This window comes from Schistocerca americana, chromosome 2 (genome assembly GCF_021461395.2).
Source record: "Schistocerca americana isolate TAMUIC-IGC-003095 chromosome 2, iqSchAmer2.1, whole genome shotgun sequence".
Classification (NCBI taxonomy): domain Eukaryota; kingdom Metazoa; phylum Arthropoda; class Insecta; order Orthoptera; family Acrididae; genus Schistocerca; species Schistocerca americana.
Window position 1 is genome coordinate 674,762,387 of NC_060120.1, and position 72,089 is coordinate 674,834,475.

General features: G+C 43.4%; 3 protein-coding genes and 1 pseudogene across 3 annotated transcripts; 3 read left to right on the plus strand and 1 right to left on the minus strand.

Moving 5' to 3' along the window:
- The first annotated feature begins 6,944 nt into the window (after positions 1–6,944).
- LOC124596393 lies at positions 6,945–13,854 on the plus strand. The gene is made up of 3 exons (XM_047135518.1): positions 6,945–7,049; positions 9,679–9,774; positions 13,501–13,854. The coding sequence occupies exons 2-3, from the start codon at positions 9,700–9,702 to the stop codon at positions 13,708–13,710; spliced, it is 285 nt and encodes a 94-aa protein (XP_046991474.1). The 5' UTR covers positions 6,945–7,049; positions 9,679–9,699; the 3' UTR covers positions 13,711–13,854.
- Positions 13,855–27,633: 13,779 nt separating this feature from the next.
- On the minus strand, positions 27,634–35,970 carry LOC124596426. The gene is made up of 3 exons (XM_047135558.1): positions 35,949–35,970; positions 33,845–33,950; positions 27,634–28,360 (listed from the first exon to the last, which is right to left on the minus strand). Exons 2-3 carry the CDS (start codon positions 33,911–33,913, stop codon positions 28,082–28,084), a joined length of 348 nt encoding a protein of 115 aa, XP_046991514.1. The 5' UTR covers positions 33,914–33,950; positions 35,949–35,970; the 3' UTR covers positions 27,634–28,081.
- Positions 35,971–41,505: 5,535 nt separating this feature from the next.
- Positions 41,506–42,414, plus strand: LOC124594329 (annotated as a pseudogene).
- Positions 42,415–43,151: 737 nt separating this feature from the next.
- On the plus strand, positions 43,152–47,445 carry LOC124595783. The gene is made up of 3 exons (XM_047134669.1): positions 43,152–43,218; positions 46,602–46,687; positions 47,041–47,445. The coding sequence occupies exons 2-3, from the start codon at positions 46,613–46,615 to the stop codon at positions 47,245–47,247; spliced, it is 282 nt and encodes a 93-aa protein (XP_046990625.1). The 5' UTR covers positions 43,152–43,218; positions 46,602–46,612; the 3' UTR covers positions 47,248–47,445.
- Positions 47,446–72,089: the final 24,644 nt, after the last annotated feature.

Below are 72,089 nucleotides of genomic sequence, written 5' to 3' on the forward strand. Positions count from 1 at the left end.
TTCCGTGAACGTAGTGACTATATCAACCACTCGAACAGGAACAGTGACTAGAACTGTGCTATATTCACCTTCAGAACTTCCTGCTGAAAATTAAAGATACTATTTGCTATACAGTGGCGTCACATTTTGAAGGAACGAAGTTTGAAAGTTAAATCTGTTCATTCAAGTTGGAACTTGTTCAACTTAGTTTTTAATGAAATAAAAAATTGCTTTTGGGCACCAGAATGAAACTGAAAAGATATTTATTTACTTGATTTGAGCCTCTTTTCTAACTCTTTCCAGAATTTTAAATTTAATTCTTCCCATTGGAATAAAGGTAATGTACTCTCCATACTTTAAGAAAATGACTTTACGGAAACGATATACTGATATACACTCCTGGAAATGGAAAAAAGAACACATTGACACCGGTGTGTCAGACCCACCATACTTGCTCCGGACACTGCGAGAGGGCTGTATAAGCAATGATCACACGCACGGCACAGCGGACACACCAGGAACCGCGGTGTTGGCCGTCGAATGGCGCTAGCTGCGCAGCATTTGTGCACCGCCGCCGTCAGTGTCAGCCAGTTTGCCGTGGCATACGGAGCTCCATCGCAGTCTTTAACACTGGTAGCATGCCGCGACAGCGTGGACGTGAACCGTATGTGCAGTTGACGGACTTTGAGCGAGGGCGTATAGTGGGCATGCGGGAGGCCGGGTGGACGTACCGCCGAATTGCTCAACACGTGGGGCGTGAGGTCTCCACAGTACATCGATGTTGTCGCCAGTGGTCGGCGGAAGGTGCACGTGCCCGTCGACCTGGGACCGGACCGCAGCGACACACGGATGCACGCCAAGACCGTAGGATCCTACGCAGTGCCGTAGGGGACCGCACCGCCACTTCCCAGCAAATTAGGGACACTGCTGCTTCTGGGGTATCGGCGAGGACCATTCACAACCGTCTCCATGAAGCTGGGCTACGGTCCCGCACACCGTTAGGCCGTCTTCTGCTCACGCCCCAACATCGTGCAGCCCGCCTCCAGTGGTGTCGCGACGGCGTGAATGGAGGGACGAATGGAGACGTGTCGTCTTCAGCGATGAGAGTCGCTTCTGCCTTGGTGCCAATGATGGTCGTATGCGTGTTTGGCGCCGTGCAGGTGAGCGCCACAATCAGGACTGCATACGACCGAGGCACACAGGGCCAACACCCGGCATCATGGTGTGGGGAGCGATCTCCTACACTGGCCGTACACTACTGGTGATCGTCGAGGGGACACTGAATAGTGCACGGTACATCCAAAGCGTCATCGAACCCATCGTTCTACCATTCCTAGACCGGCAAGGGAACTTGCTGTTCCAACAGGACAATGCACGTCCGCATGTATCCCGTGCCACCCAACGTGCTCTAGAAGGTGTAAGTCAACTACCCTGGCCGGCAAGATCTCCGGATCTGTCCCCCATTGAGCATGTTTGGGACTGGATGAAGCGTCGTCTCACGCGGTCTGCACGTCCAGCACGAACGCTGGTCTAACTGAGGCGCCAGGTGGAAATGGCATGGCAAGCCGTTCCACAGGACTACATCCAGCATCTCTACGATCGTCTCCATGGGAGAATAGCAGCCTGCATTGCTGCGAAAGGTGGATATACACTGTACTAGTGCCGACATTGTGCATGCTCTGTTGCCTGTGTCTATGTGCCTGTGGTTCTGTCAGTGTGATCATGTGATGTATCTGACCCCAGGAATGTGTCAATAAAGTTTCCCCTTCCTGGGACAATGAATTCACGGTGTTCTTATTTCAATTTCCAGGAGTGTATATGCCGATTTCATACATATTGCAAGAACTATCTACTATAATGTGAACATGGCATTTGTGATAGTCATAATGAAACGGGAAGTATAAGAAGAAAATTTGAAGGTAGAATTTCCATTTCGTCATATGTAATGGCAAGTAGAAATAATAAGTCAAATGCTCTGTATGTATTCCATCAGTTTACAGATCAGAAGATGACAATCTTAACTGTTGAAACCGATCATCAATAATAAATAATATTGAAGGAGACCCTGGCTATAGTTACGGAAATAAGTTTTCCTCAAGTGATGTAGCAAAGCGACCCATCAATAAATGCGTAATACTCTGACTCTTTAAATTTAAGGAAACACTGCAGCTACCGTTGCTGCTGCTACAATCATAGTTACAGCTGAACGTATGATTAGAAAAATGCAATCGATTTCGAAATCAAAAAATAACGCTCTGTAGTGTAAATGACAATATACTCAACAAAATACACTTAATCACAAAACGATTTGAATTAGGCCTGGCTCTCCTTTACAAAATGACCATTAAGTATTTCGTAGTCTGCCTTGTTGTGTAGAGTGCAACTGAGGTTGTGCATCGGAAAAAAATACATACACACATACATACATGAACATAAACACACACACCCACACACACATTATTAATGTCTGTTCATCCAGACAAGCAAATAAAAAAATAATTATCAGTACAAGTTAAATGCGACAACTCACATAATCATAGTCAAAGATCTCGTTTTATTATAAACACAATAAATTATTCGTACCGAATCTGGCGCACATAATGGGGCACTGCGTATGTAGTATCATCACACTTTGTGAACATCTCATGTTGAAGACCAGTTTCTGAACTTCATGCAGTGTTCAAAATGTTCTTATTTGTTTCCCATTTGCAATGGATCATCCGAGAAATCGTTCCGAGCTATCACTCTGTCTGTTATACACTCCTGGAAATTGAAATAAGAACACCGTGAATTCATTGTCCCAGGAAGGGGAAACTTTACTGACACATTCCTGGGGTCAGATACATCACATGATCACACTGACAGAACCACAGGCACATAGACACAGGCAACAGAGCATGCACAATGTCGGCACTAGTACAGTGTATATCCACCTTTCGCAGCAATGCAGGCTGCTATTCTCCCATGGAGACGATCGTAGAGATGCTGGATGTAGTCCTGTGGAATGGCTTGCCATGCCATTTCCACCTGGCGCCTCAGTTGGACCAGCGTTCGTGCTGGACGTGCAGACCGCGTGAGACGACGCTTCAACCAGTCCCAAACATGCTCAATGGGGGACAGATCCGGAGATCTTGCTGGCCAGGGTAGTTGACTTACACCTTCTAGAGCACGTTGGGTGGCACGGGATACATGCGGACGTGCATTGTCCTGTTGGAACAGCAAGTTCCCTTGCCGGTCTAGGAATGGTAGAACGATGGGTTCGATGACGGTTTGGATGTACCGTGCACTATTCAGTGTCCCCTCGACGATCACCAGTAGTGTACGGCCAGTGTAGGAGATCGCTCCCCACACCATGATGCCGGGTGTTGGCCCTGCGTGCCTCGGTCGTATGCAGTCCTGATTGTGGCGCTCACCTGCACGGCGCCAAACACGCATACGACCATCATTGGCACCAAGGCAGAAGCGACTCTCATCGCTGAAGACGACACGTCTCCATTCGTCCCTCCAATCACGCCTGTCGCGACACCACCGGAGGCAGGCTGCACGATTTTGGGGCGTGAGCGGAAGACGGCCTAACTGTGTGCGGGACCGTAGCCCAGCTTCATGGAGACGGTTGCGAATGGTCCTCGCCGATACCCCAGGAGCAACAGTGTCCTTAATTTGCTGGGAAGTGGCGGTGCGGTCCCCTACGGCACTGCGTAGGATCCTACGGTCTTGGCGTGCATCCGTGCGTCGCTGCGGTCCGGTCCCAGGTCGACGGGCACGTGCACCTTCCGCCGACCACTGGCGACAACATCGATGTACTGTGGAGACCTCACGCCCCACGTGTTGAGCAATTTGGCGGTACGTCCACCCGGCCTCCCGCATGCCCACTATACGCCCTCGCTCAAAGTCCGTCAACTGCACATACGGTTCACGTCCACGCTGTCGCGGCATGCTACCAGTGTTAAAGACTGCGATGGAGCTCCGTATGCCACGGCAAACTGGCTGACACTGACGGCGGCGGTGCACAAATGCTGCGCAGCTAGCGCCATTCTACGGTCAACACCGCGGTTCCTGGTGTGTCTGCTGTGCCGTGCGTTGATCATTGCTTGTACAGCCCTCTCGCAGTGTCCGGAGCAAGTATGGTGGGTCTGACACACCGGTGTCAATGTGTTCTTTTTTCCATTTCCAGGAGTGTAGTTGTAGTAGTGTGACGATTTGCTGTCATTTAGTATCTTACAAATGTCCCACGACGACAAATTGTCGTTGCTCACTTGTTGCATCCGTGACCACAGCAACATATCCATTAGTACAATCACAGTTAAACATTGTCTGTCATGTAACATGACGGCAGAGAAGCGTTAAACAGGATTGTCAGGTCTACGAAACTAACTGATGAAAGTAAAATGTTCCTAGAGAACAGTCTCAACAAATGTAATGCGATTGGAACTACATACACCAGAGATTTGTGTTAGTTTGATATAATGAAACCTTTTGTACCGAGCGAGATGGCGCAGTGGTTAGCACACTGGACGCGCATTCAGGAGGACGACGGTTCGAAACTGCGTCCGGCCCTCTAGATTTGGTTTCCCGTGAATTCGCTAAATCGCTCCTGGCTGATTCTGGTATGGTACCTTTGAAAGATTACGGCCGATTTCCTTCCCCGTCCTTCAAGCATTCCTTGCTCGAGCTCCCTATCCAATTACCTCGATGACGACGGAACATTAAACCCTACTCCATCATGTATAAACGAGATGACAGGAAAAAAAGCGATTTCAATGAATCGCACAGTCAAACTGCCGCCCACAGAAAACAGTTAAGGCACTATGAGCAAGTCTCCTTTTGCACTGTTCCGCGGGATATGTGGAGCAGACCAGGGAAGGCGGAGAATCCAGACCCGTCGTGTTACGTGAATTATAATGGTTTGGACGGAGAAATTTTTCTTCGGAATGAGACGCACGGTCGTACTGAGAGTAATACTAGCAAGTAATGTTTGCGAAATAATTATAGGTGACCATGTGAAGGATAAACTGCTCCGTTACAACTCACAAATCGATATTCTGCTCTTCCGTATTGGCAAGGTATTACCTCCACATTTGCCGTTGATTTGGCACCTCTTCGCTGATTACACTTGGCCCAAAGAGATGCACCTCATCACATAAGCACGTTCAACCTACGCATACTCCGTCTCTTTGATATTTTAGTAGCTTTTTCTTTCATACACTGTTCCATACACACTCCAAACTTTGGGTTCATTGAGCCGTTCGTTCTGGCTGTTGTAATTTTCATAACCGTTAACGCTTATAAGAGGCAGTCGAGCAGTATCGGACAGCTGTTTCTCAACTCTGGGGCTAATTGAAGCGCTTGAAACGCCACTGAAGACTGGGCTATGGAGCAAGGATACCTCTCATGTTCTGATTCAAAACAATAATAAGTTTCGGAATGGCAACAAGTTATATGTAAAAGCATCCTTTAAAATATTTTAAGGCTCCTATAATTGTGAAGTCAAATAGTAAACTATGAAAAGCTGAGTAACTGAGAAATTTTGACTGAAAATATCTGAAGCTTGCTTGAAATGGAGTCTGTGAAGCTCACGCTACACGATGTGAATTCCAGGTAATCGGTTTAACTTTATGTTAAATGTTAGCCCTGAATGCTGTGAACCTTTGTTTACCAGATCTGTTGTCGTCAATACAAAATAAATGATCACTGAATAAAACGCATTAGACTTTATCTGTCAAATCTGTTTGAATTCACAATGTAGCACTCCCATAAAATATTTCACTCCAATCTTGCTTCTTTATAAAAAAAAAAAAATAACGATCTGAGTGTCAAAATTAAGCGATGTGCAAACGGAGGTGGGATTTCATCAGTACTCTAAAATGTTATTCAGCACAGAACTCGCGATGTGCAGTGCAAGTGTGTAGTCAAATAAAACCAAGAACACAAATGAAAAATCAGGTACTAATCTCACCGAGAAAGAAATAACTGAATAGGCACTTAAAGTTTTGACTCAGAATTATAAAGTCATAGCAGCTATACAGGTTGCCACACTTCTCACACATCAACTAATTCGAAATATCTCTCAGAAGACTGGGTTGAGTGCTACATTTCCTGGTGTTGGGCCCATGAGAATTGTGCCCGTAAAGAGCTGAGCACTACACTTGAGTCATAAATGTGTCACTGAACGTTACACTATTTATATCGATGTTGTTCTATTCTGTTAAACAAGTGTATAATGAAGCTTAGATTATTCGAGTCAATGTTCTTTCATTTCAAAGCTTAATACTTTAGTTTAAGGTCCATTTACGGTGGAATTGAGACTTTTTTGTAACAAAAATTCCTTTTTTTCACGTCAGGATTTCATGTCTGATTAATACTCCTCTTCAAAAATTAAAACGACGAATATGCAAAGGATGGAAAAAATATAAAATAATCGACGAAAGTATATTCTCAGGCCATTGGATTTTATAATTTCATTAAGTAACGTATCATACTACTTTTTAGTGTGAGGAATGCTCCAATACAATCTTCCGGAAAAAATATATGATTTCGAAAATGTTTGCGTGTCCTCCATAAGTAAGGGGCCACTTACCGTGGAGCGGCTCCCGTCACTGTACCTGATAGTGTTATTTCTAGGGTTCTTTTTGTGAGTAAGGGAAATAAGATGACTATAGCTATAACTGCGCAGACTAATGTAAAAGCTCTCTCAAAGAAAACATGCAATAGAGTTACTTGAGATGAAATTGTTCTTGGAAATATCCATTAACCGTGACGAATAGACTGTAATGAGAACTTGTAGCACTTGCCACCGCCATTCATCGTTAAGGAAAGGCCGAGGCCGTTCTTTGAGTCCACGGCGGTTACTGCACTCTGCCAGGAAGGCGCTGACGTCACTGCCTCCGCAGGCGCGCCTCGCGGTCTAACCGGGAGCAAACAATGTCGCCTGCGCGCAGTGTGGTGATGCACCGACGGGAAGACCGACCCCAGACCCCGGGGGTATAAAGGCTGCTGTCAGCTGGGAGCTTGAGGCATCCACTAGCTGGCAGAGAAACAGCAGCATCAGCCCGACCGCCGCGGAGGAACAAGTAAGTCTGAGGAGGCAGCTATACTTCCGGCAAAGATGCTGGTCCTTGATGTGAGATGCACAGTATTAATGCTGCGAACTTTCATAGGAAATTTGGAAGTGATACAGACATTTTTACGTGTTAATTCTAGTAAAGCTAGACAATGATTAAGATTACTAATAGGTGAGAGTGACACACAAAATGTTTAAATTTTGTTTCTGTTATTGGCAAGTTTATTCGCACCTTCACTGTTAGTCTTGCCAATTGGTAATAAAGAAAGATGTCGTACAATATTAGTCAGTTAGTACTAAAGGAACTAATGGCAGCCAGACAGTATTTTCCTATTGCTTTATTGCCCTTGACCAGTTTGATATGCAGTCAACAGGAGGTGCACATTTAGTTTAACACCGTACGAAGGTACTGAGAGCCTTGACGTTCGCAGTTAATAGCGATCTTCTTTCTCCTTTTCTGCGTAGGTACGGAATTTATGTCAGAGGGCGCATTTTACATGTTTCATGCACTTGAAGCTCAGCTGCAGCACAATAAGTAACATACTGTGGCGAACGAAATTAGAAATTACTGTCGATTTTTACATTGTCATCACATATCTTATTTTTCATCATATCACGTTAATGTGTTGACAGTAGCGCCTATAATTTGTATGATAATCACCAATTTGAAATAAAGTTTCACCTTGAGCACGCTACTGGTAATACAAAACTAACAGCAACTAAGAATTTTTTTTTCACTAGAACCTATTTAATCCTTCCTGGACCCCAGTCGTATACAGGATGACTAGTACATTTCGTTCGACAGTAATACAGCATACGTTATAGTTAGCATCGGTTCAAATTAATGATTAATACAATCCTTTTTATAGAACAGCCTAACCATTCACCATCAAGGAACAAAACCATGACTATGTTTTAAAACAGTTTTCCCGCTTTCTTCAGTTATCTAATTGTTAAAAGTTCTCTCTGTGACAGGAACGTGTTCTCAAGGAGAAAAAATTAATTTCAATTATATCGTGCGAGCTGCAACATATACGGAATTACTTAGTGCCTAATTATATTGCAACAGAACAGTTTTAATAGAGAAGAGGCCACAGACGTTTATCTGTGTAGAATAATCGGTTTGATCTCCACATTGACCCTCATGCTGCTACAGTATCGCGTAGACAATGTGACTTTGCCATAAGTTATTTTCAGGAATCTTATGTTTCCAATTCTTAAGCACGTCTGATGAGTCAACAATACGTCCCGAAGAACTGAATTTCCACTTTCGTTAAGAATGGTAAAGATTGCTGTACGTAACACTGGAATGAAGTGTGAAGGTCGGTGACAGATCTCTTCATCAATATTCGAATCTCGTGTGATCTAGTGAAGTGCTGGTAATGACCAGTTAGTCTGCCTTGCGAGCAACCTCAAGGAACAACAGTGAGCTACCCTCAGCTATGGGCGTTCGTACAAAAAATAACTTCCTTTGTAGTAAGACCCCGCTCTTGTTTAATTCATGGCGATGGATCAGAAGACGCGGAGAATTATTTAATCTTATGTCGGTTGTCTTTCCTATGAATCTTCGTTTCTCTGATGTTTCATCAGATACTTGAAAGCTCGTTTTTTCCCATTGGATAGCTGAAGTCAGCCCAAAGACATACTGCTTATCATGTCATGACAACTGGAGTTGTGCACACTCATTCGTCGGTGCGGTCACTAGTTACTCTAGTGCGATGGTCGTTTTTATCGATGTCTTTTCACAGGGACATTAAAACAGGAAGAAACACAATACTCCAGCAGCGAATGCTGGAGTACTGGTTAGTCTTCGTGTTTCACTGCCACAGTTAATACATATCGATAAAACGACTGTCTCATTAAACTAATTTGGGACCGCACTGTCGAGTGGACACTTGAAATTCTGATTTAAAAATCACTTTCTCAGTAACGAGAAACAAACTGACGCTTCCCGTTGACCCCGTTCGTTGCATGAAAGACATAAAAACAGTATTTGTTTGGGCCAACTCCAGCTAAATGCTGAAAAACTAAATTGCAAATATCCGCCGAAACACAAGGGAGAATTCGACTGGCAGCTCTTGGGAGAGAGGAAAGATCCTGTAGAGAGGACATCTCCTGCGTTGAAGTGTAAAATAAAATCGTGGGTAACAGGACGATGACAAAATAGGATATGGTAGCGGTGTGTAACGTCTGCTTTAAGACCGCACTGAATTTGCAGGCAAGATCTGCCTTGTATCTGTGGGTCTGATCTTTCAGCAGCCATAGAAGGACCGTACGTAGTTCAGAGTCGAATCCGAACTGAATCGCTTCCGAGTAGAATCGGTTTCCCAGATGTGTTGGTCATACAAGAACCTATAAAATTCTTCTCACCCGACACGTTTAACATGTAGTTATTCCTTCTTGTATAATTAGAGTTAAGCTACGTTTCTGTGACACACACTAATATCGGTTTTCCAGTTAAAAGAACTCACAGTGTGAAATATTTTGCCCCAATCATTAAATTACAATACGCACTCTCGTACTTTGGAGTCGCTGGATACTCGCATTCCTGTTGATACAAAGATCATAACTTACGATAGTCCCTTATTATTGTTGTTCGTTTCATTTGGACGTAACAGCCATCAACTTTTCTGTTCCAGAGTCACGCAGAGTCAACCACTATGAAGACAGCCGTGCTGTTCCTCGTCCTGAGCGCCGTAGTTCTCAGCTGCGCTCTCCCGTCTCCGGAGGACAAGGTAAAGCATGCTTATTTGTTTGCAGAGAAAAAAAAAACTTTCATTTGCCCAAACAACAGAGATTTAATATGTGCTTGAAAGCTAACTGGTTCGTAATTAAATCAGACAAGAGTTAATGAAATCGATCTATCATCAGTCGGCAGATGATGGTTGAAGTGTGTTGTATGGACAACAAGCAGAAATCGACAGACACATGTATTATTTTGACCAGAACCGAGGTGGAATCTTCCTACACGTCGGTCAGGGGCCTGAAGATGGCGTATTAAATCGCCGAAACAGATAGCCAATTAAAATAAGTTTGGAAATTAGACGGCTGAAAGGTGTTTGATTTGACACCCTACAGTGAACGGCCGAGTCCCGGAACCATCTTTGAAAAGATGGACATACAGTCACTTAAAATTATACAGGTGTACTGGGAGAGGCTCTCCATATTTTCCGTTCGTATTATTTCTTACGCTTATACCTCTACAGTTTGAAACAATGTAATTAAAACCAAATTACGTAGAAAGTAAAATTACAATACGTTTCCTTTGTTAGGAAGATAAAGAGAGGAAATAATCGTAAATAAAGTGACATCGTTACCGCAGACGTCTGGCAAATATCATCATCAGTAATACCACACAGGGTGTAAACAGAATAAACTGCCAATATTATACGGAAAGGTACCTCCCGGTGTCCGTGACGAAAAACGTCTCGGAAGACCCCTAACGGTACTAACCGACCGCCGTGTCATCCTCAGCCTATAGGTGTCACCGGATGCGGATATGGAGGGGTGTGACGTCATAATGCCGCTACTTCTCAATCAAGTCGCTCCTCGCCGGCCGGGGTGGCCGAACGGTTCTAGGCGCTACAGTCTGGAACCGTGCGACCGCTACGGTCTCAGGTTCGAATCCTGCCTCGGGCGTGGATGTGTGTGATGTCCTTAGGTTAGTTAGGTTTAAGTAGTTCTAAGTTCTAGGGGACTGATGACCTCAGAAGTTAAGTCCCATAGTGCTCAGAGTCATTTCAAGTCGCTCCTCGATTTGCCTAAGAAGAGGTGAGTGCATCCCGTTTCCCAACAGCGCTAGCCAAGCCCGTCAGCGCTTAACTTCGGTGATCTGACGAGAACCAATGTCACCACTGCGGCAAGGCCGTTGGCATACCGTTGCGTCACATTCTTTATTTTCGTATTCCTAAAAGACAGATAGTTGTATGTTTGATTGTAGACACATCTCTGTTTACTTTGTCAACTGTCGGCACACGATCTTGCTTGTGTATTATCGACAGCGATGTGACGGTCAGGGAAAGGTAACGGACGAGTCAAGCAATGTAAACATTGGGCGTGTACAACAGCGCAGGCCGGCGGCTAGGTACTACCGAAACAAGAAATTTAAATACTCATTGGGGTGTCAAGAACGTGTAATTCGGTTGACGTAAACAATGAATTAAGTACAACCAGACGTTTTCTCTTTTACATTATCAGAACGAAGGTCGCGGTAGTAACGAAAAGTATCGATCGTGCAGGAGGTCTTCGTTGTGGGAAATGTTTCGGATAAATTCGTAGAGCTGCCATCACAATACCATTTGCCTCGCCATAAATTAAATGAATATCGCCTAGTTCAGTGATAGTAAATCTCCGTTCCTTCCTAACATTTAACGGAGTTGCAACGTCTGCACAGATAACTCGACGACTGCCGACGATCGACATATTACAGTGACTCAACCAAGCAGGCCATTGTTAGAAATTTATAAGCTCTTATGGGACCAAACTGCTAAAGTCATCGTCCCCTAGGCTTACACACTACTTAATCTACCTTAAACTAATTTACGCTGATGATAACGCACACACACACACGCACACACACACACACACACACACACACACATGCCCGAGGGAGGACTCGAACCTCCGACGGGGCAGCCGCGCGAACCGTTGTAAGGCCCCCTAGAGCGCGCGGCTACCTCGCGCGGCAGCAGGACATTGTTGCCTACTTGTTTGCGACTTAACGCCTGCGATGTCAATACGCGCAGAAGTAAATTACACGAATCGATCGCTTATATAAATGTACCTGTGTTGGGGGAGGGGTGGACGACGTAACCCGTAGTGTACTCATCCTGTTTCATGAATTCTTCCATTTCATTGTGCAAAACGTTTCCACAAGTCACGCCTAATTCGTATGTGCTGTCCAGAGTCCTTTCCAAAAACATTGTCACGAGACGAACTTTTTTTGTCTGGGAAAACCGTAGGAAATGGACCAACATGTTACTAGACGTTTTAAATCCATTACATGTGTTCTGTTAACTGGATTTTTTTGGCACTTTATACCATTTACACCCTGCATAGCTACGTAGGATAGCGAGCTATACAGTATCCATAAGCGTGTCAATTTCCGCAAGTTACGAGGCTTGTTTTGAACTACAACTTTGTTGGGTATTGTATGTTACGCTTGATACGTTAGTGAATGGAGCTTATATTTGTGACAAGAGTACATTTGATGTTACTGCTTTTTGAACTATACAAAAGAAAAAGAAAGACGCACAACAAAAGAACTATCCGAATGGGACGGAAATTGGTAGATGTGATTTACATGTATAGACAAATCATTACAGTTTCAGAAAAACTATATGATTCATTCGAGAGACAGAGCAGGTCATTAATACGTTCGTTCACCTCTAGTCCTTTGGTTGCCACCAACGTCATCGTTACAGCACGCCCCGTTTTGTTGCCCTCATGGCAATCCATCCTGAGCTTACATTCCAGCAAGATAGCGCTCGCTGACGCACGTTGAAAGTTTCTTGCCAAACCCTGTCTTGGCCAACACGACCGATCTCTCCCCAGTTGAGTACGTGTGGGACATTATGGTCAGGGCCCTCCAACCATCTCGGGATTTTGACGATCTAGCGGACCAGTGGGAGAGAAAATGGCACGATATAACTCAGGAGGACATCCAACAAATCAATCAGTGCCAAGGCGAATAACTGCTAGTATAAGGGCCAAAGATTGACCAACGCGATATTGACGTACTAAACTTGTGTAGCGGTTTCTCTTGAAGAAGTCATCCATTTTTTTCTGAAATAGTAATAGTTTGTTTGTCTGTACACGTTCATCACATCTACAGATTTCCATCCCATTTGGGCAATTCCTCTGTGGTGCGTCATTCTTTTGTCTTAAAGTATATTTCCGTGTAAGTAACTTCCCTAGTTTATTTGCTACAAATGCTTGTTTAATGATGCCTATTGCTAGGTTTTGTCTCATACGCCACTGCTTTGTTCTCTTTTTTCTTGTATTTGAAACAACCACAACAAGATCGTCATCATATCTTCCAATTCCATCGTCGTTTACTGACTCTCCTGAACTGAAGAACTAACTAAACGAAATGTAGTGTCTCACTTTTGGAGATAAATAGTCATGTGTTTACCAAATTTCTTCCCCCCCCCCCCCCCCCCCCCGCCCACTTCCCCGCCCCCGGCCCACCAAATGTAGCCATAGTCAGTAGAGGAAACTATGGTCAGCAGAAACCAGGTGACTTTGCATTTGATGTAATTTTGACAATATTCCAAATGCTTCTCAGGAGGCGCGACAGTCTGGAACCGAGCGACCGCTACGGTCGCAGGTTCTAACCCTGCCACGGGCATGTGTGATGTCCTTAGGTTAGTTAGGTTTAAATAGTTCTAAGTTCTAGGGTACTGATAACCTCAGCATTTAAGTCCCATGGTGCTCAGAGCCATTTGAACCATTTTTCTCAGGAGGACCGTGGCGGAGTAGGCGTGGACGTGCACAAAGAGAAGGGCGTGGGCACCGTGGTGGACGCCCAGGCCCACGGAAACGTATGGAAGAGCGACGACGGCAACAGCCGGGTGGACGCCGAAGGCTCCTGGCAGAGGGTCTACCACGGGCCTGGGGCCGGCAAACCCAACTACTCCGGCGGCATCCGCTTCTCCCACAGGTGGCGATAACCGACCTGTGCTACCTGCCTGTCGCTACAGCCCCAGGGAGTGTATCTCGTCGCCGGAATTGCTGTACTTCGCCATGCAAAGTTTCTTCAGAAACGAGTCCCACTTTCGTACCTGTACTATTTACCATCAATTTAATTGGTAATAAATAACATCTTATAAAAACTTTTTGTTTCCTTTCTTTATGTAACGCTCAGCCCCATGCTGGGTGAGACCAAAATAAATTGTTATATGTTCTCATGTTTTACAAGGTCCGATCGATCACGACATTAAAACCACAGTGAAAATTCGATAAATCTTTGCACAGATGTGTTGCGCAGTGTCTCTACTATGCCCATCGATCGCGTCGCGTGGGTCTTTTCAGTTTTGAGTGTGCAGTGAGCACGTTAAGATGCCCAGAACAAAAGATTGTCCCACCAAGAGTGAAGAGTGTGCTGCCATTTGCCGAGGGTATCCGCCTGATTTCATGCAGTCCACATATCGTACCTGCCATGCACCTGCCACGCATAACAGCAAAGTGGGGCAATGGAGCAGGAACTCACTGCAATGTTTTCGATGGAAAGTGTTTGACCACCCATGTTACAGCCTGCATGTAGCTCCATCTGATTCTCATCTCTTTGCTCACATGAAGCGTTACCTGTGAGGACAACATTTTGATCCAGAAAACGATCTGCAGACCAGCATAGAGAATTCGCGGAAAGCTGCTGCCTTCTATGATGAAGGTTCTTGAAAAGTTGTAAACCTTCAACAAATACGAGGTGCGACAATAACGTAATGAGATTGATTTTCTTTGCAAGATGTGGCAACCCTGAAGGCTTGCATAGGCACAATATCTTTGACCTTGGTCTATGAGCTGCTTCTAGTCCAAGCGGCACATCGATGCAACTGCTCAGTCGTGAGTTGTGCTGTAACAAGTTAACACGTGTTTGTGTCTCTCGTCACGGAAATGGAACCGCATAATATTGCGCAACGGTACGCCTTTTCTTTTTGCGTTAATTTGGGTGAAAACGCGACAACTTACGGTAAGCTTCAGAAGGCTTTTGTAGAGGAGGTTATGTCTAGAGCTCAAGTTTTTCGTTGGCATAAAATGTTTAGTGAAGGCACAACGAATTTTGAAGATAAAGACCGCAGTGGACGACCATCAACCACACAGACGGATGTCAACTTGGCCAGGATGCGTGAACTCGTACGATCTAATCGAACATTATCCATGAAAATGATTGCAGAAGAACTGAACATCAATCGAGAAACGGTTCCTCTAATTATAACTGAAGATCTTGGTATGTGAAATACTTTTGCATAAATTGTCCCCAAAAATCTCACACCACAACAGCGAGAAACACGGGAAAATGTGGCACCCGATCTGTTAGAGCAAACCGAAATCAATCCAGAATTGTTGAGCCGTGTTATCATTGGTGATGAAAGTTCATTTTTGCAGTATGATCCAGAGACAAAACGTTAAAGTTCGCAATTGTGCTCAAAGGGATCACCCAGACCAAAAAAAGCTCGCATGTCAAAGTCAAAAGTGAAATGCATGCTTGTGTGCTACTTTGATTCCAAGGGAATTGTTCATGAAGAGTGGGTCCTCATGAACTAACAGTTAACCACTATTACTACAAAGAAATTTTAGAACGACTTCGCAAAAGAGTTCTTCGTGTCTATGCCAACATTGCAGATAATAGGATTCTGCATCACGATAATGCTCCATCCCATATTGCTGTGAGGACGATGGTTCAATCCCGCGTCCGGCCATCTTGATTTAGGATTTCCGTGATTTTCCTAAATCACTCCAGGCAAATGCCGGGATGGTTCCTCTGAAAGGGCACGGCCGACTTCCTTCCCTAAACCGATGAGACCGATGACCACGCTGTCTGGTCTCCCTCCCCAAACAACCAACCAACCAACCAACCATATTGCTGTGTCAGTACAGCAATTTTTAACCTCAAAATAAATTTCAGTACCACCACAGCCACCTTATTCACCAGATATCGATCTGTGCGACTTTTTTCTATTTCCAAGAGTCAAAACGGCGGTGTCCAAAAAGCTATGACAAGGGTCTTGGGGGATATTACAGAAGATGAGTTCCAGGAATGTTACCATCAATGGCAGAAGCGCTGGAAAAAGTGTGTGCAATCAGAATGGAACTAATCTGAAGGAGACAACACTAAACTTGAAACTCCCTGGCAGATTAAAACTGTGTGCCGGACCGAGACTCGAAGTCGGGAGCTTTGCCTTTCACGGGCAAGTGCTCCACCATCAGAGCTACCCAAGCACGACTCACACCCCGTCCTCACAGCTTCATTTCTGCCAGTACCTCGTCTCCTACCGTCCAAACTTTACAGAAGCTCTCCTGTGAAAGGCAAAGGTCTCGAGTCCGAGTCTCGGTCCGGCACACAGTTTTAATCTGCCAGGAAGTTTCATGTCAGCGCACACTCCGCTGCAGAGTGAAAATCTCATTCTGGAACACTAAATTTGACTAAAACGGTAAGCAACATTTTTTCACATCAGTCTCATTACTTTACTGTCGCACCTCGTATCTCAGTCAGAGCCGCGACTAGATAAGGAACTGGAAGAAGTTGCTAAATTTTAAAAATCATAGATTTCTGTTTTTCTCTGTGGTTTCCATTTCACGACCAGTAAAGCCTCGCAAATAAATAAATAAATGAAAAAATAGAAACATAAAAAACGGCCTCGTCTCATGTCTTGCCATTGACAGAATTCGCAACTCCCATCACCTATTCGTTACGATAAACTTCAAACCTTTCTCGTCTGGTACAGAGAATAACCGGACAGGAGACACAGTGATACCAATCTCATGGTTACTTACTGGATATTATACAAAACAAAAGTTAGGAGGAACGCTGTTATCTACGACCTCCCAAATATTTTCAGACTGCTTTGCAAATTATTTTGTCGCCAGTGCTTTGATCTCGTCACGACTGACTCATCTTTTCGTCATTCCTTTTATCACAATTTGAGTGAAGGAAGACAGCAGCCGGCCGGGGTGGCCGAGCGGTTCTAGGCGCTACAGTCTGGAACCGCGCGACCGCTACGGTCGCACGTTCGAATCCTGCCTCCGGCACGGATGTGTGTGATGTCCTTAGGTTAGTTAGGTTTAAGTAATTCTAAGTTCTCGGGGATTGATGACCTCAGAAGTTAAGTCCCATAGTGCTCAGAGCCATTTGAACCATTTTTGAAGACAGCAATAAGAATTGAGATGCTACCGTTTTGACACATTATAATGCAAAAAGTACTTATATCATATGGAATTCTGGGAATTAGAAAACGGGAAGTAAATTATCGGCAGCAGTCATTAGTTAAAGTAACCTTCATCAGGCAGACTGAGTCGACAAACGTTTAAAGGGCGCTACACCGGCACATTTGCTAGATCCATAGGAACAACGCTTATTCGTTGACGTGACAGAGAAAAGGGATCCTGTTTTACACGCTTTGCAACGAATCGCGGATCACTATGTCCAGACCGGATGTGTAACAGTTTCCGCTGACCGGCTGTCAAATGCTAAAAGGGCGACAACTCTGTGACGCGGCGCACTTCTGGTGGTTTTTTGCAAATTAATACTTAATTATAATTGTCCCCTCCACTAGTTTTAACACTTCCCACTCACGTTGCAACTAAAATATTAGTGTAAATTTAGAACAAATATAAACGATAAAGGCGTCCTACAACAAAGTAGTAAAAAATTATACGAATATTACGTTAAAAAGTAATACACAAAATTTGAGCAACAGAGAAGTACAGCAGGTTTGATAAATCAAATCTAAATCTACAGTAGTTGAGCATCAGAAAATCCACATAATTTCATTGACGAAACAAATGGTGTCACATCGAAAAAAATATATAATGTAAGGGATAACCAGTAACCAACAAACTCTCACATTGCAATATAATACATAATACACTGAGATGGTAAAAGTATTGGGTAGCGACTTTCACATATAAGATGCCTGTTGTATCGCATGTAAAAGGTCATTTGTACCCAGGTCATTCATGTGAAGTTGTGTCCTATGTGATTATGATCGCAAGACGGGAATTCACAGACACTGAACGCGGAATGTTGATACATTCCATTTCGAAATTCGTTTGGGGATTCAATATTTCGAGCTCTACAGTGCCAAGAGGGTGCCGAGAATACCAAATTTCAGGCATTACCTCTCACCACGAACGACGCAGTGGCCGATGTTCTTCACTTAACGACCGAGAGGAGAGAGATTTGCGTAGAGTAGGCAGTGCTAATAGACAAGTGACACCGAGTGAAATAACAGCAGAAATCAATGTGGGACAAGCGACGAACATATCCGTTAGAACAGTGCGGCAAAATCTTGCATTAATGGGCCATGGCAGCAGACAACCGACGCGAGTGCCTTTGCTAGCAGTTCGACATCGCCCGCAGCGCCTCTCTGGGCTCGTGGCCAAATCGATTGAACCCTGGACGACTGGAAAATGGAATACAATACATACAATTTTCTAGCTCAAATGCGTGCATACTGGAAAAAACTGCCTGTATGTGAACCCAGGACACCGACTTTGCCTGCACGAGTGAAAGCGTTTACGGCTGAGCCTCCACTGTTCCAGTGACAAGGACATACCATCGAGTGTATAAGAGCTACACCGTCATACTTCGAATGCGATTTTCTCGATAGTGTCTCAGAATTGCGCCTTACGCTTTCCCTTACCTTAAGCCCCAGTCTTGAACTCTATGTATGCTGAATGAGGGTGGAATAATACTTAGGGAACATACGCACCTCTCCTTATTAGTGACACTGCAATGATTGAGAAGCTCCTTGCACCGGGTCCGCTGACTGAATCGTGTTGATAATGCGAAATCCAGGATCCTCTTACATTCGCACCGTTAAACCAATAATTGTGGGAATACCGTGAACGGAGTCACCCGTCTCTTCAGATTTATAATGGACATATTTCTCATATCTCTGAGGTTTATATTAGAACTCGTATTTACTTGACTTTTTTGCTTCGAGCGCTTGTTCCATTCCACCTGGGACAACCTGTGTAGCCTAGTTTGGTTTCGAAATATCCACAAGCAACACCTTGGTATGTCTACTTCCGCGTTCCATTTTCTCTTGGTCTGCATGTCGTCTGGCTGCCACAAAAAGAGAATTATTTGTTTATAAATCAAATATTAGTTACCGCAGATACGTGTTCAGATATTATGACACTTTGAGTTATTATTTAACAGTTACATATTAGCGGTATACCTAAAGCAAGAAGCATTTTGGAAAGGTCCGAGGCAAGCTAAAGAACATGCCATGAACTTTATTCTCGCTCGCCGTGAGAGCTCTCATCGTTGTAGCAGCTGTTAATGGCGACTGTGAACTTTGCTACCACCAGGAAAAGATCTGTAACAAACATCACGTAACGAAGCGCCGATCGAAATTCATCTTCAACTCTCTTGTTTGTTAGCGAGCCGTCGTGAGCAAGCAGATCTACTTGTTAGTAGAAAAAGTATCTGGAGGCGACAGAGTGCCTATCAGGAAGAATGAAGTTAATTAAGGTGGTTCCTGGACAACAATGACATTGCGAAACGCGTCCTGTTACATAGCGACATGCAGAACCCTCAGTTGAAGGTTACGCAAATGCGGCGCCATTCCCTGTCCACAACCCAACGCGAGCACTTGCGTAGGGTTGAACTGTGTTCCGTTTTTAGGAGGTAATACCCATATAAAAGAACGAGCACGGTGAAAACATGGAAGTCCGGTGGTGGCACATTCGAGATTCGTAATTAACACACCATCTCCTTAACATACAGACTGTTTATCAAGAAGTATGCGTCATCACCCTTCTCACTCTGTTTGACGCTGGAATTCTTTTAATGAAATTTTCGTCCATCGCCAGCATTGGAACCATCTATCACCTAATAACATTCGCAGCATCCAGTTAACACGATTTACAACCTGGAACGGTTATAAATCACAGCAGTACGCAAGGAAGTAAGATAAAATTTCCTTAAAATTAAACGTCATTGTTTACATTCGTTTATTTCTCATTTCTTTTGAATCTGAAGATCTGCAAGAAAATTGTGTAACTTCGTAGTAACACGTATACTAAGATATATTGAGACTAGCGACAATAACAAGAAACTATTTCAAATCAAAGTAACTAAAGTAGCCTATTCATGCATCCCAGAGAGATCCTAGTGTGTCTTTGCGGCACTAATTCTATATTTGGGTGAGAGCAACTTCGCAGGATATTCCTTGACTGCTGATTTATCACACTTCTTCATATGAAAAATATTTTAAATACGCAAAAGAAAATGATAATGGAAGAACAGCACTTCGGTAGAGTCTCATGAGACCAGTTTACACTTTTCTGATAACATTTTATGAACTTCAGTTTTCTCTTTTGCATAAAACAACGGTTTTTTAGGCGGAGGAGTGGGGTGAGAAGCACTAAATAAAACAGCCTCTTAAGTCACCAATTGTTTTCATTACCACTTTCACTCCCAAAACATGACTATTGTATTTTGGAAAGTTGCTCAAAGATATACGTGCTAAAGAAAAAGACAAGCAACGGCCTTGCCGCAGTGGCTGCACCGGTTCCCGTGAGATCACTGAAGTTAAGGGCTGTCGGGCGTGGTCGACACTTCGGTGGGTGACCACCCAGGCCGCCATGTGCTGTTGCCATTTTTCGGGGTGCACTCAGCATCGTGATGCTAACTGAGGAGCTACTCGACCATCATAACGACCGGGAGAGCGGTGTGCTGACCCCACGCCCCTCTTATCTGCATCCTCCACTGAGGATGACACGGCGGTCGGATGGTCCCGGTAGGCCATTCGTGGCCTGAAGACGGAGTGCTTTATTTTTAAGAAGTTGATGATTCTTGGGGAAAAAATGAAATTTTTGCCCACCCCATTAGCGTCCCCCAGTTATCGTTTCTGGTTTAAGTGATAATTCATACCTACGTCTATCATTATCGAGATATATATTACTTAGCTTATCAAGTAAAACGATTTTAGAGAAATGTTTCAAGCTCACGGCGTCACCTAATGCCATTCTGCCTGCCGATGTGCATATTGCTTTCTCTGGCCTGTGATTGTATGGACAACATCACAACATTACCATTAGTGGAGGATGATAACTTCTCAAAAATTCCTGAGCGCTTGCAGGTTGTTATGAGTTTCAAAACCATCAGTCTAAGAAGGAGAAGAAATGTGAACCATTTCATGACTGTAAGATATTTGAGACAAGACCCCGTTTTTATAGGAAATTCATGTACTATATGTCAAACGATACTTGTTCCTCGAGATATTTTGCAAACATAGTTGCCATGTATACACATACATGACAATACACTAAATGTGCAACACATTATGGTGTTACACGTTTCTCTTGTAATCAAATAATTAGCATGTTGTGCTGTGATTCTGCTCTTTGATATTACTAACGTAGCTGTTGAATGTAATCTTTCTGTCTAAAACAAGTCCTTAAACAAAACTTAGTATACTCAGTAAACGAACATGGAAGCTGAGGACAAACGTTTCCCAAGAACTCTACACAAAAGAAGAGAACGTGTGCTATGTATATGTTTAAAACATGTTATTGGATGTGCTTGACGTAAGACACGTCATGGGGGCCGTGGGGGGGGGGGGGCGTGGGGAAGCTGGGCTCTTTCCTCTTCCAGGACTCTTATGTATAGACATCTAATTCATTACGTTTCTATCAGACCATAGATTTAGCACTGCTACGACAGGAAATACTGTGGCATCAGCATTCGCTTCGTAACTCGGGTGTGTTTTGTTGTTACACTCTTGACCCTAGGCCAGGGAGACGGTTTCGTCGTAGACCTGCACTCAAGTTTTGACTCCTAACCTTTACAGATTGCAGGAACAGAGCAGCTCAACTTGCCTCCGCCACAGCTTCGTAAAGGCCGTTATCCCTGATGTATAGGGGGTGCACCACAGCGTAACGTGCAGTCATAGAGTTACAACTCGTGGAGTCCACTGAGTTCACTTAGCATGGCTGCACAAAGCGTTTTATACACGGGAGACGACGACCGTTTTGTCTTTTCCACACATCCGTCTAGGAAGCTGGGCCTGGTTAACACTTTATACAAAGAAGCCAAAACCCAAAATAAGTAACTTGAAATACACGTTTGCTCAATTTTGGCTCTCCCTCTCAACATAATTAAAGAGATTAAAGCAGTGAAGCACGTCCATTGACTGTAGGTACAGATTTAATTATCTTATTCTGTTTTGAGCAGTACATTACGGCAGTTCGTACCAATTTCCGTGGGCTGAGCAATCCTTCCTCTTCATACTATGAAGCACGGAACCTCACATACATGTCATATGCTTGACTCTATATATTTTCATTTCGCTGCAGGTGTAAATTATCATACGTGAAGAATTCGGAGCTCAGGTAGACTCTGGCAGTAGTTAACCTGCAATTGTCAAATTTGGTGGAATCATTTGTTATATTCCCTCCTCGCAAGTATGATGAATCTGGGTGTCTCCAGTTCAGCAAAGTTGCAGGTGGTGGTAACACTGGGTGCTCGAAAACTTCCACGAACAAAAAGATAGTCGTGGAAATACACCAGCTTTCAGAACTTTTAGTAACTTCAAATGCCGCTCATCCAATATAGTGATGTGTGGCATTTTCTATGTTATTTTATTGATGATCTCGTTCTACTCTTGAACTCCTTGAATATATGACTTCTTATCCGTTGCACTCTGCACCAGAGTAAGTTCTTGTCTAGCATTCAGAACAATTCGCCATATGTCTTCAAAGTATCCCATAGGCAGTTTTAGATGTGTATATGAAGTAAATTTCTTATTCTCCTCCACTGCTCTGCCCTCTGGCTCCTCTATGAACTATCCAGCATCTTCTAAATCGTTCAAATCTGAGGGAGAAGCAGAGACACACGTTTTAAGAGTTGATGCTATGCCCACATTGGATGTACAATCAATCTCGACTTCGTTAAGTTCGTATCTCATGAAACAGGAACACCGAAGCATTACGTGTAAGGTTCAATGCCACAGTAACGGTACCATCCCATTTCGTAAATTATCCATCAAGATATTTGAAACTTCTGCATGGGAGGCTTAAAGCGTCTTGATGCTGGATTACAATCCCGATTTCGCGCTTCTTGTTAAATGTGGTTGATGCACAAGTTTTAAGCGAGTAGCATTCCTGTCATATAATATGCTCATCATATTCCATCGGGCTAGTTAAGTCGAATGATGTCACCGTGATTTCAGATCTACTGATTTAGGAAACTCATAGTTCGCATGTTTTATAACATTGCTGTTCTGTTGTTAAGCGCCACGTGGTGCGTTGTGCATCTCGGTTTTATGCCTTATTCGCATTCTCTCTTTGTTGACAATACGAGGACGCTGGGAAGCTGCTGTGAGTCCTGGCTTGCTGAAGTCGCCGCTGCCGCTTCCAGTCTCCCAGCAAGAGAATGACTTTGTTCTCGCTGAGAAGCTCAGGTGGGCCCACTTCACGTCCCGGCCTGTTGAAGGTCACTGTCAATTCTGGTCCTGACAGGTTTCTGCACATTCAGGGTCACAGCTGGTTCCACTTTAGATGTAATTATGCAATGATTTCCTACCACGAAAGTACATGAGTTGGTTGTACCAGTCCATAATATGCAGCTCCAGATAGTGGAGTGTCTGGACTGTGACTGGAAGGTAAATCACGTTGCAGTTGTTTCAATGATCTTATACCCTGTTCCAACTGATGGGAAGAATATGTAAGTTGTGTGAATCAATCTCTTGTTGAGGTAAGAGATTGTAACAATTTTACACACGACACTGTCTATACTGACACGAAGTATATACACTGACTGGTCGGATCTGTAAAATTTATTAGGCTCTTTCTTCAAAACTTGTCCTTTTGTGGGATCCAATCTCAGTCCTACTGAAACTTTCTGGTTGAAATCAGTCGCTGAATTCGGTGTCTTTATTTCAGATTTAAGTGTATTGATGTTTCACATAAGAGCCGGCCGCGGTGGCCGTGCGGTTCTAGGCGCTGCAGTCCGGAACCGCTGGACTGCTACGGTCTCAGGTTCGAATCCTGCCTCGGGCATGGATGTGTGTGATGTCCTTAGGTTAGTTAGGTTTAAGTAGTTCTACGTTCTAGGGGACTGATGACCTAAGGTGTTAAGTCCCATAGCGCTCAGAGCCATTTGAACCATTTCTTTTTCACATAGCGCAATCCCTTTTCCAGAGCGTTTAAAATCGTCGTTTAAATCGTTAATGTCGTATCCACTGTTTTCTATTTCCACAGTTTCTTTTCTACCTTTAATTTCCAGATGAACTCCAATTGATGAGTGGACATTTAATACACCTCTTAATACACCCTCCTTCAAAAACGGTAGGAGGAACATGATACGCAGATGTCTTGTTGTATGGTTTCAGGTATAATCCTTTTCTGATTGCTAATGCTTCCATCATGCGGTTATGCCGTCTTGCTTCGTCTAGCTTCTCCGAGGAGTTCTGTGCGTTCTTGACTGTTCTGGAAATAGCCGCAGTACCACCAGCCAGTGAACCCATCGCTGAGGGATCTGAGAGGACAGAAGTGACGAAGGGGATTATTCCGCCTGATGTCTTGGGTATCGGCAGAACCCGAATTGCTTTAACTGGTCCTCTATGCTTCAGGAGGCTTTTAGCTGCATACATCAACGTAAGGATACTGTTTTTTAAACACCCCTGACCTGACTTCTTCTTCATAGTTGTCTTCTTCTTCTTCAGTGCACGACGTGTGTCGTTGATAGCTTACCTGAAATTCACACCCAAGTCCAACTTAATTGCACCACGCATGGTTTTATCAACTACAAATGCTGCAGTGCACTACCCTATACCAATGTCCTTTCTTGCATATATTGCCTTGGCTCTATCAGCTAAAATTCGATCTGCAGCGCGACGTCCTGGGAGATCTTTATGTTTTGTGTATGCAATGTCGTGTTCCAAGCACGCCTCGTCAAGCAGGTTAATCCCCTTATCACCACGAGCCAACGTTTTTGACGCTTTGCACCAGGTCCACAGTAATTATACTGTGGAATGTGCAGTTCGCCTGGAAGTTTTTGGAGAATACCAAGACGTCCTAAAAAGTATTTCCTACTGTGGTCGCTATACTATTGTTATGGATATGATCAGTGCACTCTTTATATAGCAAATCGTCAGCGACAATACATCTGTTTTGTGCTGCAGGAAAGTCAAGCCATTTAACTAGTGCTCTGTTCCCTCGACGTCTCATGACATGGGCTCATAGGGGAGGGGGGGATGCTGCATTCCTATTGATTCCCACGAATTTTTCACCTATGATGTCACAATTTTGAGCACCCTCTGTTGGTGGGACTGTCAACTAGGCCAGTCAGTCTGCAGCTGCTGAAGAGGACGTTATGCTGCAGACCTATCTGGCTGCAGGGGTAACTGTTATTAGTTCAGTGTGTTACTACTATGAGTGTGCTGCCCACCACAAAAATGCAGCACATAGGAATAATATCACTTATCTGCTGCATTGGCGGCAATGCACAGTGGAAGAGTCAAGCTGACGAGCTATTTCAAAGAAGGAGTTCGGCAGTTCGAGCAGCAGCAACTATTTCTATGCGTTGCGAAAAGCTCCTTCATCCCATACCAATGCATCGCCTTTATTTGGCAAAAAGTATTCTTTTTTCGCTCCTTCATTGCTTCATCTCTCTAACCATCAAGAAGGACGCTATGTATGCAGTCCTCGACTGTATGTTTAGTCTAATATGCTTATTAAATTCCTCTCTGCTACCAGCAATTGTACAAATTCTGCACACACCCAGTACATGCCTCGCCAACATCTCATCGCAGATTGAGCTTTTCCCAGCAGTTCACAAATGGAGGATGGGAGGCAGCTGTAGGACAGTCTACATATAAATAAAGGCAATACCTTATGTCCTCCCTCTCCAGCAGCTCAGCACAGACTGAGTCTTTCTCCCACCAATTCACGAGTGGGGGTGGGGAGGTGAAGTAGAGGAGGGGAAAGTGAGGTGAGAGGAAGGGAAGAGGGAGATAGAGTGGGGGGGGTGGTGATGATGATGTGTGATGTTGCCACATCTGCTCCCCAAGGGAGAGGAGATGGTGGGATCCTCCAGGGGAGGCTACCATCTTGAATAAATTTGGCAACAATACAGGCTGCACTGACTTATCTTTGTGCCACTACTACTGCGGTGGACCACTTCACTATTCTACACTTACAGAGCACCCTAAATCACACAAACATGCCCCGCAGTACCAACCGCCTCAAAGGCGAAAAAGCAACACTATTAAAACCTTTAAAATCAACTCAGAGAAACTAATACCAACCACAAGCAAGGCACCTGATCTCACAACGCCCTGCTCTGTGGAGAAGAGTCTGAACATCCGACAACATACCACAGGGACTTATCAATGTTCCACACTCCAAGTTTCAACGCTTTGGAAACCAGCAACTTAGTAATTGACACAATTTCTTGAACGTTGTATTGAGGATGAGTTGCCATACTCTTCATATGTACCAGATCACAGTAACATATATTTGATGATCTCTGTTATGAAATGATGTAAATACTAATTGTGGCAATTATTAAGTTATAATGGCATAACGCGTTTGTCTTCTGACTATCGTGTAATTACACTGACCACAAACGAAAAAAAGCTGTTATGTCATGTGCGGATGTTGTCATTTTAAGAAATATTTGAATTATGTATGAAGCTATAACGGCATCTAACTAATCAAGAGTATTTTATGACTTGAAGATGGCTAGGTTGTTATCTGAAACTAGTAATCAATCCAAATACAGACGATTTCATGTGTGATCTTGATTTCATGGAATTCAGTATCTAACACAAATTTTAAAAAATAATAATAGTAGCAGATATCAAAAGAATTTATAGGTTTACAAAATACATGTTACTGATACAGCAAGTTTTGGGAAGTAAATTTAAGGAAACTGCTCCAGCAAAGTATTCTGGGAAATGGGGAAAATCTGGTTGGAAAGAAGGAGTGTGTACAGGGACAATGGTAATCGTGATTGTTGGTTTAGTGGATATGTCATTAACTTTCTGAAACCGGATATGTTATTCATTTCTCCAATATAATGCGGGAAGTTACTCCATAGTCGGGTTCCTGCTACAGACTTCGAGAAAAACATGTTCACATGTGTGTGAAATCTTATGGGACTTAACTGCTAAGGTCATCAGTCCCTAAGCTTACACACTATTTAACCTGAACTATCCTAAGGACAAACACACACACACCCATGCCCGAGAGAGGACTCGAAGCTCCGCCGGGATCAGAGACTTCGAGAAAGTGGCTGTAGGATGAGTGGAAAAAGAAGGATTTTGCTCTGATGTAAACAGGTGTTTTTGCAATGTTGTTCAGATAAGATCGTAAAGGTCGAGGAGATATTTGGGAAACAATGGACATTGATAAGACAGAACAGAAGCCAGAGAGTATGGAAATCTCTGCGTTTGTCTGCACGCAACTAGGATAGCTGCTGGTATTCATAGCCACTTTCAGGCGTCGTGAGTTTTCCTGAAAAAGACCTCACCGGATAACATAGCTGTAATCAATAATAGGAAGTATACGTGTTCTGACATGCAACGTAGACGCTCCTGAGCTGAACGTGTGAGCAACTCCCGGCCAGTTGCACTGCTCTACCATCTTCGGTCAACGCCACGGAGAAGCTATTTGTATAGTAGGAAAACTAAAATTTAATGTATTTACACCCAACACCGTATCACTTTCGCCCTAGGGCATTTCAACAGACCACACTGCCATACACTGAGGCTAGCATCCTGCGTAGGGACCACAGCTCTGTGGGTCTCCATACTGTGTTGATCAGACACAAAGAAAGGTAAGGGGGACATAAAGTACATGGACCCGGTATACCTTTTACTAATTTATTTATAAAAAACAAATTTTTATTTACAGGCGTATTTACATATCACTACTGCTCAAAAACAATTAAAGAGCAATGAACTGGAGGCAATTGTTGAGTTGTAAATGATAAACAGAACTTTAACACAATATTTGGTATGTAGGGCGTCCGTAAATGAGAGGCATGATTAATTAATTTAAAGAAATTCGCTTCAGATTATTTAATCAAACCATGACCAGTTTCGGGATGTGAAGATCCCATCTTCAGGTGCATACAGTTATTGTACTTGCAAATGCATAACATACGGTATGGCAAGTCGGTGCACGGCCTGGCCCGATTATATGTTATGTATTCTCAAATACAAGAATTTCATACACCTGAATACGGAGCTTTAACACCCCGAAAACGGGCGTGATTTGAATGAATAATTAATACAATCATAACTTTTAACAGCTCGAGAGTCCGGCTGTGTGTGTGGCACGCTGTGCAGCTGCTGCCTTATCCGCTCACTTTCCCGGGAAGCTGTGCTGGACGTTGATGTAGCCGCCCTTGGAGGCGGGCCCGGCGGCCGGTCCGTCGTGCACGCGGCCGTAGCTGACGCCGGCGCCCACCCTGGTGTTGCCGTCCTTGCTGGTCCACACGCCGTCCGCCCGGCCGTGCACCATGGTGCCGATGCGCCGGTCGCGGCTGACGCCGCCGTCCACGCTGCCCGACACGTGGCTCTCCTGCCGCTTAGGCAGGTTCTCCACCCTCGACACGAAGCGCCGCGCCCGCACCACTGACTCCTGAAAATAACGAAGCAGTTTAAGGGCCGATCTAACTGCTTCTTCTGACTGTGCGAATCAGAGACGCGGAAATCGTCAAGTGTGTCCCAAGGAGGTGTAATGATACTGCTCTTATTTTCTACAGACGCTGACGGGAAACAATATCGCAACACCAAGAAGAAGCTGTGCGACATAGCCTACATGAAAGTTGACATGCGTGTTTCTACATAGGAAAGGTGACACCTGTTTCAATTTCGCGCCAGTCATGAAGTGGTGCTAGTAGCACCACTATGAGGAAACCAATCATGTTTGCCTTAAATACACAGTGAAACTGTCCTGAGGATTAGTTGCCTTTGAGGTTGACTGTAGTGACTTGACGTCAGTCAAAAATGCCTTTAAGCGACAAAGACGCCATCACCTCACGGAATTTGAACGAGGTCGTGAAATAGCTTCAAGGGCAACTCCGAGCCAGACGCCCTGAAGAGCGCATTCTACAGACGGTGGTTTACCGCTGTTTACGACTTCAGTAGTGTCAAGCGAGAGTTCTCTGGAGGCCAGGGTGGAAGTCTGTTGTGTTTTCTGATGAAAGCTGGTTCTGCCTCGGTTAGTTAAGAAGAGACCAGTTGACGGCCTGCAACCAATCTGTCTGCCTGTTGCACACACTGGACCTATACCTGGAGTTACAGTGTGGGTGCGAGTTCGCATGACAGCAGAAGCAGTCTCGTGGTTATCCTACGGAGCCTGACTCCAAAACTGTATATCAGTTTTGTGATTCGACCTGTCTTGCTGCCATTCGTGAACAGCATCCCAGGTTGTGCTTTCCAACAGCAGAACGCTCGCCCAACTTCCGCTATAGTAACCCGTTTTGCTCTACAGACAGTCGACTTGTTGCCTTGGCCTGCTACATTACCAAACCTGTCTTCAATAGAGCACATACCGGACATCATAGGACGACAACTGCAGCGTCAGCCATACACAGCATTTGCGTTGACCGAGCAAGTGCAACAGGTATAGAACTCCATCCCGTTAACTGACATGCAGTGCCTGTACAATACAAGGCATGCACGTTTGTATGCTTCCACCCAACATTCTGGCCGTATACAGCTGTCATTCATGTTCCAGCATTTCATATTTCCAATGGCTTTGCTCGTGCTTACGTTCACCTGTGATGTTACAATATTAAGCGCTAAAACTGTTCCCGAAATTTCATTACTCTACATTAATTATTTTTTTATTTTCCGGTTTGTTTTGTCAGTGTACATAAATGATCTGACGGGCTACTCGCCTCCAAAAGTAGTCGCTAACGCACGCCTGTGCGGTGGCGCTCCACTCTTGCATAAGCCGGTTGGAATCCTGGTGATAGATGAAATTTTCATCGTCGGTATTTGACCGGCAAGGGGAAGATAGATAGTGGCATAACGTTTCTAACGACGAGTCTTCGGGCAGAAGTACTGGGTTAAATTCCACACCTCTCCGCAGTGTCTCATGAAGTGCGGGCAAGCGACACTGTTGACGGTGGTATGCCCGTCAGACGGGAACGGTAAGCTCGGCGGCCCCCTTGGTGCTATTCGCGAGCGGTAGGCTGTGTGCCGGTACAGGGTTTTACCCACTCCTCTCCCTCATCACCTTCAACACGAACATGACACAACACCACGCACTCCGATTCCAGCCATCTGCCCTTAACAGATGCACTTACGCACACAGTTATCATATTCCGCGAAGGAAAGGTGCCCGCGGGCGCGTTGGACAGGGAAAACCTTTCCAGTCAGGTGGTTGAATCTGCCCTTCGGCCACTCGCGCCATGTGACTTTACTTATCTGACAGCTGGATGAGCAGTTGCTTTCTGATGACGGTGCGGTGTACGGAAAGGTGTCATCGGTGAATGACTGTAAGAGGACTCACGATAGCTTAGGAAAACTTTCGAGGTTGGTGTGATGAATGGCAGGGTGCTCTAAACGTATAAAAACGTAAGTTACTGCAGCTGAGTAGGAGAAACAATCTTGTAATGTTCGGATACGGCATTAGTAGTCTGCTGTTACTCACATCTATTAAATATTTAGGCATAATGTTGTAAAGCACCAAGGAATGGAAAAACAACGTAAGCATGGCAGTAGGGAAGGCGAATAGTCGACTTCGGTTTATTGAGAGAATATAGGAAATTCTGCTTCATCTGTGAAGAATACCGCAAATAGAAGACTACTGCGACCCATTCTTGAGTACTGTTCGAATGTTTGGGCTCCTCATCATGTCGGATTAAAGGAAAACGTCGAAGCAGTTCAGAAGTGTGGTGGTAGATCTGTTACTGGCAGGTACGACGAACACACAAGTGTTACGAAGATGCTTCGTGAACTGAAATGGCAATGCGTGCAGGGAAGACAACGTTCTTTTCGCGAAACACTACTGCGAAAATTTAGAGAACGGGTATTTGAAGCTCACTGCAAACTGATTCTACTGCCGCCAATATATATTTGGCATAAGAGCTACGAAGATAAGAGCTTTCATGGAGCCATATAGGCAGCCATTTTTCCTGTCTGAACAGGAAGCGATATGACTATTAGTGGAGTGGTACAAGGTCCCTACGTCATGCACCATACAGTGCCTTGTGCTGCATGTATGTAGATGTAGATGTAGCTGTAGACACAACACGTGCAAAAACGTAACGTAAGAAACGTGACATATAAGAAAGACAATTCGCTGATGAAGAAACTGCAAGGTTAGGATGCAACTGTTAGTGGCTGGCGTATGGTTAGTAACTGTAAGATGTAATGAACGAAGTGAAGAAAGACATTGAGTTAAGAATAAAAGTGTACGAAAAACATGTACCACTGCTAAGATCGCAAACGTCATAACCCTCATGGCTGAAACCAGGGAACACTCAGGAAAGCATTGCATGGGGATGAGTACTGAATTTACATTCAAAATAAATAAAAAAACAGAAACTTCCCGAAGATATGTAAAGAGGAGACTAACATCATGTTTAGCGTCAAAAGTGATAAAGAGGAAATAGCGAAAGAAATAAAATAAAAAGATTGTTAGGAAGGAAAGACGGTTACAGAAGATGAAGGAGCCCAGGAAGGTATTAGAACTAGACTGACGCTTACTTTGGTCCAGAAATGAGTTCGATATCAAGCAACGCACATTTTTAATAACTTACCTACAATCATTTAAGATTTATCTAATAATAAAGTACAGTTTAAAAGAAGTGTGAACGGACTGTGTATTGTGTATGAAACGGGGGACCCAGAAACTACGGAGAGGCTTTGTCCCCCCATAGTGCGCAGTGGTTCACAACCCCACAACAGGCCACAGCAGTCCACCCGCCCCACCCACCGTCGCCCCACACCGAACCCAGGGCTATTGTGCGGTTCAGCCCCCTGTGCCCCCCCCCCCCCACCCTCCCGGGTGGTAATCATGGTGTACGCGTACGTGGAGACAGTGTTTGCGCAGCTATCGCCGACATAGAGTAACTGAGGCGGAATAAGGAGCACCAGCGCGCATTCGCCGACGCAGATGGAAAACCGCCTTAAAAACCATCCACAGACTGGTCGGCACACCGGACCTCGACACTAATCCGCCGCAGGGCGGATTCGTGCCGGGGACCGGCACGCTTCCCGCTCGGGAAGCAGCGCGTAGACCACGCGGCTAGCCGGACTGGCTATGAAAGGTTTCATTGACAAAGCTCTCAGTAGATAAATCACGTATAATTATATTAAATTACATGAAATCTGACTTCTGAAAATATTCATTGCAAGCAATCAATGTAAATAAGTGTTGTGAACTGCTACTTGTTTGATGAAACACGGATCATCAGTCTAAGAATTATCTTACGCACTTCAATGTACATACGTATCTAGTATATAAAAATATGCCTCGCAGGATTAGCCGAGCGGTCCAAGGCGCTGCAGTCATGGTCTGTGCGGCCGATCCCGGCGGAGGTTCGAGTCCTCCCTCGGGCATGGGTGTATGTGTTTGTCCTTAGGATAATTTAGTTTAAGTATTGTGTAAGCTTAGGGAGTGGTGACCTTAGCAGTTAAGTCCCATAAGATTTCGCACACATTTGAACATTATAAAAATATGTTCCAGATTTCCTTGATGAGAATCTATGCAAGGAACACAAACGTATCTCTTTTTTTTGTAAATATGTATTCTTGCTTTATGACATCTTTTACATCCTTGAGGATCGCCTCACTACACAGGCCCACGGATCGAAACCTACTTTAAAAAAATGTTTGCAACTAAACAGCTTAAATAATATAAAAAACATAGGGCGAAGGTAAGGTTATTTACACTACGTAGATACAGCACAACAACGTGTGGAAAATGAATTCGGATTTCAGAAAGTGACAAAATAGGAAATATTTGAAATGCAATGCTATAGAAAACTGTTAGAAAGTAAGACGAGAGATAAAGTAGCAAATGAAGAGGAACTACAATGAATAGCCTGAAACAGAAGTCCTTAGACAACCATTATCAGAAGAAGCGTCGTAGAACTAACCAGGAATAGTTAATTTTTGGCACCTATTAACATAAAAAGTTCCTTTTGATTGTTGGGTATTGTAAGGAAATAATTTCTCTCACCTGACGAAATAGTGGCTGCGATTCAGAGTCATATCTCTCTAGCCTAAATTGCACATGTCCGTCACAGCTTTTACCTTTTGGCAGCAATGGCGAAAATAAGACGACCTTCGTAAGTAAGAGGGATAAATGCTCTTGGGATAAACAATATATTTACACTGGTTGTGTGAAGTACAAAGTATAATACTATGTTTTTGTGGATTACTATAGAGGAAAATGATGGGTCAAAATCTGAGTCATTGCCTATTCTTTTTATAAAGCTCGATGACGGTTGCCAGATACAATAGATACATGTAAGGTACATACAAGAACCCTGGGTGTTGGCATCACTCGAAACCAGCAATAAACTGTGCATTGCCATTTCTCAGTTCCCTGCACAAGATTATACCTATTTGTTACCTATACCAAAGAGATTTATTAATCTCGTCCACGCAGTCAGCCGGCCGGAGTGGCCGAGCGGTTCTAGGCGCTACAGTCTGGAACCGCGCGCCCGCTACGGTCGCAGGTTCGAATCCTGCCTCGGGCATGAATGTGTGTGATGTCCTTAGGTTAGTTAGGTTTAAGTAGTCCTAAGTTCTAGGGGACTGATGACCACAGCAGTTAAGTCCCATAGTGCTCAGAGCCATTTGAACCATGCAGTCATGTGTGCGAAACAATGAATGACTACTGCATCGCCGGCCGGGGTGGCCGAGCGGTTCTAGGCGCTACAGTCTGGAACCGCGCGACCGCTACGGTCGCAGGTTCGAATCCTGCCTCGGGCATGGGTGTTTGTGATGTCCTTAGGTTAGTTAGGTTTAAGTAGTTCTTAGTTCTAGGGGACTGATGACCTCAGAAGTTAAGTCCCATAGTGCTCAGAGCCATTTGAACCATTTGACTATTGCATCCGCAGTGGCCACACTGGGGAACTGCCACATTCCGACTGATACGCACCTCTTCAACTGGAGCGGCGCAGCTGAGTGCGATGACGCTGAGGAAAAAGAGAGCAGGAAACGTCCTCATTGTGTTTAGCAGGGCTGCCACTAGTCCAGCTGTCAGCCTGGAACAGAGGAAAGACAGCATTCACAGCCATACAGTTTCATGATGTTTGTACGTACAGAGCACTACAGTTGAACTGACGTGATCATTAATCAGGTCAATGTTAAATAAGTTGCCGTACGCGGTCCGCAGCTCGTGGTCGTGCGGTAGCGTTCTCGCTTCCCACGCCCGGGCTCCCGGGTTCGATTCCCGACGGGGTCAGGGATTTTCTCTGCCTCGTGATGACTGGGTGTTGTGTGAGGTCCTTAGGTTATTTAGGTTTAAGTAGTTCTAAGTTATAGGGGACTGATGACCATAGATGTTAAGTTCCATAGTGCTCAGAGCCATTTGAACCATTTTTGTCGTACGCGTTGTTCCCACGACATCGATCAGTACCTTGAAAATCAGTTACACTGCCCACACTAAAGCTGAGTTAGGTACCTTCCTGAACAGCTACATTTCTTTCATGGCTTTCGGCGCTAAGGAACGGAATTCTTCCCAACGGCAATAATTTTCAGAATAATTATTACAACAACAGAAAATCCGGAATTTCGAATGGCACAGAGATACATTAAAAAGCGCAAGTTATACGTACATCTAATTCACCTATAATAAAATTTATATTGTAGAAAGATACATTGACATCAATCAGTTTATTTGTAAAATAAATTCGTGAAATTCAGTCACCATATCTCAGATCAGTCGACGCAGTACATTCAGCTTTTGTTAGGGTCCTTCAACTTACTCGAAAACAATTTTTCATATCTTACACCTGAATGTTATTTCAAGACCTGTGCGTTAGCTTATGCGTTGTGTGTGTGTGTGTGTGTGTGTATGTGTGTGTGTGTGTGTGTGTTTTTCTCGGTGACAGTTCGCAGGTAAACGAAGCGTTGTGGTTATTGTATCTGGTTACTCTCAGATTTCATAGCACGTTATGTGTTCGAAGTCCACATCTTCTGAATCCGTTTGTTTTAATCATCGATTTCTTTCCATTCTGAGCTTGTAGAACTCACTGCCTCTCCCAGGCCTTCTAGTCACGGACTCCTTAACATTTGTCAAATCAGACCTTACGAAGGATTTCTCCTGCTCCTCTTGACGTGTGTAGCCTGCTGGGGTTGAAACAAGTCTGCAACTTTTCTGTGATAACAATAACTGTTAGGTGATGCGTCTCAAGTTGGGTAATAAGTTTTGTTTATTGATGACTAGTTTCGGGCGGCTTGTCCATTATCAAATCATCTGTGTCTGGTTGTTAGGCAAGATGTAAGTACCTGGATGATTTGATAATAAACAAGTCATTCTAAACTAGTCATCAATAAATAAATAAAACTTCCTACGCAACTTAAGACGATTTCTCTAGCAGTTATTGTCATCCTACATGAATTGTCGATTTAATTAACATTACAATTTTGATACCTCATACTGCACTTTGTCCCAGGTAATTCTGTTCCAGTTTTCACAGGGATATCATCTATTATCCATACCGTTTCCTTCTTGGCTGCTATTTCTTATTAGGTATTAATATGTTTTCCAGATAGCCCATCAGTTTCGTTTAACAGCCATTCCCCATTTTCATCTAGAGGACAACTTATGCTCGCTCACTGACATCCTTTTCATAAGCCAGAGGCACATTGTAGTGAATGTTTTATGAACACAAGCTGTATGAAGGAAGAGGTTTCTTGTACCCCAGTGTTCAGTATAATCTTTTTCGTCTCCTCTTCCTACTCACCGAAAAATTATAGTACTTCTTTTACTATTAAAGAAATTATTCTCAACTGGAGAAAATCGTTAGCAGATCTTTACGAGTTTTTCAGATATTTTCGGTACAATCTGTTTACTCAATGAGAGAAAGAATAAACAATTTCTAGACCTCCGCTGGGTGGCAAGTGCATAGTCTTACAACTTCATGCGTACCTATTGGCTAGCTTTTGCATGAGGTTTATTTCGCAGTGGCGATCTAGACGAACATCTGCGCGTTCGTTTCTAGTGTTACACGATCTTTCAGCGCAGAACGAGCACTTACCTCGCACTGTGTGAGTCCGGTGTGCCTGTGGTACAGTGCAGACTGCAGCCGCAGGCCCGCTATTTAACGGCTGTGGCCTGGCCGTAGGTGCGTCCCCTCCGCGGGCACGTCGCACTCCTTGGTGTTTACTGTGTGACGTCACGACAGCCGAAACCTCTCGGAAGGCTGCGTCACCAGCCGGGCGGCAGGCGATGCCTCTGGTTCTCGAGACGGGGGTTCGTTAAGAAATTTGTGTCCCACATATCGATGAAACGAGCGTTGAGGAACTTGTGACATCGTCGCTTCCAGAAATTAGAGTACTATTACATGCATCGCTAGGACAGTGACATGATCTGTTATCTGATTGTCGTGTGCAGAAGGTAGATCACAGTTAGAACAAACAGAGTTTTTGTGAGAGGAGGACTTCTTTTTCACACAGTACAGCTCAATCTAGAGAATGAACGATTTTAGATGTGAGAGGTGTGTTAATTACATTAACTGAATTTATTTTGACATTTCTTCAGTGACACCTATCAAAGAATGTCACACAAATGGCACCATTACCTTCGACTTAGAACCAAGTCTTTTTTTTTTTTTTTTTTTTTTTTTTTTTTTTTTTTTTTTTTTTGTAACTTATCGAAGTCCCAAGTACTATCTATGTAGAGAATTCAAATCCTCCGATGAAGCAGTAATGTTACCTTTTTACACGATATGAAGCTGAAATTTATAATAAGAAAACAAAGTCAATGTGTATCCCTAAAGCAATATGTGTAGTCCACGCAAAATTGTTTGCTGTACTATGCCTGAAAAAAGGTGCTATACCCATCACTAAGCAACTTGTTCAACTCGTTCGTGGCAGCAGAATCTGTCTACTCAGTGGTAGCTGATGGGCGAAAAGAAACAGCGGATTGCAGAGTCGCAGAAAACAACAGGCTAAAATGCTTTGAACTGTAGAATGAATGTATGCAATTGTGCGCTGAATGAAATGAACCCTACTTCCAAAGTTACCTCCACTGAATGAACATACATATTGTAAGCACATAAATTTGCTGCAAACAGTCTCATTTCTTTCTCTGCCTCGTGATGACTGGGTGTTGTGTGATGTCCTTAGGTTAGTTAGGTTTAAGTAGTTCTAAGTTCTAGGTGACTGATGACCGTAGATGTTAAGTCCCATAATGCTCAGAGCCATTTGAACCATTTTTTTTAGTCTCATTTCTACTGCTTGAGATTTACTGCACGACGTTTGTGGTTGATTGTAAGTACAAGCGGCCTAGTATCGAGATCATCACATGACTAAAATCTTTAACATTGCGTTTCAAAAGGTAAAATATGAAATATAAATCTGAACCACTCCGCTCCATTTCCACTCAGTCTGGCCCACACTTTCAGACAAAAGCACAAGCTACATAATACTTAATCACTATGTAAAATCCACTGCTAAAATATACAGCAGCTAAAGTACTGTGGCAGGGAACTGCTACTAACTGATCGCTGGTGTAGCGCAATAAAATGTCTTTAGTAAACAACGGTCAGGAAAACTGATTCGTAGTCTACATCCTATCTTTCTCCGATTCCAGGCTGTAAACAGGTTCAACGTGAGCGGCAGGTCCTGAACTTCTACCGAGTTGCCGGCCGGAGTGGCCGAGCGGTTCTAGGCGCTACAGTCTGGAACCGCGCGACCGCTACGGTCGCAGGTTCGAATCCTGCCTCGGGCATGGATGTGTGTCATGTCCTTAGTTAGGTTTACGTAGTTCTAAGTTCTAGGGGACTGATGACCTCAGAAGTTAAGTCCCATAGTGCTCAGAGCCATTTGAACCATTTTTTTCTACCGAGTTCCGTGTTAGCCACGAATAGTAGCTTAGCCCCCTGAAATTAAAAAGTCTTCTATTATCGTTCCGCGTCATACTTTACAGTATCGTTGGATGCAGCGCTTCTGCCCTCTTACTGATGCCTTCTTCTGGGATCTGGCTGTAGACTGTGGCGCACTGTCAGAGATACGCAAATTAAAGGGAATTATTTCCTGTGTTTATCGCCGCGAATATTAATGACTGATTGGCAATGACGTTTGCATGACTGGAGGAAGCTTTCACCAGTGACTGGAGAGCGGGGCAAGAGTCAGTAACTTTTCTCTGTTTAATCTTGTGAACTGAAATTGGAGTAAAGTGAACTTCTATTCTTTATAGCTCGAGTACCGGGTGACAATTGTCGAACTATACGAAGAAAAACGTAAATTAATTACAAAATACCGTGTGCACATACTGTATCCAGCATGTAAACGTCACTACAGATATTCGGATTTGGGTTACATGTTCGATATGCCTGACATCATTGGCGATGACGTGGCGCAGACGAATAGCGAAATTCTGCATGACCCGCTGAAGTATCGGAACATTGGCACTGTCGATGACCTCCTGAATCGCTGTTTTCAGGTCATCAATGATTTTGGAGTTACTGTCGTACGCCTTGTCTTTAATATAGCTCCACAAAAAGGAGTCGCACGTGTTCAGTCCGGATAATATGGCGGCCAATCGAAGCCCATGCCAGTATCCTCTGGGTAGCCCAGAGCCAGAATGCGGTCCCCATAAAGTGCTCCTCCGACACATCACTCTCGTGCTCCGATGGGGTCGAGCTCCGTCTTACATGAACGCATATTATCGAAATCAGGTTCACTTTGGATAATGAGGATGAAATCATCTTTCAAAAGCTTCACGTACCGTTCCATCAAGGAACATCGTACCGATTATTCCGTAACTGGACATTCCACACCACACAGTCGCCGGCAGAGGGTGGAGAGACTTCTCGATCGCGAAATGCAGATTCTCAGTCCCCCAAATGCGCCAATTTTGCATAGTGACGAACCAATCCAAATCAAAGTGGGCTTCGTCGCGTAAATGCGCTTACTAATTCCTACCATGCCTTGCGCCCAACGTGCAATTCGAACGTTCTAACGCAAACCGTTCAGAAGATATGATGATTTAATTTCCTATAGTTCACCCTGTATCTGTTGTAGTGCTGAACAATGCAAGCGGTGCAATTACAGAAACGCTATCTGATAAAATGAGTAGCCAAAACTTTCTGAAACTGTATTTTTAATTAACTTTACCAAATGGATTAAAAATTTTCTTTGAAATTTTATTAGGCAATACAGTGGGTCTCAGTAATCGACTGCACTTCCAACACACAAAGATAACAGAATGAAAATGCTGCGTAAAATTATTAATCGAATTTTGAAAGAGCAAATCAACAAAAATGTTTGTCTAAATATGCCCTGTGAGTTTTCGTACGTAATCTGATGAAAGTTCTGGATACTGAATAATACGTACGTGAATGTTACAGTACACCGCGACAAAATAAAACTATCTGCTTACAAAATCTGAAAATCTGGAAATTTGGCCGGCCGAAGTGGCCGTGCGGTTAAAGGCGCTGCAGTCTGGAACCGCAAGACCGCTACGGTCGCAGGTTCGAATCCTGCCTCGGGCATGGATGTTTGTGATGTCCTTAGGTTAGTAAGGTTTAACTAGTTCTAAGTTGAGTCCCATAGTGCTCAGAGCTATTTGAACCATTTTTTTGGAAATTTGTGGTAAGATCTTGTGGGACCAAACAGCTGAGGTCCCTAAGCTTACACACTATTTAATCTAACTTAAACTAACTCCAATCTGCGACAGGGGGGGGGGGGGGGCGGGGAGCCGCGCGAAATTTTTTGTGGCTTATCTATGGCAACGGCAACTTGTTATTGCACGAAGTGATGAACATAAATATGCAGTGCAGCTGCAAGTAAGCTAAATAAAAGGAAAGCCCGGCGCAAGTGCATACGTTTTGTTACCGTGTCACGTGCCTGCAACCCCGTCAGGCGGCATCCTCCGTCGCGGTGGGCAGTATGTGTGTGTGTGTGTGTGTGTGTGTGTGTGTGTATCGTTACACTTGGTCAAGTATATCATTACACTCGCTTAGTCAGTCAACTCTGAGACACCGAGCGAGGTCAGTCGCATTTATTTGTGATTTTAAATTTTAAATGAACTTTGCCGCGCGCACCATTTTTGTATAAAGAACTATTAATTTCCTGCTCATTATCAGTCAAAGAGGAACGCATGAGAGTGCGCTCAAAGCTCTTACAATCGCAGCATTGTTCTGTGAATTACCATGTTAATAACTTTCTATAATGCAACGTACAGCGCGGGACTAGCCGAGCGGTCTGGGGCGCTGCAGTCATGGACTGTGCGGCTGGTCCCGGCGGAGGTTCGAGTCCTCCTTCGGGCATGGGTGTGAGTGTTTGTCCTTAGGATAATTTAAGTTAAGTAGTGTGTAAGCTTAGGGACTGATGACCTTAACAGTTGAGTCCCATAAGATTTCACACACAATTTTTTTGCAACGTACACTCTTTTACGAAAGACGTTGGAGAATTAAGTCGATCAGTTAGCGTGGGAGTCTTTGTAAATTAAAGTCACTTTGGTAAGCCGCCACTTTGAAAAGTTTGACATAAATGAAATTTTAGTTCAAAAATGATTCAAATGGCTCTGAGCACTATGGGACTTCAAAACTGAGGTCATCAGTCCCCTAGAACTTAGAACTACTTAAATCTAACTAACCTAAGGACATCACACACAGTCATGCCCGAGGCAGGATTCGAACTTGCGACCTAGCGGTCGCACGTTTCCAGATTGAAGCGCCTAGAACCGATCGGCCACAGCGGCCAGCAATTTTAGCTGTTAATACTAAAGAATCATTAATCTACTCGAATTTGTTCGAATTTATGCAGGGAAAGTGTAGTCTGAAGAATTATGTATAAAACGTACATGTTCGTGATTATTTTCGAGGAAACCTGGACTCCTTAATACGAAGTACTATGGTGGAATCACACGCACCAAACATTTGCGGTAGCGTTGATATAAACAAACCTCTTGTGAACTAGATGTCTGAAATGACGAGATTTCAGAGGGGCACCGCAACTACCGCCCACTGAAAACAGTTAATGTACTGTGAGCAGGTCTACTTTTACACTGTTGCACCGGATACGTGGAGTACACAAGTGGACGCAGAGATTGTGGAATCGCCGTATTGCGATATTTATAATAACATTGGCGGTGAAATTGTACATCGCAGTGACATGCACGATCGTACTGAAAGTAAAGGTAGAAGCTAATATTTATGAAAGTAATAGTAGTGACTACAGAAAATGCATTCTGACTCGTTCCAACTCACATACGGATATTTCGTCCTCTGATTTTGAAGAAGCTTTATTTCCATACGTCCATTTCACACCTCTTCATCAAATACTCTTCCCCAAGAGTTACGTTCCTCTGTACATAAATGAGGTCACTGTTAGACTACGCATATTTCATTTCTTTGATATGTTAATCGCTTTTCGCTGTTCTGTTCCATACATCCTCCAAGACAGAATTCATTATAGCCTTTCAGCATGGTTTTTATAATTTTCATATTCGGCGACGTGAATACTTTGGAGATCTGTGACTGTGGTGTAATTCCCATTTAAAGTGTTCGATTTCTCTGTGATCAAACAGTTCATTTCCATCACAAGAAATATTTCCGCTGCTGCTGGAACCTAACCTGGAAACTGAGAATGACACCGTCCGAAACAGAGCTCAGTTATGTCACGTCACACGATATAAAGTAGGTAAAGCGCCTAAGCAAGCTATCTTTCCAGTGTCATGTATCGATAAGTTCTGTTAGGATTTCTTGAAAGCAAGAGAACTAGCGAAATTAGCATGTTACAATGACATAGTTGTGGATGCAGCAGATGATGATGATGATGATGTTTGGTTTGTAGGGCGCTCAACTGCGTAGTTATCAGCGCCCGTACAAATTCCCAACCTTTGCTCTGTCCAAACTGGCCACATTCATGAATGATGATGAAATGATGAGGATAACACAAACACCCAGCCATCTCGAGGGAGGTGAAAATCCTTGACCCCGCCGGGAATCGAATCCGAACCCCGTGATCGGGAAACGAGAACGCGACCGCGAGACCACGACCTGCGGACCTATACAGCAGAGAAATTTCGCCGTCTGTATGTTATGACACTGGGTTGCCTTTCCCACTGTCACCAGTTAGGAACTGGTACAAAAATGGTGGAACGTGTACTGAACTAAGCTGAAAAGGGCGGAAGTTTTGACAGCATTTTCTTGCATTTTCAAGTAACCAATGAAGGTGCCCTCTAGTTCTGTAAGAGATTTAACTTTGAGATTGTTGAAACAAATGAGCTTTATTATAAACGTACAGAACCTGCTGGTGCTCATGTTTTAGAAAAGAATGTCAAGCCCAGTCACGAGAAGACAAATGATGTAACTCATTTTGGGACACATCGCAACAGACATTTGTCCGTGACATACAGAAAAATCTTACTTTCAAGTGGGTAAAAAGTGTTGTGATAAATAATTATAATTTTTTTTGTAGTGGTCTGTAGTCGCAAACTTGGACATTTGTGATAATGATGATGGGTCCCAGCTTGTTTCCAGTTTTCTAGCGTAGGTGTGACGATTCGATTGTGTTGTTTCCTCCTCTCCGAATGTGTCAAGGTTTTCTGTTTTAACATATTCAGATAACAAAATTCATCCCCTTTATATTAATAAACTACCAAGTAAAAAATTGTAGAAAAATTGTCTAGCGACTGGCATTGCTGCCTCTACATCGAAGGGTTCCAGATTCGATTTCCGGTCTGGTCGGAGATCTTCTTTTTTCGTCCGAGCACTCGTTGTTTGTGTTGTTCTAATCACGTCGTTTCATCTTCATCGACATGCAAGTCCCCGAATTGGCTTCAAAAAAAAGGACTTGCACCAGGCGGCCGAACAACCCCAGTGCAACGCCAATAGTACCATACGATCGCTTTATTTTTTCCGTTACTCTATCTGATAGTGTTATTTTCTAGGGTTCTTTTTCTGAATATTACAACTCATACGACCATAACAACATCCGGGTCATCTAATGTAATAACATTCTCGTAGAACACGTTCATTGGAGTTTCCTGATTCTTGGAAATAATAATTAACAACGAAGATCACCGGCATTCATAGAAATGGAAGGCCAGGGCCGTCTTCGAGGCCGTGGCGGTTACTGCTCTCTGCCAGGGAAGAGCTGACGTCACGACAGGCTCACCGGGCCCGCAAATGCGCCTCGCGGTCTAACTGGCGAGCAAACAATGGCACCTGCGCACAGTGCGGGGATGCACCGACGGAAAGCCCGACCCAACACGCCGGGGTATAAAGGCTGCTGGCAGTCGGGAGCCGCAGACATCCACTGCTTGGCTGCAGCACCACAACCGACGCGGGAAAACAAGTAAGTTTCACAAATTAGGTGTATATTTGGCAGATATACTGCCTACTGTCGTATGATAGACGGTGTTAATGCTGCGAGCTTCCATGGCGTTCTCAGCAGAGTGGGATGTGTGAATGTGCCGTAGAGGTTTTTGGGATTCTAATACAGTCAGCTGCTTGATATGGATTATTAGTAGGTCGAGAACGGCACATAAAATATTTACATTTCCAAATATTTTATAAGGCTGATCTTATGCAACACACAGCACTAAGAGTGTATTTTATTAGAGACGACCGACATCGGCTTAAGATCAGCCCATCAAAGGGTCCACTGTATCAGAGAACAAAAAAAGGTACAGGGTGTTCGGAAATTCCCGCTACAATTTCCCAGGACTTGTAGAGGGGAGTAAATAGATAATATTTTGAACAGGAACTCTTGTCCGAAAACATTTTGTAAACATGTTGGTAAGGTGATCACTTTTACGACTAACTGATTAGGCGTGACCCAGTACATCACTTGTTTTACAATTACACTCATTAACAGCCGAATAAATTCCTCGTGTACTCATTGAGGGGTCCTCTTCAGCGTGATACAGTACGGCTTCTTCCAACTTGGTTGTGCGGCGTCTCCTAGGAGCACGACAGTCAAACCAGCTGACGATGAGGGTATCGTTTCTCGAAGACGTTGCTTAACTGTGGAGAAAAGTGTATGCGATGGAGTCGAATGTTGTGGAGATCGATCTTGATAAAGGCGACAAGCAGCTTCTCCGTTACCGTGAGCTCCGTCACTCAGAAGGATCGTGCCGGTGTATTGTGCAAACGTGTACTGAACCATGTTGCTCTGACACTCACAGACACGTGAATGAGGCTCGAACCAGGTCAGAGAGGTAAGTCAGGCGTCAAATGACGATAGACGATACGATGTAAACACGCCCACCCCCCTTCCCCAAGACTATCTTGTTGCATACCTACCTAGCAAATGTCTTTCCAAACTGCTTTAGTATGGAAACTGTCCTTTTACGGACATTCGTTCCTATTCAGAATATTATGTACTCACTCCCCTTTACTAACCCTAGAAGTCTGTAATAGGAATTTACGAACACCATATGCAGCAAATATTACAAATCCCTGACATTGTCGGCTGGAGAGCGATCAATTAATTCAGGGTAAACAAAGCTTCCGATACGAAGTTTTTTTTATTCCTTCGATCACGTTTATGTACGCTGTATAACTAGTTTCGACAGTACTAAGCTGCCGTCTTTATATTGGAAGCTTTATTTACATGTAACACATGTAACAATCTGTGTAGTATTGAAGTAATGCAGCTTTTATATATATTCCGTACGAGCTCTGATTTCCCTTATTTTATCGTGGTTATCGTTCCTCCCTAGGTAAGTCGGTGTCAACAAAATATTTTCACATTCCGATGAGAAAGTTGGAGATTGGGATTTCGAGGGAAGGTTCCGTCTCAACGAAAAACGCCTTTCTTTTAATGATTTCCAGCCCAAATCCTGTATCATTTCTGTGACACTCTCTCCCATATTTCGCGATAATACAAAACGTGCTGCTATGTGAAAAAAATTATTTTCGGGCATAATGGTTAGGTTTTTGAAGCGTGACTGTGTGGGATAGTTATTTATTAGTAATTTCTGCTACCAGCCTCATTTTTATTTGTTTTATGTTTAATCTAACATAATACTGTTAGGTTAAACATAAAACAAATAAAAGCGTGACTGGTAGCAGAAATTTCAAATAAACAATTACGTGAAACAACATTAAAAATGTCACACCTTACATCACTGTAACAAAGTACTTTCAGAATCGTCTCAGGTATGCATTGGCGTAATTGGTGTAACAGTTATCAGAAGTGTATTGATCCATCATTGAGACTGCCTGTAAATAAGTAATATTCTATACATTTAACCTCATGAACCTATTTCTGGTGGCTGACGATCTGGGCACATAGCGATGAAATTTCGATCGCCGAAATATTGTTCGCGTAGGACATTATGAACCGGCAGTACATCCGTGGACTGCTCTATATTAATGAATTGTTAACAGTTCTCTTAGCATCAGAAATGTACACTAATTGTGGATTCAGGGGGATAAAAATGGTTTCTAAGCACAAGCAATCTGCTAGATATGTGAAGGTACTTACTGCCTATTTATATTGTAATACTTTTTGATGGGAAACATGCTGCAGATCTTCACCACTTATAATTAATCACAGTTTAAGCTTCACGTTGGCCTGCATGTTATACTGAGAGCGCACAGATGTCGCGACTTTACTACCAATTCGTTGCATGAATCTTATGTGTTCAGGCCTCCAGGTCATCTGATCAGTCGACACGTTCCAAAGAAATGAGTTTCGGTTTCGAATCAGCGCAGATCTCTATATTTTGCAATTAAATGTATACCTCGGTGCCAGATGTCTTCGTGAATCCTCTACTCTTGTAGAATCTCATGAAGTTTACATTCTGAGGAAGGTGTTGAGCTGCCTCCATCTACGGGCAGCCGCACAAAGACTAACGTGTTACTAGTAATGCACCAGTCTTGTGTAATTTCCGGTGATAAAGCAGTTATAAGCGCAACACAGGGCGGATGTATTATTGGCAGCTAAGTGTCCACTACTGCATTACAGAGTAAAACCAAGTTCACTTCGCAGGTAGAGCGATGAAATCGACTGTAGTATGGAATGTCGGTTTGAGAATCTCTGTTGGTTTCTAGACAGGGTATACCTTCCAACTACGGGCCTGGTCTTTCAGAAGGCTACAGAAGAATAGAAGCGGTTCCAAGCCGAGTAACGTTCCGAACGGAATAGCTTTGCCGGTCGTATCGACCATGTCAGAGGTTATAAAATGCCTGTCAGCCCCTAGCCCTCTAGCACATTTTTGTCTCTACAGATATTTCAATTAGTATTGTTACAGCTGAGCTGCTCTGGTCTGAAGCACACTGGTATTGACATCAAAATTTAATAAACTCGCACAGTAAAATCTTTTGCTTCAATCAGCAAATTGCAGTACGTACGCTCTTTCCTGTGAGATGTTATTCCTAACTAGGCATACGTGACAAGGCTGGAACGTATTTTACTTTATTTTTGATTTGAGCATAGCTGATCTAAGTTCTGACCATTGCTTTCTCGCAATGTGATTATTCAATTTCTCAAAATTTCATTCTGATGAAGACACCGTTAGTAGGTGTCGAAACCTGGGTCAATTGTACCAAACAGTTATATGCAACTAGTTGGCTGCATGATTCCTATGTTTGAAAATTGTATGCGATTGATGAGAAACAACAATGTTTGAGATGGTACATTCTCGTTGATTGGAAGAGCCTAGTACATCGTACGCACTGTTGGTGTTACTTTGTACTTGGAAGTACCTTCAGTCAACTGTTCTGTTCCAGAGTCAACCACTATGAAGGCAGCCGTGCTGTTCCTCCTCCTGAGTGCTGTAGTTCTCAGCTGGGCCCACCCATCTCCGAAGGACAAGGTAAGCCACATCTATTTCTCTGCAAGGTAACAGACTTACTTCCCCAGAGATTTTCGATGTTTGAGAGGAAATCTACGTCAAACAGCTGTCAGTAGTAGCTTACTTTTTAGTCGCACTCTTTCTTCTTTGATCTGAGACCACCAATAAGAAATGCTTCCTTATCTGACAATTCCAAGATTACTTTCGTCCCTCCTGATCATTTTCGAGATCCGACAGTAAAGTGTGATAGTGATGTGTTTACTACGTGGCTTCCAAATGTTGCCATAGACATAGGATGACACAACAGTCGCCCGCAATAGCGTGGGCTCATGGGCCCTTAGTTTGATTTTAACAGTGTTTGCAATGCTCTTCAGGAGGACCGTGGCGGAGTGGACGTGGACGTGCACAGGGAGAAGGGCGTGGGCACGGTGGTGGGCGCCCGCGGCCACGGAAACGTCTGGAAGAGCGACGACGGCAGGACGCGCGTGGACGCCGACGGTAACTGGCAGAGGGTCTACCGCGGACCCGGCGCCGGCAAACCCACGTACTCCGGGGGCGTTCGCCTCTCTCACACTTGGTGAACACCGAGCACCACTACTTGCCTGACGTCCTAAGCCCATGGGGAGCACGTCGTTTGGAATTGCTGTTTCTCGGCGACTGAACTTTTATTCGGAAATGAATCCCGTGTTAGTACCTGTATTGTGTACTACGACGATATTTAGATTCAGTTATCTGTAGATACAATATGCTGACACTCAATAAACAACATTATACAACTACTGTTGCCTTTCTTTTCTGTGTGTAACGCTCCATCAAATACTGGGTAACATCAAAACGAGATAACAAAAGCAACCCATGTTTATTCACAGCCAGTGTGGAGTGAAACTGCACGGCCCAACCCAAAGACTCTACACGACAAAGCTTGGGAAAACATCTGATATACGTACATCGTTCTTCATAGTTGATAGAAAGACCACTAAGTACACTGTAGTACAAAGTACTGTGTAATATGCTACACCATAGCTGCTGAAAATTTCTGGTTTCACACGCATCAGTCACGTGTCAAAGTAATATTAACGTGATAGAAACAGTTCTTATAACCAAGTCGGATGCAACCTCGAAACATCTATATTACATACTACCACCCACAACCCGGAACACATAACAGTTGGAGTGGATCGGCAACAAAAATGCGATTTTCGGTATTTCGCGTAACAGTATGTACATATCTCAATGACTGAACCTGCAAAATTAAATCATTTACGACAAATAGTTCAGTATATACGACGTCGTAAACATTTAGATGCTTGCAATCCTACACACTAAAACTTCAGCATCAGGCATGACGTTTTAATTTGTTGCTTCTCTACTACTAACTCTATTCGCAACACACTTCCCATACAGTACCTACTTACAGTGAAGAGCCAAGGAAACTCGTATAGGCATGCGTACTCAAATGCAGAGATAAAGACACTTCAAAAAAAGTTATGCATCATCTCGGTTCTGAGAGTTCCGGAACCTGTACAGAAAACTGGAATAGAGATGAACATAAACATCATTTCCGCCCTTTTTATTGCTCATGAAAACCACACATTACATGTTCTACCATCACACAGCGAGACCTTCAGAGATGGTGGTCCAGATTGCTGTACACACCGGTACCTCTAATAACCAGTAGCACATCCTCTTACATTAATGCGTCGAGGATTACAATCCACAAGATCATCAAAGCACTGTTGGTCCAGATTGTCCCACTCCTCAACGGCGATTCGGCGTATATCCCTCAGGGTGGTTGGTGGGCCACGTCGTCCATAATCAGCCCTTTTTAATGTATCCCAGGGATGTTCGATAGGGTTCATGTCTGGAGAACATGCTGCCCACTCTAGTCGAGCGATGTCGTTATCCCGAAAGAAGTCTTTCACAAAATGTGCACGATGGCGCCACGAATTGTCGTCCATGAAGACGAATGCCTCGCTAATATGCTGTCGGTATGGTTGCACTATCGGTCGGAGGATGGCATTCACCTATCGTACAGCCGTTAAGGCGCCTTCCATGACCACCAGCGGCGTTCGTCGCCCCCACATAATGCCACCCCAAAACAGCAGGGACCCTCCACCTTGCTGCACTCGCTGGACAGTGTGTCTAAGGCATTCAGCCTGACCGGGTTGTCTCCAAACACGTCTCCGACGATTGTCTGGTTGAAGGCATATGCGACACTCATCAGTGAAGCGAACGTGATGCCAGTCCAAAGCGGTCCATGCGGCATGTTGTTGGGTCCATCTGTACCGTGCTGCATGGTGTCATGGTTGCAAAGATGGACCTCGCTATGGACATCGGGAGTGAAGTTGCGCATCATGCAGCCTATTTCGCACAGTTTGAGTCGTAACACGACGTCCTGTGGCTGCACGGAAAGCATTATTCAACATGGTGGCGTTGCTGTCAGGGTTCCTCCGAGCCATAATCCATAGGTATCGGCCATCCACTGCAATAGTAGCCCTTGGGTGGCCTGAGAGACATATGTCATCGGCAGTTCCTGTCTCTCTGTGTCTCCTCCATGTCCGAACAACATCGCTTTGGTTCACTCCGTGTCGCCTGGACACTTCCCTTGTTGAGAGCCCTTCCTGGCACAAAGTAACAATGCGGACGAGATGAACTGCGGTATTGACCGTCTAGGTATGGTTGAACTACAGACAACACGAGCCATGTACCTCCTTCCTGGTGGAACGACTGGAACTGATCGGCTGTCAGACCCCCTCCGTCTAATACGCGCTGCTCAAGAATGGTCGTTTACATCTTTGGGCGCGTTTAGTGACATCTCTGAACAGTCAAACGGACTGTGTCTGTGATACAATATCCACAGTCAACGTCTATCTTCAGGAGTTCTGGGAACCGGGATCATGCAAAACTTTTTTGATGTGTGTATTAACAGGCAGAAAACGGTTCTGAGGCTGGCAACGCCTATATAAGATAACAAGTGTCTGGCGCAGTTGCTAGATCGGTTACTGCTGCTACAGTGTCGGTTTATCAAGATATAAGTCAGTTTGAATGTGGTGTTACAGTCGGCGACCGAGCGATGGGATACACCATCTCCGAGGTAGCGATGAAGTGGGGATTTTCTCGTATGACCATTTCACGAGTGTACCGTGAATATCAGGTAAAACATCAAATATCCGACATCGCTGCAGCCGGAAAAAGATCTCCAACAACGGGACCAACGATGACTGAAGAGAATTGTTCGACGTGACGGAAGTGCAACCCTTCCGCAAATTGCTGCAGATTTCAGTGCTGTGCCATCAAAGTGACTCACCGTGCGAACCGTACAACGAAACATCATCGATATGGGCTTTCGTAGTCGAAGGCCCATTCGTGTACCATTAATGACCGCAGGACAGAAAGGGGCCCGTCAACACCGACATTGGACTGTCGATGATTGGAAACGTGTTGCCTGGTCGGACGAGTCTCGTTTCAAATTGTATCGAGCGCTTGGACGTGTACGCGTATGGAGACAACCTCATGAATCCATGGGCTCTGCATTTCAGCAGGGGATTATTTAAGCTGGTAGAGGCTCTGTAATGGTGTGGGGCGTGTGCAGTTTGAGTGATATGAAACCCCTGATACCTCTAGACACGATTCTGACAACTGATACATACGTAAACATCCTGTCACATCACCTGCATCCATTCATGCCCATTGTGCATTCCGACGGACTTGTGCACTTCCAGCAGGACAATGCGACACTCCACACGTCCAGAATTGCTACACAGTAGCTCCAGGAACAATATTCTGAGTTTAAACACTTCCGATGGCCACCAAACTCCCCAGACACGAACATTATTGAACGTATCTGGGATGCCTCGCAACGTGCTGTTCAGACGAGATCTCCACCTCCTCGTACTCTTACCGATTTATCCTCGTACTCTTAAGGATTCACAAATAGCCTTGCAGCATTCATGGTTTCAGTTCCCTCCAGCATTACTTGAGACATTAGTTGAGTCCATGCCACTTCGTGCTGAGGAACCTCCACGTGCTCGCGAGGACCATACACGATATTAGGCAGGTGTACCAGTTTCTTTGGTTCTTAAGTGTCTATAAATCTGTCTACAAATTTACATCAATTTATAACATGTAGTTCAGGAAATATGACGTCATAAACGCTGAGATATGTAAAAACCAACTTTTGCTGAAATGGAGCGCAAATTACCCAATTTACATATCCAGTGTTTCATAATGAGAGCACTTAGTGACTTCCTGCAAGAACAGCTTCACATCTTTGCTAATGTTTTTCTTGCTTTCACGCTTAACGTTAAACGTTTCAACTCACTACATCATTTTTAAAGTAATCAGACGTTTGAAGCTGTTTTATATGAGAGGCGATCAAAACGTTAGCCTTCGAAGGTCGTACAGTCAACAGTCTCATGCCAATAACGCAAAATCGCACTGAGCATTGAGGCAATCATTTCAGCGACGCACCAGGTCGATGATACCCGTTTGGTAAACCTGCGTGAAAAAGTCTGAAACTGCCTGCTGCACATCGTCGATCATTCAAGGCCTTTGTTACGGGACCGAGGCGTGATAACCGCGTGGGAGAGATCAGGAGTGTCTCCCGCTTGAGATGGCGTAATGTCCGAGATCGACTGGCTTCTTGTGTCGAATCGTATCGATAGACATGCTGTCCAACACATTCTTCATTGTTCGATGGTTGGCTACCGCTGTTTGTACTTCGGCAGCCAAGAAAAGAATAACAGTACGTTGGTTCTGTGTGGACGCATTTGGTAATAACATCGCCACAGTTCGTATCTCCACATTTGCTGCATTCACGTCGGAAAGTCACGAATGTAACACCAATCCCTTAACTACATGTCGGTGCTTATATACTAGCATCGGAGTCGCACTGCGTTGAATATACGCTGCAGCAACATACTCAGACGGAAACTTTTTGATCGCCTCTTACACATGGGAGTTAGATTCTTTACAGAACGGGGAATGTTAGTTGTATGCTATTGCGCATTAAAATCGTAGCACCATGAAGATGATATGCAAAAAACGTCTAATTAGCAAGCTTCATACAAATTTTTAGCTTTTCAGTATTACCACAAAGACTAGGTAGCAGTAACGGCATCTTCGTTCCTTGTATAGGGGGAAATAACACAGTGCCCTTCTCGTACAGAAATGGCATTAGAATATTGGTTGTTTGTGAGAAGATCGTGTTACGCCTCGTGCAAAAAGGAGAAATTTCTACCGGCATGCGCAGGAATTCCATAGCGGTACGGTCATGGCTTCTGAATTCTGTGCTTTATTGTTCCGCGATATTTCTGTATACGATGAGCAGGATCCCAAGATTGTCGCGCGAATATGGAATCGGTGGTTTTGAAAGGGCTTTACTCAGCGTCATGTAAGATCTCAACTCTCCATGTCACTAGCGCCCGAGAGGACAGACAAATTATTCTATCGGTTGTGCACGATCGTACAGGCACGTCACATACCGTGGGGCCGGCCGAAGTGGCCGTGCGGTTAAAGGCGCTGCAGTCTGGAACCGCAAGACCGCTACGGTCGCAGGTTCGAATCCTGCCTCGGGCATGGATGTTTGTGATGTCCTTAGGTTAGTTAGGTTTAACTAGTTCTAAGTTCTAGGGGACTAATGACCTCAGCAGTTGAGTCCCATAGTGCTCAGAGCCATTTGAACCACATACCGTGGGTCAGGAAGTGGGATTCCTTGCAGAAAGAGAAGTATCCAAATGTACGATGCAACGACGCTGCCATTTCGCGCGGTCATATATTTACTAATCGGGTTTTGACAAATTTTCGTTTTTATTACTTAGTGAGTAAGTGTATTAGTGTCCAGTTAACAATATGGAAGTTCCGTCTTTGCAGTAGTACTATTTCTTAAAACTGAAAAGTTTATAAATAAGGAAACTCCCGTTTCGATTTAGATTTGTTTACGATAAACACATGATAAACTTTGTCTAGATTTATTTGTTTGCTATTCTGTTTCATGAAAAATGTTAAGTATAGGATTACGTGGTGTTTGTAAACGGAAATTGACGTAGATTTGATTTCGGTTAAATTTATACACGTATAAGGTTATTCATCGTTAGAGGTAGCGACAGGTAGGCCTAATTTATTTACGTGCATTCACTAACAGGTAAAAACACATACATTGGAGTAATCGTTTATAATTATACGGCCGTGAGTGACAAACGTGCATGCGCCTCGTAGGCTAATTAACAGTTTGGGACTGGTGCGTGGGAATTGTCAACCGCGGTTTCGTTGGAGCTACTACAGAAGGGATTTCTAATGAAGCTATCCCATGGATGTGTGGTTTAAGTATAAAGGCCAAGAAGTTAGCAGAACAGGAGGATTTGCGTCCTGCCTTCACAAACTGAGGCCCCGAGAGCTGAATTAGAGCACTTGAGCGTGGAGGGAAAAAGAATGTCTCAGTGATATTTGGAAATTTGTGGTAACGACTATGGAACCAAACTGCTGAGGTCATCGGTCCCTAGGCATACACATTAGTTAATCTAACTTAAACTATCTTACACTAAGGACAACACACACACCAATGCCCGAGGGAGGACTCGAACCTTCGGCGAGGGGAGTCACGCGAGCCGTGACAAGACGCCCCAGACCGCACGGCTACCCCGCGCGGCTCGGCATTATAGTGATGGGAGGATGTGCAGGGGGGGGGGGGGTAACAGGCAAGGGGCAGAAAGGATATAGTTTAGACAGCCTTGTTACCAATGAACTAAATAACTCTTGAATGGAAGGAGCCATGTTCAGCTCTAGAACAAAGTGGGTCTCAGTAAATCATCCAAAAGAATTCAAGAGATATATACCAAATAAATACCAAAATAAATTAATAAGAAATGGTACTCGCCGCCCGTGGTACACAAAACCGATCAAAACATTGTTGCAGAAGCAAGAAAAAAAGCATGCCAAACATAAAAGAACACAAAATCCCCAAGACAGGCGAAGTTTTACTGAAGCTCGATTCGAGATTTTAACAGTTTTCGCAACGAAACTATGTCTCGAAATCTGGCAGAAAACCCAAAGAGATTTTGGTCGTAGGTAAAGTACTCTAGTGGTAAGACGCAATTGATCAGTCAATACCTTCAGTGCGCAATAGCAACTGTGATGTTATTTATGACAGTGCCACTGAAACGGAGTTATTAACTCTGTTTTCCAAAATACCTACAAAAAAAGAAAACGAAGTAAATAATTCAGAATTCGAATCAAGAACAACAGAAAACATGAGCAGCTAGAAACAATAAAAGCAAGGCCTCTGGTCCAGACTGTATACCGGTCAGCTTCCTTTCAGAATATTCTGATACAGTAACTCCATATACTCAGTGAAGATACAGCCGCTACCTTGTACTCAAAGAATGGAAAGTTGCACAAGTCACACCAGTACCAAACAAAGGAAGTAACAGATATCCGTTGAATTACAGACCTATATTACTAACGTCGATTTTCAGTAGGATTTTGGAACATACTGTGTTCGAACATTATAGATTGCCTCGAAGAAAACGATTTATTGAACTTGGAACGATCACGTAGATAATGTTACGGAAAAGGGCGCCAAAAACTGAGATTTAGTGGCAGAACACTTAGAAAATGTAACAGGTCTAATAAAGAGACTGCTTATACTAAGCTTGTCCGCCCTCTTCTGGAGTACTGCTGCGCGCCGTGGGATCCGCATCAGATAAGATTGACGGAGAACACCGAAAAAGTTCAAAGAAGGGCAGCTCACTTTGTATTATCAAGTGAGAGAGTGCCTTGAACATGATATACGAAGTGGGGTGGTAGTCATTAAAACAAAGGTGTCTTTCGTTGTGGCGCAACCATCTCATAAAATCTCAATAACAAACCTTCTCCTCAGAGTGTGAAAATATTTTGTTGGCCCCCAACTACAGAAGGGGAAATGATCATCATAATATAATAAAAGCAATCAGAGCTTGCACTGAAAGGTTGCAGTGCTCATTTTTCCCGTTTGCTGTTCGAGAGTGGAACTGTAGTGCAACAGCTTGACGGTGGTTGGATGAACCCTCTGCCAGGCACTAAACTGTCAATTGCGGAATAATCATGTAGATGAAGATGAAGATGTAGACGTGGAAGAGACTGGTCGAAAACTAAGTAGAGAAACAAAAGTCTTGGTGCTAAGTAGAAATTGTGGAAGGGGTGTAGGCCAAAATCTGCATGAAAAATTATGATCATAGTACCCAATCACAAATATTGTAAATCTACTGCTAGCTTTGGTGACGTAATAGAGAATATTGAGGCACTGAATAGCGATCTTATGAAGGTCGGGCACTTACAGTTGGGAGAGGAGGCAACAGCTTGACCGAGAATAGAGGGTAATACTGTCTGTCAGCAGTGACCTGAAGAAGCTAATTTCAGCAACACTACACACTCACGTGGGCTTTGTTAATGATCTGCAAGGCACCACGTGGATACAGCCCCGGATTTACGATATTTCCGAATCGGGGAAAATCTTACAGTGGCGCCTACTGCCCCCCCCCCCCAACCCCTCCTCCGACCGACCGCTCTTGAGCGTTTTAGATAGGACGTCAAAAATTTTAGAAGAAATCAATTTTTCAAAAATATGTTCATTTTGCAGCGCACATCTTTCTGAAGAGATTGATGAATAAAACATATATGTTCGAGGAAATGTGAGACATGTTATTTGGTCTTAAGTGTGCCAAAGTACAGTGCCACACCTCTTCACGCAGCATTCCTCTATCGCACTGTACTTCGCTCTAACGGAATTCAAACTTGTACATTTTGTAATGGAAACTGTCAAATCTAGATTCACGCAGTGGAAATTAAATATCATGTGGTGTCCCTGCTGCTCCCAGTCGAGCAGTTTGACATCCTACACCTCTTAAAAATCTTGAAATTAATAGTGGGTGGTATTATTGGTGGCCGGGAGAATCAGAACTGATTCAGAAAATTCAGACTCTTTATTGCCTATCAACTAATAACTTTCTTTTTTTGTGACATAAAATTAAATACAGGAAACAAGAGACAAGCAAGACACAACACATTTCTTCAATCCTTAGGTCCCAGCAATTTTTTCTCTCTAATCTTGATACAGCTTTACACGGGATGCCTTCCTTCCTGCGAAAGAATCCATTACCTCAACAAAGTTCGTCAAAGGTTTCGCTACATAAAAAATCAAAATGTCGCTATCTAACACTGAGAAAACTGTTAAAGCGGGTAGAACCCGTGACTGGTGTGGTTTCTCGATTTGATTACGTCTATTTTGTCACTGTCTGCTAGTTAAAAATAGGGCTTTCTAATATTGCACACGCTAAATAAGTGTATCTACCTCATCTACGTAAATAACATGACAATATAATTCACGAGGTGCCAATATCAAATGCCTGTTAAGCCTACTACAAGAAAAAAGATGGGATCGAAAAGTAGTAGTAGTATGAAATTTTTATATAAATCTGAAACCGTCACTTTCTCACAGACACTTTTCTGTGATGTCCCCGTTCCTTCTCCTTCCCTGTTCTAACATAAAAACCTTGTCATCACTAATTCTGCAACTATTTCTGCCATTGTGAAAACTTATTCTCTGGTAAACTTCGCTAACCCCGCCAGGATCACCGGTTCAGTTATCCCGTGTTTATTCTCCGGTTAGGCGTCATTACGTGTTCGTACAACGAAAGCGTTTTTCCCGTTGTTCCGGGGACAGAACTTAAGTGGCTGCTAACCGGGGACTGTACAACTGGCCCTTAGTAGTGCAGCGATCTGGAAAAAGAATTCTGTCAAAGTTTAATTTTTTTGGATACACAGAGAAGATAATATGTACTCTTTCTTATCTCTTATTGACGTTAGTCGTTTATTTCCAGAATGGTTCGCGCCGGCCGGTGTGGCCGCGCGGTTCTAGGCGCTTCAGTCTGGAACCGCGTGACCGCTGAGGTCGCAGGTTCGAATCCTGCCTCGGGCATGGATGTGTGTGATGTTCTTAGGTTAGTTAGGTTTAAGTAGTTCTAAGTTCTAGGGGACTGATGACCTCAGATGTTAAGTCCCGTAGTGCTCAGAGCCATTTGAACCATTTGAACCAGAATGGTTCAAATGGCTCTGAACACTATGGGACGTAACTTCTGAGGTCATCAGTCCCCTAGAACTTAGAACTACTTAAACCTAACTAATCTAAGGACATCACACACATCAATGCCCGAGGCAGAATTCGCACCTGCGACCGTAGCGGTCGCGCGGGGTTATTTCCATTCCGGTAGTCTGAATTTATGGATTTCGCTAATAATTATAAGAACGCTTATCAAAAGCATAATTAAACAGTGTTTGGCATTCAGCCGTTCGGGTTTATTCGGCTCAGCTCGTGTAGCTTCGTCCCCTTTTGTATGCAGGAGAGTTTATGTTATGTCTCAATGTGACGGGGATTCATCCGGCAGAGACATCATGTGAATTATGCAAGCATTCAAAAATCAACTTAAGGTTAGTTCAGAAATCAATTTAGAATGTGTTTAAAAATGTCCAAAAACCAAATGGGACGCGTTTCATGATCATATGAATCACCGATTGATCAACGTGCGCTTGATGCTAGGCGCTTTGTGAAAGAAGGTCTTTTTTCTTCAAGAATATGACTTTGGCGCCCTGGGCACATAGACCGCCCCGCCCCCTCTCAGATCCGGGCCTCTGCATGTAGATGAGTAAAGCCATTAAGTAGTTGCTACTGAATTGAGATGGAGCTCTCACTTGTGCTGTGTCAGTTGCTGCTTTCGCAAAATGAAAATACACAAGACATGGCCTACATCCTACAAAGAAGCAGAAAGGTAGATTAGCTGAATTTACAGCGGAAAATATGAGGGGTGGAATCACAGTCACTAATGGTAGAACTCCTGCGATTAGAGGTGTGGGAGATATCCGTTTTTGGGTTAAATATTTCAGGCATGTTAAGTTTCCAGACAATGTGTTGCCCTCTTAGGGTGCTCCCATCTTGGGAGTATGTGGGTGGCAACCACATATGCCCTTCTCAGTGCATGGCGTACATTGGCTGTACATTACGTAGTCAACGGGCGGGGACGACATGTGTGGTTTCTGGTGCTTTAAATAACCAGAACACATCGGCTAAGTGAAATAACCCTGAACGAAAATCCTGATCCGTCTAGAAAAGGGGTTGAGCTGAAGGCTGGTAACCATGTCTTGGAAAACACACAATACTCCTGGTACCCTAAAGAGCCTCGGAAAAAGAATGGTCTCAAAGGTCAATGGCAAAGCTTTGAAAAAGGACAAATGAAAATGGATCAACAGATATATTGAAGTAGCAACCTGGAATGTCAGAGGAATATCCCAAAAAGAGATACAACTAGCAAATTTACTAAAAGATGCTGTAGCAATTACAGAAATGAAAAAGAAAATGAGAGTTAGTAAATACATAGCTGATCACATAATGTTCTACACTCCTGGAAATTGAAATAAGAACACCGTGAATTCATTGTCCCAGGAAGGGGAAACTTTATTGACACATTCCTGGGGTCAGATACATCACATGATCACACTGACAGAACCACAGGCACATAGACACAGGCAACAGAGCATGCACAATGTCGGCACTAGTACAGTGTATATCCACCTTTCGCAGCAATGCAGGCTGCTATTCTCCCATGGAGACGATCGTAGAGATGCTGGATGTAGTCCTGTGGAACGGCTTGCCATGCCATTTCCACCTAGCGCCTCAGTTGGACCAGCGTCCGTGCTGGACGTGCAGACCGCGTGAGACGACGCTTCATCCAGTCCCAAACATGCTCAGTGGGGGACAGATCCGCAGATCTTGCTGGCCAGGGTAGTTGACTTACACCTTCTAGAGCACGTTGGGTGGCACGGGATACATGCGGACGTGCATTGTCCTGTTGGAACAGCAAGTTCCCTTGCCGGTCTAGGAATGGTAGAACGATGGGTTCGATGACGGTTTGGATGTACCGTGCACTATTCAGTGTCCCCTCGACGATCACCAGTGGTGTACGGCCAGTGTAGGAGATCGCTCCCCACACCATGATGCCGGGTGTTGGCCCTGTGTGCCTCGGTCGTATGCAGTCCTGATTGTGGCGCTCACCTGCACGGCGCCAAACACGCATACGACCATCATTGGCACCAAGGCAGAAGCGACTCTCATCGCTGAAGACGACACGTCTCCATTCGTCCCTCCATTCACGCCTGTCGCGACACCACTGGAGGCGGGCTGCACGATGTTGGGGCGTGAGCGGAAGACGGCCTAACTGTGTGCGGGACCGTAGCCCAGTGTCCGGAGCACGTATGGTGGGTCTGACACACCGGTGTCAATGTGTTCTTTTTTCCATTTCCAGGAGTGTATAAAGGAATCAAACAAAATGAAAGATCAAGCAAAGGCGTAGCAATACTCATGCATAAGAGATGGGAAAAAGAGATCAAAGATTGCATATACATAAGCACGAGAATACTCAAAGTCATCCTGAAACTGATAAGAAACAATGACACCATTATAAGCATATATGTACCATAAGAAGGAAAAAGTCAGGAGTCTAGAACCTTCTAAGAAGAACTACAGAAGGCTCTGAATAAATACATTGCTACTGAGCAGATTATTGTGATAAGTGATTTCAATGTCAGAACAGGAAATTTTCTCTTACCAAATATTATAGGGCCTTTAGGAGAACTAGCACCTAATGAAAATGAGGAAATACTAAGAGATTTTGCCTCTAACAATAATCTAAAAACAACAAACTCACTTTTAAGAAAATAGGTATACATCAGTATACTTGGACCAGCAGATGTCATAGATCAATAATTAATTATATTTTAGTAAATGATAGGCTAGCGGGTCAAGTAATGAATGCAAGATGTTATAAGGGACAAGATATAGAATTTAATCATTTTCTACTAATCTCCAGAACGGAGAGAGGGTCATTGGCAGAGGGAAAAGGAAGCAGAGAGGTCGTTAGGTAGGGATGTGATGAGTTTAATAAGAGGGCTCCTGCTAAAATTATAAAAAGTATAAGTATGTAAAAATCATCGTTGAAATATAAATAGCGTAGCGCAATGGATGTGTAAACTGTAAACGGTATAAAAGACTAAATTTATAAAATGAAGTAGCGGTAGGTATGTAAAGGGCTTTAATAAGAGAAGGTTTATTTTTATTATTTATTGATACTTAATTAGGTTCTAGGCATTCTACATGATTCCACTTCTGTAATGAAACGATCTTTATATCTTTTAGTATTTATACATCTATTGTTCTATATTCTTCATATTTATGTGAGAAATTTTATACAATTTTACTTTTTATGCTTTCAGAGCAAGATCTTATGGTTTTATACTATCAGGGTTTCACACTTTTAACATTTTAAGGCACTAATTCAGTTTTAGTTACTTTATTCCCACTTTATAACATACCGTTTTATGCCTTTTACAGTTTTACACCTCCATTAGTCCATTAGTTTTAACGAAAATTTTTTACATAATTAATGCTTTGCAATTTTAGAATAAAACCATCTCTTATTAAAGCCCTTTACGTACCTACCCCTACTTCATTTTATAATTTCAATCTTTTATACTGTTTACAGATTACACATCCATTGCGTTACACTATTTATATTTCAACGATAATACTTACATACTAATACTTCTTATAATGTTAGCAGGAGCCCTCTTATTAAACTCATCACACCCCTACCTAACGACCTCTCTGCTTCCTTTCCCCTCTGCCAATCACCCTCGCTCCATTTTTCTCCTTTCCTCTCTTTCCCGTTTCCCGCTCATCGCTCCCTCCGCCAGACACATATTTAAAACACTGACGGCAGCTACACGACGATGTACTCTGAGAGGAGAGTCTGAACACACAAGACGTGTTGCTGACGCAACTACTTAGATGAAGTTCTACATTTATGTACAATTCTGTTCTGTTTCCATTAGGTACACGCAGTTTAATTTTTCATTGTCATTAAAGTCGATAAGTGAGGGGGAGGTTACATCATGACTACACATGATACGTTTGCAAGTGTTGAGATTGTGACAGTTTTGAATCTTTTCTTCTCGTAATGTTGCCATATTTCCTTTTGGCAGAATTACGGATTTTTGATTTTGGTCTCTTTGTCAAGTAGCTTCCAGTTCAAGTTGATAACCCTTTTGTCTATCGTCCTCTTGATGATCAACTTAGTCGACCTTCAAGTAGAAAATTTGTACGTCAAGATTGGCAAAGCGTTCATCTCGAGAGCCAAAAACATGTTAACTGACCGCCTACACTTTTGTACCATGTGAACTCTGTACCAGAAAAGAAAATTTTGAAATCAATATATCTTACTAAAATCTGAAACGTCCCCTTAGAAAAATTATACATGACTGTGCTTAAACTGACACACAATATTTTTTAGCGCGACGCAATCTGACAGTCAATAATCGCTACAAGAGAATGGCCCTGACTAACAATGACCTATACCTTTCATGAATCACTTACCTCACAAAAATCTTCGTTACTCGAACTACTGCAATACAGTGAGCGCCACTACTGCCAGCTAAATAAAAGATTCAAACTACTGAAGGCACTAACTACTGATAGGCATAGCTAGCAAAAGAAAGATTTTGATAGAGAACAAACAATGTATATACCTTAATAGTGTTCAAAAGTCATAATATATATATTAGTCCATGATATCCAATATTACAAATTTACTCTTTCTGATGGACACACGTCCAGATCGTCCGCTCTCAAAATTCCGCCATCTCTCTCCCCACATCCACCACTGCTTGCGGCTCACCTCCAAATGCGCAATGCTACGCGCTGTTAACAGCCAACTGCCCAACACTACAATAGCATATAGCCCAACAATGCAAACCAACCACAGCCTTCACACAGCACAGTCAGTGATTTTCATATAGAGCGTTACATGGCGTTACCAACATAAAAATCTAAACAGCATACTTACAAATCCAACGTAATTTGTACTTCTTATTCGTCCCAAATGTTCACTTTTCAACAGTTTATTGTGTTGGATACAGTGTCTTTAAATTACGCGCGTTTTTTCTGTGTAATTTGTACTTACTACAGACAGGCATCTGGAAGGACTGTATGTTCTAAAATTAGGCATTTAGTTCTGATCATCATATATCAACTATTTTAAATCCATTTTTTGTCGTCACTTACTGCCAGGCTTTATTTAAGCTTTCTTCTCTTAAAGCATTATAGCTATAATGAATAGAGCAGATAGCTTTAGTCTTAGCATCTTTGTAAATGTTGTAACTACTCCAAAAGATTTAAGCAGAAAATTCTGTATACGATTGTACACTACTGAAGCAATATAAAATGCAGTTGTGCCATTGCAAGAAATGCGTACACATCGTATTACACATTTTTACAGTTAACTGTCAGAAATTTAGAGCATTAAACCAGCTAGCGCGTTTTCAAGCTGATCGTACTCAATAGTACAGCTCTGTCCATAACACCAAAGCAGAAACTTCAAAACAAGTCGTTTAATAAACATGCTGTAGACAGTCGTTAAAATGATACAAATACTATGAAGATACCTCAAATAATTGGAGCAAAAATAGCAAGAAATTTACCGATTAATTATCACCATAAAACAACAAGTCTAGCTTGAGAAGAGAAGCAATAACCTAAAAAGGAATGAACAGTCAACAGTGTTCATTGATTTTAAACACCCTCACCCTTAAATAGTTTCACAGTGCCAACCTCATATTTGTGGCTAATGACAGTGTCACGTTTGTGAAGACGTCGTCTAAAGCTTTCGAGACCAAGGTATGAGTTAAACAGGGCGAACAACAGTCTGTAATATTGTTACTTTAGCCAGACTCAATTTTCCCATTAAGGCAAAAGACGAATATCCGACAAGACATGTGATTACCTTTCTAATGATTCACTTTTGCGATCAATAAGGCTGTCTTCACACACACATATACACACCACCAGCAATGCCAAATTATAAACGGAAAAATGTACGAAACAACTGTAAATGTGAAATTCCAGATTTAATTTAACTGAATTGTTTACAATCTGCACAATGTGAATCCTTATGTACGTCTGTGGGTTATTTATCTTAAGGACGACGAGCCTGCCATTAATAACAGAAAGAAGCCCAGTTGGTTGAAGCATTCTGCGGACAAGAAGAACATCAGGAAAGCACATAGATGACAAAATCTTTTGCAACAAAGGAAAGCAACATCGTAAATTATTGATACAATCCACAAATGATGTAGCTCATAAACAATAATAAAACGGCAACAGGGAATCAGTGTACATCAGTGTATACGTCCATGCACTAGCGGATTATAACGATATAATGGGATACTACCGATATCAGCCAAGACGTCACAGTAAACCGCCGATTGTATAAAGAATCGAATTACAGGATAAACACAGCATCAGACATATGATTACTTTACGAATGACTTATTGTGGTAAATACTTGCCTTTAAAAGTGTAAGGGAAGAAAAGTAAAGTATGCTTAAAGTTTATGTGAACTCGTTACGTGTTCTCACTACGAAACACTGGATGAATATAGTCTGGGAATTTGTGCTTCATTTTAAGTAAAGGCTAGTATTACACGTATCTCAATATCTAAGACGTAACATCTCCTGAACAATCACACAATTTTGCAGCTGCATTTAGTGATATACACCGAAGAGTCAAAGAAACTAGTGCACATGCCTAATACCATGTAGAGCCCCCGCGAGCACGCACAAATGTCGTAAAACGACGTGGCATGGACTCAACTAATTCTTAGTGCTGGAGGGAACTGACGCTATGAATCCTGCCGGGGTGTACATAAATCCACAAGAGTACGAGGGGGTGGAGATCTCTTCTGAACAGCATGTTGCGAGGCATCCCAGATATGCTCAATAATGTTCGCGTCTCGGAAGTTTGGTGGCCATCGAAAGTGTTTAATCTCAGAAGAGTGTTCCTGGAACCACTCTGTAGCAATTCTGCACGTGTGGGGTGTCACATTGTCCTGCTCGAATTGCCCAAGGCTGTAGGGATGCACAATGGACATGAATGGATGCAGATGATCAGAAAGGATGCTTACAAACGTGTCACCTGTCAGAGTTGTATCTGGACGTATCAAGGATCCCAAATCACTCCATCTGCACACGCCCCCTACCATTACAAAGCCTCCACCAGCTTGAACAGTGCTCTGTTGACATACAGTGTTCGTGGATTCATGAGCTCCATACCCACATACGTCCATCCGCTAGATACAATTTGAAACGAGACTCCTCCCACCAGGCAACATGTTTCCAGTCATCAACAGTCCAATGTTGGTATTGACTGGCCCAGGCGAAACGTAAAGCTTTCTGTAGTGCAGTCTTCAAGGATACACAAGCAGGCCATCGACTGTTGTTGTTGTTGTGATCTTCAGTCCTGAGACTGGTTTGATGCAGCTCTCCATGCTACTCTATCCTGAGCAAGCTGCTTCATCTCCCAGTACCTACTGCAACCTACATCCTTCTGAATCTGCTTAGTGTATTCATCTCTTGGTCTCCCTCTACGATTTTTAGCCTCCACGCTGCCCTCCAATGCTAAATTTGTGATCCCTTGATGCCTCAAAACATGTCCTACCAACCGATCCCTTCTTCTAGTCAAGTTGTGCCACAAACTTCTCTTCTCCCCAATCCTATTCAATACCTCCTCATTAGTTACGTGATCTACCCACCTTATCTTCAGCATTTTTCTGTAGCACCACATTTCGAAAGCTTCTATTCTCTTCTTGTCCAAACTGGTTATCGTCCATGTTTCACTTCCATACATGGCTACACTCCATACAAATACTTTCAGAAACGACTTCCTGACACTTAAATCTATTCTCGATGTTAACAAATTTCTCTTCTTCAGAAACGATTTCCTTGCCATTGCCAGTCTACATTTTATATCCTCTCTACTTCGACCATCATCAGTTATTTTACTCCCTAAATAGCAAAACTCCTTTACTACTTTAAGTGTCTCATTTCCTAATCTAATCCCCTCAGCATCACCCGATTTAATTTGACTACATTCCATTATCCTCGTTTTGCTTTTGTTGATGTTCATTTTATATCCTCCTTTCAAGACACTGTCCATTCCGTTCAACTGCTCTTCCAAGTCCTTTGCTGTCTCTGACAGAATTACAATGTCATCGGCGAACCTCAAAGTTTTTACTTCTTCTCCATGAATTTTAATACCTACTCCGAATTTTTCTTTTGTTTCCTTTACTGCTTGCTCAATATACAGATTGAATAACATCGGGGAGAGGCTACAACCCTGTCTCACTCCTTTCCCAACCACTGCTTCCCTTTCATGCCCCTCGACTCTTATAACTGCCATCTGGTTGCTGTACAAATTGTAAATAGCCTTTCGCTCCCTGTATTTTACCCCTGCCACCTTCAGAATTTGAAAAAGAGTATTCCAGTTAACGTTGTCAAAAGCTTTCTCTAAGTCTACAAATGCTAGAAACGTAGGTTTGCCTTTTCTTAATCTTTCTTCTAAGATAAGTCGTAAGGTTAGTATTGCCTCACGTGTTCCAACATTTCTACGGAATCCCAACTGATCTTCCCCGATGTCCGCTTCTACCAGTTTTTCCATTCGTCTGTAAAGAATTCGCATTAGTATTTTGCAGCTGTGACTTATTAAACTGATAGTTCGGTAATTTTCACATCTGTCAACACCTGCTTTCTTTGGGATTGGAATTATTACATTCTTCTTGAAGTCTGTGGGTATTTCTCCTGTCTCATACATCTTGCTCACCAGATGGTAGAGTTTTGTCATGACTGGCACTCCCAAGGCCATCAGTAGTTCTAATGGAATGTTGTCTACTCCCGGGGCCTTGTTTCGACTCAGGTCTTTCAGCGCTCTGTCAAACTCTTCACGCGGTATCTTATCTCCCATTTCTTCTTCATCTACATCCTCTTCCATTTCCATAATATTGTCCTCAAGTACATCGCCCTTGTATATACCCTCTATATACTCCTTCCACCTTTCTGCCTTCCCTTCTTTGCTTCGAACTGGGTTGCCATCTGAGCTCTTGATATTCATACAAGTGGTTCTCTTCTCTCTAGAGGTCTCTTTAATTTTCCTGTAGGCAGTATCTATCTTACCCCTAGTGAGACAAGCCTCTACATCCTTACATTTGTCCTCTAGCCATCCCTGCTTAGCCATTTTGCACTTCCTGTCGATCTCATTTTTGAGACGTTTGTATTCCGCTTTGCCTGCTTCATTTACTGCATTTTTATATTTTCTCCTTTCGTCAATTAAATTCAATATTTCTTCTGTTACCCAAGGATTTCTATTAGCCCTCGTCTTTTTACCTACTTGATCCTCTGCTGCCTTCACTACTTCATCCCTCAAAGCTACCCATTCTTCTTCTACTGATTTCTTTCCCCCATTCCTGTCAATTTTTCCCTTATGCTCTCCCTGAAACTCTCTACAACCTCTGGTTCTTTCAGTTTATCCAGGTCCCATCTCCTTAAATTCCCGCCTTTTTGCAGTTTCTTCAGTTTCAATCTGCAGTTCATGACCAATAGATTGTGGTCAGAATCCACATCTGCCCCTGGAAATGTCTTTCAATTTAAAACCTGGTTCCTAAATCTCTGTCTTACCATTATGTAATCTATCTGATACCTTTTAGTATCTCCAGGGTTCTTCCATGTATACAACCTTCTTTCATGATTCTTGAACCAAGTGTTAGCTATGATTAAGTTATGCTCTGTGCAAAATTCTACAAGGCGGCTTCCTCTTTCATTTCTTCCCCCCAATCCATATTCACCTACTATGTTTCCTTCTCTCCCTTTTCCTACTGACGAATTCCAGTCACCCATGACTATAAAATTTTCGTCTCCCTTCACTACCTGAATAATTTCTTATATCTCGTCATACATTTCATCAATTTCTTCGTCATCTGCAGAGCTAGTTGGCATATAAACTTGTACTACTGTAGTAGGCATGGGCTTTGTGTCTATCTTGGCCACAATAATGCGTTCACTATGCTGTTTGTAGTAGCTAACCCGCACTCCTATTTTTTTATTCATTATTAAACCTACTCCTGCATTACCCCTATTTGATTTTGTATTTATAACCCTGTAATCACCTGACCAAAAGTCTTGTTCCTCCTGCCACCGAACTTCACTAATTCCCACTATATCTAACTTTAACCTATCCATTTCCCTTTTTAAATTTTCTAATCTACCTGCCCGATTAAGGGATCTGACATTCCACGCTCCGATCAGTAGAATGGCAATTTTCTTTCTTCTGATAACGACGTCCTCTTGAGTAGTCCCCGCCCGGAGATCCGAATGGGGGACTATTTTACCTCCGGAATATTTTACCCAAGAGGACGCCATCATCATTTAATCATACAGTAAAGCTGTATGTCCTCGGGAAAAATTACGGCTGTAGTTTCCCCTTGCTTTCAGCCGTTCGCAGTACCAGCACAGCAAGGCCGTTTTGGTTAATGTTACAAGGCCAGATCAGTCAATTATCCAGACTGTTGCCCCTGCAACTACTGAAAAGGCTGCTGCCCCTCTTCAGGAACCACATGTTTGTCTGGCCTCTCAACAGATACCCCTCCGTTGTGGTTGCACCTACTGTACGGCCATCTGTATCGCTGAGGCACGCAAGCCTCCCCACCAACGGCAAGGTCCATGGTTCATGGGCCTTCGACTACGAAAGCCCATATCGATGATGTTTCGTTGAATGGTTCGCACGCTCATACTTGCTAATGGCCCAGCACTGAAATCTGCAGGACTTTGCGGAAATGTTGCACTTCTGTCACGTTGATTGAATCTCTTCAGTGGTCATCGGTCTCGTTCTTGCAGGATCTTTTTCAGCCGCAGCGATGTCGGAGATCTAATGTGTTACCGGATTCACAGTACACTTGTGAAATGGTCGTACGGCAAAATCCCCACTTCATCGCTACCTCGGAGATGCTGTGTCCCATCGCTCGTGCGCCGACTATAACACCACGTCAAACTCACTTAAATCTTAGTAACCTGCCATTGTAGCAGCAGTAACCGATCTAACAACTACGTCAGACACTTGTCTTACATAGGCGTTCCCGACCGCTGCGCAGTATTCTGCCTGTTTACATACCTCTGTACTTGAAGACGCATCCCTATACTACTTTCTTTGGTGGTTGAGTGTATGTAGATAGGGTATGCAAAGTGAGTTGCGCACAGATTCGTAATGTTCATATTTTACTGTGCGCCATTTTAAGCAAAAGCTAGTGTCTCACGTTTCTAAACGTTTATTAGGTCACATCTCCTGATCTGCGGGTCGCACAACGACATAATTTGGCAGGTACATTTAGTGGTATGTGTGCATACTGTCTGCGAAATGTGTGGCGAATAGAGTGGGTAGTAAAACAATAACAAAATAACTGTAAAGTCATAGCTGAAGTTGAAGTTTGACACCATGAACAGAGAAACATAGTGAGAGATGAACTTCGTTCCTTTCATCTTTTTGCGAGGCGCGTCGGCGAGAAAACGTTGCGTGATGGTTCGAAATGATGTGTAAAGTTTGTTTAAGTCGCTAAGTGCTCTCATTCTCAAATACTGGATGAATGAAGTGTGCGTCTTTGCGCGCCGTCAGTCACACAGCCTCAAGACGAACACACAGTTTCTTGTTGTAGTACTCGTCTTACTGTGTTAAACTTCAAACATAAGGTTACACCTCTTAATGACTAGATTATGTCAGAATTTTAAATTTTTAAAGTCGGTCAAATATTGAGATTCGAATTTTCGTTGTCACTAGGCTGCAACCGGGTTCCGGGATCGCGTTTTAGCAATACAGATAAGTGCACGTATAATGTGCGGATGGCTACGATTGTGCGATGCAGTACTCTGTTCGTATTATTTCGTGAGATAACGGATGTGAATGGACGAGAATGGTGGGATATTCATGAGTCGTAATCAACACACTAGCTCCATAGCGCACTGAAATGTTTGGATTTAACTCAATGCACTGACGCACATTACAGTTATTAGGAATCGTACGCCACTACCCTCATGACTACGACTCGCTTTAGTGACTTCGAGAAACGGTGATAAATTTCAGCGGTACCCAAGGAAGGAAGGAAGTTATTAATTATGTGTGCTGATTTAAGACCTCATTCCCACTCGGGTAACTACTAACAAGAAAAATATCTGCGTTCGTGGTAACAGCTAAGCCAACGGCCTTGCCATGTTGGTAAAACCGGTTCCCTTAAGACCACCTAAGTCAAGCGCTGTCGGGCGTGGCTAACACTCGGATGGGTGACCGTCCAGGTCTGCCTAAGGAGAAGGAGGTTAATGTTTAGTGTCCCGTCGACAACGAGGTCATTAGAGACGGAGCATAAGCTCGGAGTGGGGAAGGATGGGGAAGGAAGTCGACATTGCCCTTTCAGAGTGTAAGTAGGTTGTTTGCTATGTAAGTAGGCTGTTTAGGTTTTTATGTTGGTAACGTCACGTAGTGCTCTGTATGAAAATCAATGGCTGTGCTGTGTGCAGTCTGTGGCTGGTTGGCATTGTTGGAATATTAGCTATTGTAGTGTTGGGCAGCTGGATGTGAACAGCGCGTAGCGTTGCGCAGTTGTAGGTGAGCCGCCAACAGTGGTGGATGTGGGAAGAGAGATAGCAGAGTTTTAAAAGCGGACGATCTGGACGTGTGTTCGTCAGAAAAACGAAATTTGTAAGACTGGATGTCATGAACTGATATATATATTACGACTTTTGAACACTATTAAGGTAAATACATTGTTTGTTCTCTATCAAAATCTTTCATTTGCTAACTATGCCTATCAGTAGTTAGTGCCTTCAGTGCTTTATTTAGCTGGCAGTATTGGACCTTGCTCTATTGCAGTAGTTCGAGTAACGAAGATTTTTGTGAGGTAAGTGATTCATGAAAGGTATAGGTTATTGTTAGTCGCCGCCATTCTTTTGTAGGGATTATTGAAAGTCAGATTGCGTTGCTCTAAGAATATTGTGTGTCAGTTGAGTGATGATCAGAATAAGTAAAGAGACAAATGTCTGAGTACGTTCAGTTTTGCTCAGCTGTTTGAAAATCAAATAACGTAAGGGGTTTACGAACACAGTAATTCATTATTTTTTCGAAGGCGAGGTTTCATATGTCGACCCTTAGCCGAGGATACCTCACTGGAATCTTCTGATGTTTTCTTGTAGTTTGTGTAATTAGTGTAGCTATTGTTTATTGCTAGAGCGTAATTCTCGAGAGAATTTCCTTTGTAGTTGTAATTTTTCATTGTTACACAGTAAAACAGTTGTGGCATGCATGTAGATTTACACCAAGTATTTCGCAGCTGCGCTTGCAATTAACTAGATATTATTTTCAGTGCTATGTTAATGTGTTTTCTTATTTTTGCTCTTCAAATTGTGCTTTTCTTGTTATCGTGTCAAATACGTGATAATTATGGCGTGTGAAAAACGTAACACTAGGCTCCAAAGTAAATTGAGAAATGATAGTGACGACGAGCGTAGCTTATCAGCACCACCGAGTAATGAATTAACAGACATTCAAAGTGGTAATTTGGTAATTGTGCATAGGGAAATGGAGCGGGCGGCAAATAATGGTGTAGACAGTGAAACAAATAGTGAACAGAGAAGCGTTATCGATCGATCGGTCGGCAACAGCTCGTCTCAGGATTCCGAAATGACAGGACACAATCTTACAAATTTCGTTTTTCTGACGGACACACGTCCAGATCGTCCGCTTTCAAAACTCTGCCATCTCTCTCCCCACATCCACCACTGTTGGCGGCTCACCTACAACTGCGCAACGCTACGCACTGTTCACATCCAACTGCCCAACACTACAATAGCGAATATTCCAACAATGCTAACTAGCCACAGACTGCACACAGCACAGCCATTGATTTTCATACAGAGTGCTACGTGACGTTACCAACATAAAAACCTAAATAGCCTACTTACTTAGAAAATAGCCTACTTACAAGAGGAACTGTAGCGTATTCTTCCGCAAGGAACAAGGGAGAGTACGTGTGTTTCTACAACACAAAAGGACGCGTGGATTAACACAGTTCTTTATTTCCATGAACTGGAAACATTTACTTAACTTGAATAGAGTCCATATTTTGTGGTACAAGCTCATCAGTAATTGTCCTCCTGCAGACTGATGTATATCAATATTGGTAATCTTGCTGTTACAACTTAAGTTTCTCAATGCTAGTCAAGTACAGTTCTGTTTGAGGTAACCTAGTCCCACTGTAGTTAATAACCTAGTCGCTATGTACTGTCGTAACCTGTGACGAACTAAACCCGCTCTGCGAATAAACTGACAGACGCCAAACTGCATGATTGAGTGAAACCTTCCGGTCAGCGGCGACGGTCTAAATACATGCTGTCGAGAGGGCGTTGGCGGCGTGCTAAATGGTTCAAATGGCTCTGAGCACTGTGGGACTCAACTGCTGTGGTCATAAGTCCCCTAGAACTTAGAACTACTTAAACCTAACTAACCTAAGGACATCACACACATCCATGCCCGAGGCAGGATTCGAACCTGCGACCGTAGCGGTCGTGCGGTTCCAGACTGTAGCGCCTTTAACCGCTCGGCCACTCCGGCCGGCTGGGTGGCGTGCTGCTTATGGGTGTACAGTAAAAGCATTCAGCAAGGTCCACAAAAGATGAAACCTCAGCGCGTCACTTTAAAAATGACTTATTTGTGCCGTTTCTCGTTTCTAGCGCCAAAACTGAATACAAGAGGTTCGTTCATCACAAGTAATGTAGTTTAAGGTGGCAATATTGAACTTGAGACTGCATCAAATATTATACTTTGGATTTAAAGCCGTGTTCAAATGGTTCAAAGGGCTCTGAGCACTATGGAACTTAACATCGGTGCGCTAAAATTGTTTTGTCGGCTTAGATTAACTATTAAAACAATAAAATACAGTATATTACTTAGGAAGTATGAATACTAGACAATAAGCATCGCTGCTAGAAAACAGCAATGATAAAAAGAAATTTAGTGTAAATAGGCGATTCATTAATAATTTTCGCTACTGCACGTGCGGGATTAGCCGAGCGGTCAGGGCGCTGCAGTCGGGGACTGTGCGGCTGATCTCGGCGGAGGTTCGAGTCCTCCCTTGGGCACGGGTGTGTGTGTTTGTCCTTAGGATGATTTAGATTAAGTAGTGTATAAGCATAGGGACTGATGACCTTAGCAGTTAAGTCCCATAAGATTTCACACACATTCACTACAGCAGTCATAAAGTTTCCCATAAAATCCACTGCGCATAAAATTAAAATTATACTTTTTATACAGGGTGGTCCATTGAAAGTGACCGGGCCAAATATCTCTCAAAATAAGCATCAAACGAAAAAACTACAAACAAAGGAACTCGTCTAGCTTGAAGGGGCAAACCAGATGGCGCTATGGTTCGCCTGCTAGATGGCGCTGACATAGGTCAAACGGATATGAACTGCGTTTTAT

Coding starts and splice junctions, on each gene's coding strand:
- LOC124596426 (XM_047135558.1), bottom strand. CDS start 33,913: ATGAGGACGTTTCCTGCTCTCTTTTTCCTCAGCGTCATCGCACTCAGC. Junction 28,361..33,844: donor GCGCCGCTCCAGTTGAAGAG/GTGCGTATCAGT, acceptor CGTTATTTTCAG/GAGTCAGTGGTGCGGGCGCG.
- LOC124596393 (XM_047135518.1), top strand. CDS start 9,700: ATGAAGACAGCCGTGCTGTTCCTCGTCCTGAGCGCCGTAGTTCTCAGC. Junction 9,775..13,500: donor TCCCGTCTCCGGAGGACAAG/GTAAAGCATGCT, acceptor CATTTTTCTCAG/GAGGACCGTGGCGGAGTAGG.
- LOC124595783 (XM_047134669.1), top strand. CDS start 46,613: ATGAAGGCAGCCGTGCTGTTCCTCCTCCTGAGTGCTGTAGTTCTCAGC. Junction 46,688..47,040: donor ACCCATCTCCGAAGGACAAG/GTAAGCCACATC, acceptor AATGCTCTTCAG/GAGGACCGTGGCGGAGTGGA.